General features: G+C 42.0%; 1 protein-coding gene and 1 long non-coding RNA gene across 2 annotated transcripts; one reads left to right on the forward strand and one right to left on the reverse strand.

Moving 5' to 3' along the window:
- Positions 1 to 18,995: 18,995 nt before the first annotated feature.
- KDR (kinase insert domain receptor) lies at positions 18,996 to 60,637 on the reverse strand. The gene is made up of 30 exons (NM_001048024.1): positions 60,571 to 60,637; positions 56,319 to 56,412; positions 54,118 to 54,314; positions 50,952 to 51,082; positions 50,551 to 50,719; positions 49,821 to 49,960; positions 49,017 to 49,194; positions 47,437 to 47,551; positions 47,184 to 47,347; positions 45,218 to 45,371; positions 44,174 to 44,297; positions 43,552 to 43,660; positions 42,355 to 42,696; positions 40,084 to 40,230; positions 39,598 to 39,729; positions 37,102 to 37,208; positions 36,534 to 36,669; positions 36,061 to 36,165; positions 34,379 to 34,492; positions 33,729 to 33,817; positions 33,093 to 33,246; positions 31,074 to 31,171; positions 28,727 to 28,849; positions 28,470 to 28,581; positions 28,151 to 28,250; positions 27,640 to 27,745; positions 26,451 to 26,602; positions 21,582 to 21,681; positions 20,984 to 21,069; positions 18,996 to 19,218 (listed from the first exon to the last, which is right to left on the reverse strand). The coding sequence occupies exons 1-30, from the start codon at positions 60,635 to 60,637 to the stop codon at positions 18,996 to 18,998; spliced, it is 4,068 nt and encodes a 1,355-aa protein (NP_001041489.1).
- On the forward strand, positions 26,525 to 28,386 carry LOC119874455. The gene is made up of 2 exons (XR_005369026.1): positions 26,525 to 26,700; positions 27,433 to 28,386. It is a non-coding gene; the product is annotated as an uncharacterized LOC119874455 (long non-coding RNA).
- Positions 60,638 to 61,170: the final 533 nt, after the last annotated feature.

Here is a 61,170-nt window from a genome sequence, read left to right on the forward strand (position 1 = left end):
CTGCTAGTAAGACCCAAAGCTTTCGAATATAAGCTGCCTAACACCAAAGCTTATCACCTACAACACCTAGCACGGTCTACGGTTAATATGTTCTGTGCAGTATGACACATAAATACACACAGAAAGGCTAGGATCTAGGTAGCTTGCTTTTCCCCATGTGCATATATGGAGAATCTACTCTTGGCAAGCACATACTGTAGACCACGGTTTGTGTGCACGCTCGCATGCGTGTGCGCGTGTGTGTGTGTGTCTGTATGTGTGTAGTAACTGCCTGAACAATTAAAAGGAGGAAGGAAGCACATCCTCCCTGGCCTTTGGCCTCTCCCTTCCTCACCCTCTAGTAAATACAAGCCTGTCCAAACCAGAATGCTCTTCCTACCGCTAATAGAAATACTTGCCCCAGCATTATTATGCTCCACCCAGCACAGTTTTATGTGTTTTGTTGTTGTTGTTTTGTTTTGAATATCTGTTCTCATGAGAGGACTGCTCCTGGGGCTTGTTGTTTCTCCCTGCCCATGATGAACACTCCAGAGCCTTGTTCTTCTCCCCACTGAAAGTCACTTTGAACACAGGTCATGTACAAATGTTCCTGCTCTGCTCGTACTCGCCCCTAAACAATAGCATAAGAATAGCTATGGGAACCTACGAACCATAGAGTAGGGGAAGAAGCTCACCCTGCAGGGAATCAGGAATTATCCAAAATGTGTCTTTAGTGCAATCTTCCATTCCCCATCACCGTCTCTCTTCTCCATGCTGAAAAACCTTCCTATCCAAACTGGACCTTATTTAGAAGTGAGTACCTACATGGGTCTGAGTTGGGACAAGCAATTTCTAGGCCACAGTGAAAATGTTGACAAGCCGTTACAAGAACCAATTTAATATTATAAATCAGGGTTCTATCTGAAAACATACATAACACCAGATACGAAAAAAATTTGTTTTTTCCAGATATGAAAATTGTCAAAAAATAATATCGAAAAATATATATAAAATAAAATCCCTATATATTTTCTTCTTAATATGAGATCTATCATAATCTAGAATAGTGCATAAGACTTAGATATAGTTAAAATAGTAATTATAGGGACCCCTGGGTGGCTCAGGGTGTGGTCCTATTGTCCCAAGATCGAGCCCACATCAGGCTCCTCCCTACAGGGAGCCTGCTTCTCCTTCTGCTTATGTCTCTGCCTCTCTCTCTCTTTTTGTGTCTCATGAATAAAATTTAAAAATCTTTAAAAAATAGTAATTATAAAGTTAATACCCATGTTAAGACCCAAATCCCAAAAGAGATCCACTTCTGAGGACAATTACCTAAATCAAAAAATTGAATACATCCAGTGTCCCTGAAGTTTCCCCCTAACCCCCACATGGTTCTCCTCAATCACATTCTCCTGTTTTCTTCATGAGAGATAATCACCACGCAATCTTTAGTAATAAAAACTCCTGGTTGTTCTTCACAGTCTTAGTATGTATGTGTATGTCCCAAAACAATGTAATTTGGCTTTGCCCAGTTTTGAACTGTATACAAATGGACTTCAACCAAAATAATTCTAACCGTAGGTATCCTTTTGTCACTTACACCTGCCTCTCATTACATCTATAAATCGGATTCATCTGTATTGTTGCTCAACTAATGCTTTAAAACATTAATGTTGAGCTATTTTGTAAACAGCTTTTAAATTTTACAAAATTTTCTTCCTATATTGGCAGAGATAGACTGAAGACCTCATCTTCCTTCTGGGCAAATCTTCTGGATAAATCTCCAAATTGTAAACATGGGTATTCTTTATTGCTGCACACTGTCTTGAACATTTTTGTTGCACCTTGACTTGCAGCAATGTGTTCAAAAAGAAAATATTGGGGATAATAACTTCATTCTCTCCCTCTCTCTCCTCCTTTTTCTCCTTCATCTCCTTCCTTTCCTCCTTAAAGATCACTGCAGACCATGTTTGAGGTTGCCTACTGCAACTCATTTTACCCTCCCACAAATCCATCATATGTGAGAATGATTTGATCCACAAGTCGAGATGAGGAAACTAAAGCACAGAAGTGTTCATTACCGTAGTGCAATACAGAGAGCCAAGAGATGAAAGAGATAAAGAAGAATCAAGGAAACTTGGACGATACAATGAAAATCTCTAAACTCCAATGTATCTATAGAAATTCCAGAAAGAACAGAGAAAGACAGTGGAAGAAAGGCAGTATGCAAAGAAATTATAGCTGAGAATTTTCTGGAAATGAAGAAATAAATGAGACCTCAGATTGAAGCAGCATTTTATGTCCTGAGCAGTATAGATAAAAATAAATCTATACCTAGGCTCATTGTGGCAAAACTGCAAATATTAAATTCAAAAACAAAAGTGTTAAAGATGCAAGGGAGGGACACCTGGATGGCTCAGTGGTCTGCCTTTGGCTTAGGGCATGATCCCAGACTCCTGGGATTGAGTCCCACATTGGGCTTCCTGTGAGGAGCCTGCTTCTCCCTCTGTCTATGTCTCTGCCTCTCTCTGTACGTCTCTCATGAATAAATAAAATCTTTAAAAAAAAATAAAGCTGAAAAAAAAATAAAGCTGCAAGAGAGAAAAAAAAATTATCTCCAAAGGAATGTCTACTAGACAGCAAATCCTCATCAGCAATAATAATTACCAGAAGATAATGGAATAATATGTTCACAGTTAAGAAAAAAAAAACTGTAAAGAATTGCATAACTGGCTAAATTATCATTCAGGATTGAAGGTAAAATAGACATTTTCAGGCTAACAAAGGTTGAAGAAGGTTTTTTTTTTTTTTCTTTTTGTTTTTGAGAAAGAGAGGAAAAGCAAGAAAGTGGAGAAGGGGCAGAGAGCGAGGGAGAGAGAATCTTAAGCAGGCTCTGTGCCCAGTGCGGGTCTCAAGCTCACAACCCTAAGATCAGGACCTGAGCCAAAATCAAGAATCAGATGCTTAACCGACTGCACCACATAGGTACCCCAAGGAAGTTTTAAATGCATAAATCCTCACAGAAAAGAATGGATGCAAAAAGAAATTGAAACCATATATGAGAAATGAATGTATATAGTAATGACAAACCAAAAAAAATTTGGGAAATCGTTGGTAAAGCTCTATTCCCCCCACAGAAGATATTGTCATTAAGGGCTGGGTATTAAGTATGAAAAAAGCTGTAACATTTTGAAAGTTATAAGTTTTTAAAGTCTACTACTGTTACAATCCAGAATGGGAGTCAGAGCACCTCAACTTTCTGTGTGATCCTAGGAAACTCACTTTAGCTCTCTGAATGTTAACTTTTCTGTGTCTAAAAAATAAGAGTTAGATGATTTCCGAGATCTCTTCCAGTAATGTGTTTCTAATGCATTTGGATTGTTTCCAAAAGTTTACTGTTATAAAGGTTGCTACCAGTAACATGTTTGTACAGACAGCCTTCTCCTACTTTTGTTAATTCAGATTAATTCTTCAATATAAATTCCCAGGGACAAGATTAATAGATATAAACATTTTTAAGGTTTTTGATACAATTGACCATTCTCTAAATTGCTTTCCTAGATCATACCAACCATATCAGTTGATAAATCGGCAATAGTTATTAAAAACTTTAAACAATGTTTTTAATCGTAAGTCTGCCACTCTATCTCTGGGAATAGATTCCCCCCCCCCAAAAGAAAGAGCAACACAATGGTCTTTATCAAATTACTATTTGTAATAAAGAAAATGCAGAAAGGAAATATATATCACAACAAATATAATAGACTGTTAACAATGGAATACTGTGACCATCAAAAATTAGAATTTAGATGAGTATTTAATAAAATGAGGATATGTTCACATTCTCATTTTTAGTGAAAAAGTAGATTTACAAATCACCATGCTTATAATTCCATTACAGCCACATGTATGAATATGTATTTTATATATAATAAAATGACAAACCAAAATATTATATATTTTATATATAATAAAATACACATACACACATATATACACAAAATACATATGCATGTGTTATTAATATTAACATTTGACTTATGACTACATATATATTTGGCTTCTAACCATATATGTATTCTGTATATGTATCCTATATACATACATATATATATATATACACAGAAGTATATTTCTAAATATATTTTTTAAAAATTAAAAATATATTTATATGCATATATCTGTATTTAGAATATATACATGGGCAGAAACCAAAGTTTAATAATGTTATCAGGTAGAAAGCAATATAGTTCTAATTTCCTGAGTTTTAAAAATTTTGCACTAAAAGCATACATTACTTTTGGGACCTGAAAACAAAGTAGTAAAAAGCCAAAGAAAAAACAAGGCCACACATGTCACTGCAGTTCACCTCATCAATCCTAGAGAACTGTATTCCAGCGAGTTCTTGAATTACCTGCCTCATCCATACTTGGTTTTCCTTGATGAGGAACCCAGGCTGACAGGGACACAGGGACCTGCAGGTAAAGCTCTGGGCTTTGCCATCTCACCTCCAATTCCAAGGGCAGGGGGCAAGAGGGGGTTCCTGATTGCTCCTTGCTGGTGATTGATTCAGAAATGGTCCAACTCTGACCAATGAGCTGTCAGGTGAAGTCTTGTTGGAGATGAGGAACTGTTGGGGACCTTTTGCTGGCTGCTGAGAGGGAACCCCAGGATGAGATGGTTTCTCCTTTCCTTTCTCACACGAGCACCTGCTTACACTGGTCTGGCCCAGCTGCAGGCCTCTTGCTTCCTGTAGAACGTTGGACCTGCCGCTGAAGCTGGGAAGGCAGAGAAGCGGAAATAACCTGGGTCCTTGGGGTGCATTGTAGTGAAGCTGAAACCCCCTCTTTCTCTAGACTTACTGTCTCGTGAAGTAATACATTTCTCCTACTTTAACCCAGTGGTTAACTTTCACTGTGTGTCAGAATCTCGAGAGAGATTTTGTTTTTTTTTTTTTTTTTTTTTTAATTTTTATTTATTTATGATAGTCACAGAGAGAGAGAGAGAGAGAGAGAGAGAGAGAGAGGCAGAGACACAGGCAGAGGGAGAAGCAGCCTCCATGCACCGGGAGCCCGATGTGGGATTCGATCCCGGGTCTCCAGGATCGGCCCCGGGCCAAAGGCCGGCGCCAAACCGCTGCACCACCCAGGGATCCCTCGAGGGAGATTTTAAAAGCTCCTGATTATTCTAAGGTAAAGTCAGGGTCCTCAGGGGGCAAATCTACCCAAATTCAGATTTTCTGGATTTTCTGTTAGTTTCACCCGAACGCATCTTGACTGACCAAGACCCCCTTCGCAGACATCTCCATCATTGTTTTCCTTAAGCCTTTAAGGCAGGGATTTGCTTAGGAGTTTTCCACGTAGGTTCCACCTGGAACCTGAGGTCTTTGCTTCTAGAATACATCGTAACTGACGTCTGGTTCTTGGGGGCCTAATAAAACCACCCAAAGCCTGTTCCATGTAATAGCATATTTGTAACACGTTAAGCGTCAAGGATGTAGATGAATCTGCTCAATCGTTTTATGAAATTATGTTTTCAAAACCTATTTTGCAAATAGTTTTACCTTTAACACAACGGTCTCACTGTGTTTTAGTAATTGCCAAGTTAATTTTTAACTATCAAGTGAAAACAATATTTAAATATCTTACCCGTTTGGTTGGTACATTGTGGAAGGTACAGGGCTCTGGAATCTTCACATATTCCATTTCTATAAATTGCCCACTAGCTTCAAAAAGCTTTTTTAATGCAAGCATATTCGTAAAATCACTCTCGGCAAGGAGGCTGATACCAATAGCACCTGCTTAAAAGAGCCCTGGGTGGCTCAGTTGGTTAAGCATCTGCCTTCGGCTCAGGTCATGATGCCAGGGTCCTGGGGTTGAGTCCCACATGGGGCTCCCCACTCAGCAGGGTGTCTGCTTCTCCCTCTCCCTCTCCCCCCGTCCCCTGCTCGTGCACTCTTTCTTTCTCAAATAAATAAAATCTAAAAAAAAAAAAAAGAGTTCCATAAACTCTCAGAAATAAAATCAGCCACAGCATCAAATCTCAGATTAACAAAAGCACCGTGTGTCTCAACAGTTGGTGGTATCATGTAGGAGGGGAGGAGGACTTAGGTATCTCTTGAGGTACCTAGTGGGGAAAAAAGTCAGAGAGCCACAAATAAGACATGACAGCTTTCAAACAGACCCAGCACTCTCTCTAACCAGGAATCAAGCTGGTCTGAAGAGAGACAACCCTACACCTCTTGGGGACCAGCTGTTCATGGAGATGGCCGCACAATTAACACAAGCTGTGGGTTGCCAATAAAACATAATAAGCCAGGCCCACAAGACAGTGGGATCACTGTGGGAACCCAGTCAGGCCTACCACACTACTGATGGTTTTCATGCCATTAAACAGGGAGTGAGTTCATAATTGCAGTGGTTTATCTCAACGCTCCCTGCTGCTTTTAGCATTTAATTCAAATGTAGTGTTCATCAGCTGCTGCCAGTAGGCAAGAAGGAGAGCTTTATCAGAAAATGTAAAGATCGCTTTGTGATTATTATTTCACCTTAGGGCAAGGCTGCCCTAAGTGCCCCACACAGCGCCTGGTGGGATGTTATCTCCTGAAGGCTCTGGAAATGAGTACCTCGGCATTTAGATTTCCCTCCATGCCTGCCCCACTCCACCCCCTCCACACACACACTTTTTCCATTTAATACTGAGCTGTCTTAAATCACGCAAAATGGCAATTGATAAGATATGGAGTCAGCTGTGTTTTCGTCTCGGCATAGCCTGGCTGACCTGGTCACTCTACTCCAGGCCCACCTGGTTCTTGCTGTCCACAAAGCCACTTAACTTCTTTGCTGTCCTAAGTCTATTGCACACACTCTATTATCTGGTGTGCTAAACACTTGGGACTGTCATACTGTCCCCTTCCATGGACTCTGCTTTACAGTACAGGGCCCAAGCAAGACCATGAACTTAGAAACCCAGCAGGTTGTAGCCAAGGTCAGTAGAGACTAACTTTTAATTAAGTGCCCAGGGGGAAAATCTTCTGTCATTTCAGAAAAAATCATGAAAGCTTCCTCTTAGAGTGGTTCCATCCCTAGGAATTTCCCATCACAGGTCAGTGGATCAAAGATCCAGGCAGCATGGTAAGGAGCAGTTGTGTCACTAAGCAGTCACATCACAATCTGCCCCTGTGGTGAATGCAAATTGGATTCTCAGATCAGATGCTTTGAGTGTTCAAGTGTTTCTGGTTGGAAGATGCATAAAGGAGGCTGGAAGAGAAAGAGAATGTTGACTCAAAAACGGTAGCACGCCAACCACCACCCTTAAGCACACAAACTCCAGAGAGCCAGACTATTGGATAGCTGGCCATTTCAAAGGAAAGACCCTGTCTCTAGATTTTACCTATTAATCCCAAAATGTTAACTTGCAGTGATCTCCCCAGCATCCCACCCCAACTGTTGGTTACTTGCCTAAAAAGCCCTGTCTCTATAAAATTTGAAGACTCTCAAAAGACATGAGCACAGTTGCTCTCTGCTGATCACTATTTTTTTTTTGTCATCTCAAAAAGTTCACAAACAACATATAGTCAACTATGACGAAAAAGCCCCAAATGAATCTCCAAAGACCAGGCTAGACCAACCAGGCAGAGAGGAGATATAAACGAGTATATTGTTATAGAATCTACCAACATATTTTTCTAATACATTTTATTTTGGGTTAATCTTGATACCAACTGGAGTCTGAGAAATGGCAGATTTTTCCACAAGGTTTGTGGAGAGAGATTTCTAATGAGCCTTAAAGCATTTGTCATAAATTTTAGCTCTGAATCAGCTTCTGGGATTAAAACCTGTATCCACTACTTACTGTGTAACTTTGTACAAAGAGGTTTACCTGCCTAAACCTCAGTTTCCTCATCTGTAAATTGGTGATAATATTAGTACCGAACTCATAGGGTTGTTATGAGAAATACATCGGATAATCTATAACTGCTTAGTACTCTGCTTAGCACAGAGTAAGTTCTTAATAAGTATCCATTATTAGTGTTGTTTTCGTTGTTATTTATATTGAATCGATGGAAGTGCCATGGAGGTGTCATTGGTGCACTAAGTGAAGGCCATTTTGTAGCTACTTGGCCACAAGTGAGACTTCCGCCTGCCAGACTATGGTTTCATCCAGCTGGCAGTCCTGGGGGGCTCTCAACCTTTACAGACTGCCTGGCAACCTAACCATAGTGCCAAACTCTGCGTTAGCAGAAAACACCAACTGAGCTGGTTCCCTAGGGAGCCTTGATGTGATTTATTTGAAGCCTCCCTCAAAGATGACTCTCTGACCCTCCCAGTATTAGAGGAACAAGAGGCCTGCAGGCCTTGGGTTGTTCATGGCTGCGCTCCTCCAGGTCCTGTGGAATCCCCTGGTTGCTGTGGCTACCGTAAGTTCAGCCTCTTGGTCTATCAGCAAGTTGTGATTCCAATGATCTGGCAGGAACAGATACCTGCTCTCAGTTCCCTTAGTGTGGTCTCGCACGAATTTGTGTACCAGGAAAGCACCCCTTCCTCGCTACTTAATATGCTTAACAGCTAATTACATCTGTGTAGGGATTACACTTTACATTGTCCAGCTTTATGGAAACAAACCCCCAGGCTTCCTCAGATTCCTTTAAACAGCTCCTTATCTCTGAGAAAGAGATTCTTATCAGGGCCATATGTTAGAGGTCCTGTGCAGTTTCCAAATGACCCCAGGAGAGTCTGGGGCCTAATCCATCTGTGGGCCCAAAAAAGGAACTGAACAGAGTCCCAAGCTGAACCAGCTGGGAGGCCAAAGCCCCCCACCCTCCATAAACCTGTCAAAATCTGAGTCTGGGCCAAGATGATCCACATTAGCTCCTCTCCCCAGGTGACATGGGCTTCCTATGTTGACCTTCATGCAGTGTAGAGTTTGAGTGTACAAATCCCAGGGGATTGTGGGGCACCTAACTCAAAGTCAAAGTGAAGTCTTGTGCTGTGGATGGACTAGTTTAGTAGTAACACTTGGCTTTTTAACTCATAAGCTAGCTAAGCCCCTCCAAACCCTGAGGAAACAATACTACCATCTTCCTTTGGCCAAGATGGCTAGGTAGGCCCCAGCAAGAGAACCAACTGGTCTCACACATGATTTTCTCAAGGCTTGGGAGATTCCCAGCCTTGGTAGGCACTAAAAACACTCCTTCCCTTGGCTTATAACAATTCAGTTAAAGACCTTGTCTTAAGAAACTGTTGGGGGGAGGGGGAGTTCAGGGAGTGCAGATTGCAGGAAATGTCTCCCAGTGTGAGGAGCCCAGGAGCCAGAGGGGCCCTGCTGGAGCTTTCCAGCCTGTGACTCACGGGGGCCACTTCCCTGCATAACCCAGCCTGGACTGTAACTCCTCGGTCCCTGTGTCTCAGTGCCTCTTCCTGTCTCCATCCCGCCCAGACCACTGAACAAAGCAGAAGTCTGGAGTCCACGGCAAAGACTAAAGTGTTGTGTATATATTTGGGCGTCATCTGTGGAAGCAGCTATTTCGAAAACAAAAAATAACTTTCCTGCCCTCAGAAGAATTTAGTGAGCTCTTAGAAGTGTCTACCTTAACCATTGGAGACTGAAACCTTGATTCTCACCCCTTGAGCAAAGAAAAGTAGATATAGTACATTCCTTTTCATTGATTCAGAATAATAGGTGAGGTATTTGTCGAGTGCTTCTTATTTATTTATTTATTTATTTATTTATTTATTTATTTAAAAGATTTTATTTACTTATTTGATAGAGAGCAAGAGAGCACAAGCAGAGAGAGCAACAGACAGAAAGCGAGAAGCAAGTTCCTCACTGAGCAGGGAGCCTGATGCGGGCTCGATTCCAGGATCTTGGGACCATGACTTGAGCTGAAGGCAGATGTTTGACCAACTGAACCACCCAGGTGCCCCTCATTATTTTGTTTAATCCTTACAGTAACCTTATGAGATACGCAATGTTATTATTTCTATTTGATGAATGAGAAAACTAAGACTGTATTACTCGAGATCCCAGCTTCTTGGTCTCTGATGCTCTGGGCTGAAAGGGAAACTGGAGGTCAGCTTGTCCAACTGGTTCTCTGATCCCTTAACTCCTTACAACTTCTTAACTCTTCTCCAACAACCCTATAGAACAGATCACCCTCTACTTACTCCAGGGAAGGGAAAATAGATGAGGCACAAAGGAAAGGGCATGTGATTGGGAATCAGGTAACACAGGGCCTGCCACTCTCATGGTTTCAGTCTGTTGATTGAATTTGCCCTTTGGGAAGGCGAAAGAAAATCCGAGTACTTTCCATGGTTGCCCCTCCATATATTAAGAGAGCCCTTGCATATTCCTTAAATCTTCTCCAGTCTTAACTATTTCCAGTTTCCCAACCATTCTTTATGTAAGATTATCCTGGTAACCTTCCCCTGGGTAGGCCACCACTTGTCAAATTACCTCTTAAATGTGGTTACAAGAATGGAGTGTCAGAATCCAAGTGGGTCTGACCAGCCTGGAGACCATGGGACAATTCCCTCCCTTGGGATGTCTACATGTTTACCTAAGTTAAGTTATACAGCTTAAAATTTTCCTCACCTCTTTGGAAACCCCAACATACCCTGAAAACACAGTCAACAAAAACCCCTACATTTTTTTGCCCCTACTGGTGCCCAGGAAAGCAAGCCAAAATGCCTAAAATCAATTTGCTGAGAGCCAATTGGTTGAAATTCCATTCACCGAGTGATTGATTTTATCATTGCATTCCAAATGGCGAACCTACTATTGTCAGGCACTGTTGTAGACACTGGAGATAAAGCAGTGACCCAAATAGGCAAATGTCTGTCTTGATGGAGCTAACATTCTTAATGTAATGGAATTGTGCCAACCACCTTTTGAGTTCTTCTGTTTTCTTTTGAATGTCATTTCATTAATACCTCAACTGGCATGTAAGCCTTAATCTGGCATTTCTAGCAACTGGTAAGAAAAATTCATCATTTCATATGGATGTGATTAGCTTAGATCCCTTCACAGAATTTTCATATTAATGGTAATATATAATCTTATGCTGAAGTTGATAAATATGAATGAATCCTTGAAAACAATCAAATATATTCATGGGAAATTTAAGCCTATGTCCATCAACTTTTGAAAAATTGAGCATTCTATAAAATTCTGAAGACAGAGTAAAAACCAATCTGTTACAACTTCACAGAAATCATCTATACAAATCTTCAATACAAATTGTTGTAAACTTTAGAAATAATACTTAAAGATTTTGCCTTTATTGGTAAATTTAACTTGATGAGTTAGTCACTGGCAAACTAATTTTTAGCAAATTGGTCATTGTCTAATTGATTTTGGCAAACTGATATTTATCAACCAGTTTAAAGTTGTTGTTCAGCCATGGTGCCCCATCTCAAAACTGCAGAAAAATCAAATTGATTTATTTGACTCAGCTTTTGAATTCTGACCAGCGAGGTCTTTCTGAATCCTGACTCTATCACAATACAGTCTTCCCAGGCACGTGTCAACCAGCAATTTGTTCCTCACACTATGAGAGTCCTTATGCAAGTTTTAAAATTTAAAACAGCAGGTATACCAGTAAGCTCCATTGGACCCCCATCCAGTTTGTCAATGGTAAATTAAAAATCCTTGAGAAATGTCATTCAACAAGTTATAAATCTGCCTAACTTATATCACTGGCATCATCATAAGACTATAATAATGACTAACCTCTATTGAATGCTTTCCACCTATCAGGTAGTGTGGTAGGTGCTTTGCACACGTATCTCTTTTAATTCTCATTCAGATGAAGAAAGCAAGACTAAAGAGGTTAAGTAACTCACCCAAGACCATAGAGCTAGTAAATAACACACTGTCTTTCCTCTGGTGGTTAGATGTTTATTGCAACACTAAGCTTTTATGTTTAGTCATTATCTAGTGGATTTATCTTATAGATAAAGCTGCCTGAAAGATGGGAATATTGGAGACAACACATGTTAACTAAGACACTCAAAGGTACCAGGCCACCTTAATTTGTACCTTTCATTTGGTTAGTTGACTTATCAGAGGATGAGTCAGTTCGTTGCCCTCCATCAAGACAGAAGATTCCATCCTGGTTCCTATCTCAAATATGAACATGTCCCCAAGGTGTAAGTAGACTGGATTTAATCCTGGCATCACCTTACTTGCTGGGGCTTCAAATCTTAACTGCTGATCTTCAAATGCAACATGGTGATAATGGCACCTAACACAAGGGTCCATGGCAAAGATTCAGTGAGATAATTCTGAGGAGTGCATAGCTCAATGCACAGCAAAGGGCAGATGATCAAGGTTAGTTCTCTGCTCTTCCAGCAACTCAGGTCTGAGTGACTGTAGAGCTACTTGAAACATCTATCACCATGAAATAGAGTAAAGTGAAACCCACAATATATATTTATCTAAAAGTTCTATTATGTCATGATTAAACTTGCTCTAAGATACATGTCATCCAAAATTAATACCCACTGGTACAAGTTTACATTACTAATTCTGTGAGATCTGACTCAGGAATGGTTTCTGGCATGATATCCTTGTGTCTTGCTCCTCAAAGAAGCAAAAGCTCTCCTGCAGTACAAACAACTACAAGAACGAAACCTGGGCAGAACACTGAAATTCGCTGATGAATAAGGGTGATAAGAGAAGAATGAGGACCCTTTTTTTTCTCTTCATGACAGATCTTCAAGGCAATTTGCCAACCATACTACACAGGACAGACGGAAAAAAGGCACAGCAACATATCATGATCTATTCACGATGATTGAATAGAAGAAAGTTCACTTCTATTGACTTTGAGAGCAGGTTACTTAAGAGATGCTCAGGATAATTTATACAGGAGTACACTTTGATCTGTGAAACAGATGTACTTATGAAATGTTGCATGTTATCTGATAATATTTTTAAATACCCAAGGAGAAGTCATATAAAATAATCCCTACTGAAGAATTCCTAGTAAAACTAATAACAATGATGGAATTTATTCTTTCTGTACTTTGGATTTTCATCCATTAGAAATGTTTAAAACATAGAGCCGCGGTATAAAGGACCACACAATGTTACTTATGATAAAACCAAAGGTTCTTTCTGTGTTGCCATACTATGCCTGCCAACTTAGAATTCTGGAGCCCCATCAGAATCTCATCTTGCTATACGAGCCAAATGCAAATTTTGCAACATGAGGTGAACCAGACAAATATAAGCCTAATTTCTTCAACCCTCTGTGATATGGCATCTTACCTGGTTTCTCTAATGAGTATCCTGACTCTAACGTCAGGTTAAGTCCCTCCATGGTGGATCTATGTATGACAGTGCCTACAAGGGTTTTTTAACTCAGAACTTTATTCAAGAAGAACTGAATTCAGCAGCACCTGGGTGGCTCAGTGGTTGAGTGTCTGCCTTTGGCTCAGGGCGTGGTTCCAGGGTTCTAGGATCAAGTCCCGCATCAGGCTCCCCATAGGGAGCCAGCTTCTCCCTCTGCCTATGTTTCTGCCTCTCTCTGTGTGTCTCTCCTGAATAAATAAATAACATCTTTTTTAAAAAAGAATGACTGAATAAACAATGAGCCAATAATGGGAACTATGATCAATTTAAGGTGAGATCATAAGGATATGCAATCTTATGTTCTGGAATAAGATTGGAGGTCCTTCTCTCTTTGGTTTTGTTGAGAACTCTTAACCCATGCAGCTAAGGGAATAGTTAGGACCACTGCCTGCTAAGGTAACCAGCACATCATAAATGCTTACCAAACACTCGTTGAAATCATCAGTGAGGATCCTTTTATGTATCCTTGTCTCGCTTGCCACTTGGTCTACCTTGTGATGCCTACATCTTTCTTCAAGGTCCTTATTAATTGCATGAATTAATATTAATAAACCTAAAAAGAGTATCTGGCACATTGTAAGTTTTTTATAAGTACGGTTAAATATAAACAAACAAAATAGTACTTGCTTTATAAGTGTAGTAAGTAGTAAGGGCTGAATCTTGGTATTTGATTTCTATGGAAGGCCTTGCTTTTTTCCAATGTGTGCTTCAGGATACTGTCTGCCAGCTTTCTTGTCAATGAGGGGAATGAAGGGGAGTTGTTGTTGCTCACCATATATCTAGCCTGAATTCCCCACTTTGCATCTGGATTTTCATTTCCATTCGTGTTTTCTCTGTGGCAATGAATGGAATGTTTTCAATCCTCGTCACCAGGATAAGGCATGTCAGCCCAAGTGATGCCCCATGCAGAGCAGCAGGTAACAGTAGCTCAGAGGGCTCTCGATGAGTCATCACATGCCCCATATCCCACGGGCTTCACACTGGCTCACTCAGGCAGTGAGAGTACCTTTAGCTGGGAATAACCCAACCCACATTCCTTAAGTTATTCTCTCTAAACAGCACTTCCTGAAGAAGAGGACAAACACAGCAAATGGAACAATACCAGAGCAAAGTCCAGTTTTTTTATTCTCTGCCCCTTTTCTACTGCAATGTATCCAAAAGTTGGGCTTCAAACAATTAAGGTATGAGGGTTCACTGTCATTGCTATTGGTAACTATGCTTGTCGGTAAGGACACTGATCATAGGTTCTATAGTCTTTGGAATAAATGAGTGAAGCTGAAAAAAAAAATTAGTCCACCTATTTTCATTATTTTATTTCTAAACAAAAACATTTGAAGAAACTACTGAATTTAATGTTGTTTTTAGAGGTGTTGAGATGATACATAGAGGTCGTACATAGAAGAAAATAAAGCCTAAAGTTCAATTTGATGCCTTCTTACTAATATTTGCTTGATATCAATCACAATTTATTGTAATAGTTGCTTTATCCATAGTTTCATTAGACTACATTTTTTTTCCCTCTCAGAGCCCTTATCTCTGAGCAGACCTCAGCTGGGGCTGTTATGTTCTACTACATTAGCTCCAGAGCTTCAGGCCACTGTGGCTATTGAATTTCTCTTTGGATTGCTCTTCTTAGATTCCTCACTTCTCTCCACTCTCAGCAAAATCACAGTAAATGACTTTATTTACCTTTTTAATTTCGTTATCCCTTAGGAGAATTCTGTAACTTATCCCAAAAAAAAACTGGACGTAAAACTGTTTTCAGGGCACCTGGGTGGCTCAGTCATTAAGTGTCCGATTCTTGATCTCAGCTCAGGTCTTGATCTTAGGGTGAGTTTGAGTCACACATTGGGCTCCATACTGGGTGTGGAGACTACTTAAAAAAGAAAAAAGACTGCTTTCATGAAGACTGCCCAGATTTTCACTTAGACATAAGTGAAAGAGGGGTATGAGCAGATTAGATTAGATTAGATTAGGCAATTAGGTTAGATTAGAACAGATTAGAACCCCCTTTGAGCTATGTTCACTACCTACCTACTGCTGCTACAGGGAAAGGGCATGTACATGTGCAAAGGTGTATATGAAAAGCCAATCTCTCAAAGGTTTTAGCTTCCTGGGTTTGCTTACATTTTATCATCTTGGAGATTAATATGTGAATAAGAGGTAGAAAGAAAGACATGTTAAGAGGAAACAGGAAAATAGGATTAACTACAAATTTGTAGGTTTGAGATTTTTTTACTTTTCTACTTTTTTTCATTGAAAAGGACCAAGGAATGTTCCTTGATAGGAAAACTTAGCGGATAGGAACTTAAATTCCCCACAGCTCTCCCTGTCCTGCCCCCCCACCCCACCCCCAGTGGAGGTGAAAGGCTGCAGTGGGTGGGGCCGGAGGGTGCAGCACAGAGACAGGTTAGTAGAAAGAGAGAAATGGAAAGGGAAGGGCCAGAGGAGTTTGAAAGGAGGCAGAAGAACAAAGCAAGTAAAGGAAGAGGACGGAGGCCAGGAGCAAAAGGGAGGGGGTGGCCTCACCTCAAACACACCAAATGCCTCCAATTAAAGCTCTGAAAATAAGACCATGCAGGAAGCACTTTCAAAAGCCACAAAGTTCTCTTCAACACAAGGGCAAATGAGGAGAGAAAAGGAGCTAAGAACAAGGAGCATGGACGACAGAAGAGAGAGGAAGGAGAGAGCCAAACCTCACCCCCTAATCATTCTGCCTGAGGTGCTGAAAGTATTTCTTTATAAAGTGTGAAGTTTCAGCTGAATCCAAATTCCCAGCATTGGAGACAGTGCCAGGGGCCGCTTATGAGAAACAAAATCTCTTTTTTCCTAAAATGAGGAAATTCTGTTTTCCTATGAAGGCGTCTCTATCTTGAACCACCTAGACTCTTCTTCCATTCATTTACTGGATGACACTGTCATAACAGGAATAGAGGAGGTCAGGCCTGACCAATGGTTATAACAATGTTATAACAATGTCTATCAGAGCCTCTAACCCAAGAATCGAATCCTGGCCAGCAGCCCACATCTGTAAGCGCTGCCCCAGGAATCACGCACGCCCAGGGCCACTCTCTCCTCCATCATAATACTGTACAGAATGTCTCAATGAGATGATAGGGATGGAAAATGGTGCAATGCGTTATTCCTCCAACCATGGAGGGAAAGAGGTGTATTTAATTAAGACTACTCGCTGTGATCGACAACTACTTGAAGAAAACAACGCCAGATTCCTACCTCACTCCATATACAAAAATAAATGCCAAATAGATTTAAGCATAATAAGAACATTTCAAATTTATTTTAGAACTGAGAAAACTTTCTCCACTAAGATTTAGAAACCCAGAAGTCATAAAAAAATGACAAGTATGTTTGAGAGGCTTAGTCAGTTGAGCATCCAACTCTTGATTTCGGCTCAAGTCATGATCTTGGTGTCATGGGATCAAACCCCATTTGGGGCTTCACACTCAGCAGCAACCTGCTTGAAATTTTCTCCCTCTCCCTCTGCCCCTCTCCCTGCTCATGGGCTCTAAAATAAATAAATAAATGAAATCTTTTAATAAACGATAGGTATACTTGACTATATAAATATTGCAACACTTGTATAAAAAAAATACCACGAAGAGTAGGGCCACTCCTGGGTGCCAGTGATCTTTAGTGATCACTGAATCACTGGAAATGGTAATGTTGCGTCTGATGTTCTGACACTCTTGAGTATAGAGTCATCATTGAAAACCACAAGTATGTTCCATCTGTCTCGGGAATCTCTCGCCCTCTGATTTTAAGGGTTGGCAATAGTCACAGCCACAGGATTGACTGGAGGGCCACAGATACTGTGGGAGTACTTCTATCTCTCAGTCCCTGTTTTCAGAATCTCAAAGGTGCTCAGAATATAATGAGAGTCCACATGTGAGTGAATTATTGGTGCAAAAAAAAGAGGAAAGGGAGAAGCAGCTACACCTCAAGTCAGAAGTACTTTCCCTCAAAATAGTCGTATTTTTTTTTTACTAAGCATGCATTTATTGGTTTAAAAAAGTATAAACTGCGAAAATATATTTTATAGGAAGAATAAGGAAACAATTCAAAATGAAAAGCCACGTGGTAGTTGTGTCTGATTTCCCCTCCTCCACTTTAGAAGTGAGAGAAATGATAAGAACAGAAATGCAGCCTTGCAAAGGGACTCATTTAAGTTTTTCCATTTTTTTTTAATAAAATGGCATCAACTGCTGAAAGCATTACGGCCTTTGTTATGCTACATAATACTGATATAAAATGTGAATAGTACAAAGTTCATCATATATAATATAAGGTTTTAATATATTACATTTGTTTCTACATAAACAGACTATAAATATATGTGCCATAGCATGTTTTACAGTCATGGTTCCCAGCATCTCACACTATGGTACCAAATGGAAAATACATTTTCTTTTTTAAAAAGGAAAGAACAAGGGCAGAAACCAGTAGAAATAGCTTTACGTGTTAAAAGTCTAAATAATAGAATAGATGTTGTTAAAACTTTGGCTATAAAATAATTTTGAAATCTGGCTAACAGTCCTTCAGAGAGTGAACAAACCAAATCAGCTTTTACTAGAGTGTAGAGGCCAAATTACTAAGATACTGACGGATTGGGGTGAAGAGAGGGGGAAGGTTCAGGGAAGGGAGAAGGAACCAAAGAGTAAAATCCTTCCTGAAGCTTTGACACCACAGCTTGATACGGAACCTACTGCATTCAGGCTCAGACATATATCACATCAGGACAGATATGTGGGTATTCACCCAGAAGACACCAGAAGCTGGTTTATACAATCAGAACTCTTCAACACGACAGGGAGCCTCCGTCTGAATGTCCTTTCTTTATGGTGCTCTGAATAAAGGATCGGCCTGGGAGACAAGGAGCCAGAGCTGCATCATTTCCTTCCTGGGGCTTGGCCAGGAGACGCGTAAGAGTCCGGAAGGCACTCTCATTAGGAGTCGGAAACAGCCCAAGGAGCTCTCATTTAGCCCAACCGGGAAGAGCACGCAACCTTCTAAAACCAGTAACCTCATCTGAAGCCCTTTACATTTCCTCACAGACCCCATGCCCACCTCCACAACGGCCAACACAATGCATCCGCAGGCTCCAGCGTGCTCTCAGAGCAAGCCAACGTCTTCCTTTCTGTCAATCCAAACCCCACACGTAAGACTTGGCTCAGGACCCATATCTCAAACAAAGGGTCTTGGGTGGACTCGGCCCTAAAGGTCTTTCCCATTTTCAACACCTAAAGCACTTGCATTGCCCAGTTTATCTTCTGGTTTTACAGAGAGGTGTCAACTCCCCAGGTGTTGCCACTTCATGGACAGATGCAGCCATTTCTTGAACTCCTTTTGTTATAACCCACGGGGAGACCCACAGTCAGGGGCATCAGACACGCTTTTAAATGCATACACAGAAGGCCAACACTGGTAGAAAGCACAAACACATTCTTGAGTCACAAACATCTTCTCAGGAAATGCCTAGGGGACTGGCTCCCTGCAGTCTGAGGTCCCTTTTTTTTTTTTTTTTTTTTTTTGAAATGAAAATCAAATGTGGCTACTTCCTAGTGATGGAAAGAACGACACTTGAAAATCTGAGCAGCACCTCTCATGTGATTTCCAGGAGTGGGGGACGTGGGAGCCTCCTTTTAAACAGGAGGAGAGCTCAATGTGGGCCCAGAGTCAGGCTGGAGAATCTGGGCTGCACTGCCAGCTTGTGGTCCAATCTCCATCAGCTTTAAAAGTTCGGCCTCCTCGCTGGAGTACACAGTGGTATCCGTGTCATCGGAGTGATAGCCGGACTGGTAGCCACTCGTTTGGTTAGAGCCTTCGGATGCCACAGACTCCTTGCTCTTGCTGGGCATCAGTCCACTGCAGAAGAAAGGACAACCAGATGAGTTGGTGGAGGGAAGGCAAGTCTTCCCCTCTTACCCTAAACCCATTCCTGACCCCATGTGGGCTGTAATCTCCCCAGAGACACCAGCCCCTATCTCTCCCACTTGTTAATCAACGTATCAGGTTTGCTCAGACCATGTCTATTTTCAGGTACTAGCATGAGCTCGCAGTTGCAGATAAGTCCTCTCATTCAGGTCCAAGTCTTTCAAGCCTGTGATGAGATGAAAGGCAGTTCTCTGGAGTTACGCAAAGGCTCCGACGGATGGAGCATTTTTATGGCGTGGAAGATTGACAGGTTTGTATACAGTGATAGGAGCCAAGGGGACTCTTGGACGATGTGAAAGGAAATTGGGATGTTCTGAGTCCGAGGCTGCTTGCCTCACTGTGTCCACTGGGGATTACACGGCATGTGTGCAGTGTTAATAAAGTTCTTGAGCAATTTTAAACTTGAATATGTTGAAGCGTGTGTGCAATCAAGCCTGACTGTCAAAAACTGCTTTTTGCTCATCAAAGCCACATTCTTTGGAAGGACCGAGGGCCTGGATCACTCAGCAGCAACTAGAGAATGTTTTCAACGGTGTGGAATCATGACAGACCATAATTATGTCACAGCCCAAAAGTGTAGGCTGTGCCGACCTAAAACTTTAGGATTTACAGTTTCTCAAGCCAGTCTGAGGTGTGAGGTTTTCCCCTTAACATGTGTTTTATCAAGTTATTCGTGTTAAAAACTACAAAAGGATTTCATTAACTCTATGTCCATATACAGTTTAAAAGTCATTTCAAATGACTAGAAACATGATTTTTCTTTCACTCCAGCCTCAATAAAACGAGTTTAGTATCTCAAACAATGGCATGGTACCTGGCACATAGTCACTGCTGAATAAATATATTTTTAAATCAATGAATGAAACCTATGATAGGCTCTACCCATTTCTCACTTTAGGTCTAAAGCAAATGATAAAAGTGTTTGTTTTAATGGCTCATTTTGATTCTTTTTTCTTTACATGAACATCCCTCAACAACCCATGGGTGTTCCCACTTTACATAATAGTTTGGTTACAAGCACATCAAAGTCTTCTCAATTCTCACCTAGAGTGAGCTCCCTAGCAAATAAATAACTGCTCTTCATCTTGCTATTTTTATAGAGATTTTCATTTATTTGTTAGGTTAAAAGCAAATATATCTATTCAAAACAAGATTCCTACAGAACCACCTGGAGGAAATCATATTCACAACCAAATTTAATATTTTTCCCACAAGGAAGCCAATAATAATAATAAGCCACATAATTCAGCCAATAACGTTGAAGTATCTCAAATAAATAGATGTGGGCTTATTTACGCATCAGACTTCTAAAGACAGATGTGCTCATTTAGGTACAGGTTTGAAAACTCTTCAGAGTCCACAAAGATTTTAATCACTTCAATTCGAGGGATTATATCCAATGACCTTTGTTATCCAGCCAGTGCCATACAAACCACTGACCATACAAACATAAAAATTCCCTGGTATTCATAAATGCTCATAAGAACTGACCAAAGCCCCTAATTAATTTCAGATTCTTTTTCAGATGTGCCACATAATTTGTTTGATTAGTTTTAGTTCTTTATCAGTTCAGTTGATGCAAATTTGCCTAACCAACAAAGACACAAAAAGGGAAAACCGCATCGACATTGAAAGTTCTAAGTTCCTTCTGAAAATTCCTATCGACATTTGTCTTTTCTATTTGGCTGAGCCTTACCTAAAAGATGGAGCTAATTTGGTTCTGTCTTCCAGGGTTTTCAGCTCTTCTGAGGCAAGGACCATACCACTGTCCGTCTGGTTGTCCTTTTTAAGAGACAAGGAGATGGCATGGTTGATTGAGTGTGCACACTGACCAACTACTTAATTAAAATGATTTCTTAACCCATCTATCAGACAGTATGCTCCCAGTGTTCCACAGAGGGAGGCAAAGATATCGTAGCCAGAAACTGTGCCAGCTACAGGGAGAAACAACTGCTTCCTAGTAGTAAACCCAGCCCTAGAAGAGAAGAAGAATTTAGGAAGAAGCAGCTGAGGAGACCTTTTGCCATCCTTCTTTTCACAACGATACCATTTACACTTGAGTGGAACTGGGCATGAAGCTAGACCATCTAGAACATTGGACCAGAGGCTGTCCTTATGGAAAAACCAATGGGAGGGGGGCGGGGGGCTACTGATCAGTTCCATCTCCATAATGACCCCATGACACATACCTTTGTAATGAGGCTCCAAGACTCTAATGCTTAGGCTAATATTTATCTAGCTAATATTTCATCCTTTGTGTTATTTTAAAGACTATTTTTAAAAGATGTACTTACATCTGGGATTACTTTTACTTCTGGTTCTTCCAATGGGATATCTTCAAATGTTTTTACACTCACGGGCCGGCTCTTTCGCTTACTGTTCTGCAGATACTGGCTGCAAAAGAACCAATATTTATATTTGGGTGGTGGTATATTTGGCTGCAGAGACCAAAAGTGATACCTGAGTTCATTATCTTTCAACCACAAGTTTAATAGCAACCTTCAAAACATCCTTTGGAAAAAGAAAAAAACAAAACAAAAATCTTTCTCTGCTAGCACACAGTGGAGGCTTCATTTCCTGTGAGGGCCTATTTAAAAGTATAATCTAAGTGAGGGACCTCGATGAGCTCCTGTTCCTTTGAATCCTACTTCTGAGGGCCGGGGCTGGACTACAGACAACATCAGCAAACTAAGTAATCAGCTGCCTTCTGCCTGGTTTCCTGATTGCCTGAGAATCCTCCACTGGGCTCTCGACATATTACAGTGTTACACATCTTCCTGGCCACCTCCAGGAAAGTTTTTCTAGAGAATGCCCGCAGAGCAACCATTCAGTGAAAGATGGCCAGAGGAAACACCTGCAGATCTCACTGGATCTCACCTGGGTTCTGTAAAAGACACTGAACCCAGCAGGATCTGGAGACAACCTCCTCCTTCTGCATGTAATAGAGGCTTAGTGTGTGTGTGCGTGTATAGGGGGAGCTGAGTCTCACAATCTCCTATTTTCTGCCCACAGAACTGCTGGTCTTGGGAAAAGGCAGTGGTTCAAGAGTCATGAGATGTTCTATTTCAAAGTCCATCACTGACTACACAAACTTGGGAAAGTCATGAATATTTCCATGCCTCTGTTGCCTCGTCTTTAAAATGTGTTGGCAATAGCTTTCTCTCCCTCACTCACAGAGGTATCTGGAGGATGAATGATGTGGGTGGCAAGGGTTCTTAGAAAGAATGACGCTCTATCAGCTAAAGCTTGTTTTCCTCCCTTGAAGGTACCCATGTCCTTCAGGAGTTCAAAGAATAGGACTTGTTAGACAACATATCATCTGTTTCCTGGGGGTGCCAGCTTTGGATGAGTTTGATTATGTAAAAAGCACCAACAGCCCAAGTGGCAAGAAGGGAAGTCCTTTTCACAAGGGACAGCAAATTCACTCTCCATGTGTATACAGCATATTTCTCCACAGGCAGGCTTTTGGGCATGTTACATGTTCCTGTGTTTTCTGTGACCAAGTGGGGTGAGGACACACTGGAGCCAAAGGAGGAGAATAGAAATTGAGTCTCCCTGCCCTGACCCAGGAGGCTGATTCCTCCCCTTTACAGAGAGGAGAAAATGATGTTCCCCAGTGACATCCTCACTCAAGAAACTCCACAAGAAAGAAGACCCAATATATAAAGAGACAGAGAAAAGCCCACTTCTCCTGAGTGCAGTCCCTAAAAGTGGCTGTCGCTAAAACCTATTGGTACCACAGTTAATCATTCATTGATTCAATCACTCAGGAATCCTTTACTGAGAATCTACGACGTGCCAGGCACTGTGCTAAATGCTCCTCAACCATTGCTTCATAGCATCTTCAGAAATGGTATCCGTAGGGGTGGGTATTACTATCTCAACTTCAGAAGAGGAAACCGAGACATAGAAAGGTTAAGGAACTTGCCCCAAATCACATAACTAGACTCTTTGGGTCATGAGAAGCCAGTGAAGAACCCGAAGCATGACACTGGCAAAGTCGGATGTGCCCTTTAGAGAGATGGCTCGGGGTAGAGGAAGGTGAAATTGGCAGTGAGACCACTCAGGGGGGCTCTTTTTCATGTCTCTAGGAGAAAGAAGGGCACCCTGCCCAAGAGAGGTGATGCCCACAGGGTTTGGAGAAGTAGACAGATTCCAGAGATATACAGCAGATAGAATCAACCAGAGGGGCTGAACCTGGGCAATAATGTGGCTGCCTTGGAGAAAAGAGTTGAGGAAGCTCCGACTTAGGACAGAAATGCCTAGGACTGGGATTCGAAATTGGCCTTCAGATGGTAAAGGCCACTGTTTTCCTGCCCTACTCCACAGTGACTCCCTTGGGAAATATCAGAAAGGGAAAAGTAGAAGAGAACAATGGACATGATGGTTCAAGTCCTTATTAAGCACCTACTGTGTGTACAGCACTGTTCTCTCCCACGCAGGCACTGACTGTGCGGTGGGACCAGCACGGGGGAGAAGACAGAAGGAGGAGAATGGACAGTTTCACTTCCAGCAGTCCTATCACAGCCAAATTCAGGAACATCTAGCCAGGGGGCTGTCCCAGACATCCATCCACAAGGAGCACTTAATCATCACCAGCAATTAACCAAAATGAAGAAAAATGGTGTGTGCCAAAACCTTTCTCTGGGAGAGAAAAGAAATCTTTGATAAGCTGCTTGGAGTGGGAGGTGAAACTCCCCGGGGGGAAATGATGGAGTCACCACAGATGGTCCCCAAACTGCCCTCAAAGAAAGATGAGTCCAATTAATACGTGTTTTCTTGCAGAAAGCATGCAAACTTGGGGCCAGAGCTAATCCACAGGGGAAATTAGAGACAAAGCTGAGTCTAGACACTAGCGATCTGTCCCGTTCACCTTTCCCCCCCACATCTCTTGACCTCTTCTCTAAATAAATGTTGAACAAATACTTTTAAATAATTTAAAGGGGCAACAAATCATGAGGTTGATGCCCACTGTGATGTCTCCGTCCAGCTCTATTTATGACGCAATGAGATTAAAAACTATAAAGAGGAAGCAAATGAGAAAGACTCATCAGCTTTTCTACCTGACTGGAGATGGGGAAAGAACAGAATGAGTCTGCTGAGAAGCACCTCAGCCTCATCTCTGGTCTCCCCAGGGAAGCAGAGAGCCTCCAAAAGAGAGCCTCCAAATGAGGTGTGCCATGTGCAGATGCCTCAATTCTGCATTTCCTTTAACCCAGATAATTAAAATGTGATGGCTGGAGTCTTGTTTTTATAAAAGGAAAAAGGGTGGCAGGGGGTTAAGCCAGTGGGGGGGGGGGTGAAGACAAAAGATTCCAATTTCCATTTTATTTTTCAAATTATGGCTGGATAAAAGAGAAACAGGACTGGAAAGACCAATACGAAAATCGTAGCCAGAAAATAGGAGCCAGGCCTATGTTCAGAGTGTGGTGTCACATTTGTCCATGCTTCTGGGGATAAATGTTAGCAGCCCTGATTCAGATCCAACATTGCACTTGGCACTTCCATTACACAAACATGACTTCATCGACTCTCGGCACCATATGCAAAACGTCCAAGCGAGCCAAGAGACTGCCGCTCGGGCCCTCCCTCCACCTGGTCACAAAAAACCCAAGGCATAGAGTTCGCGATCCAATGGCTTGCTGATAAAGAAGGCAGTGGTGCTGCAGGAATAATTACCAACCAGAAGGCCAGCCGAGCTTGAAGTAGGGGGTTTTTAACATGAGAGTGGAACTACTGGTTTTTAACATGAGAGTGGAACTAACTGGGCTTTCAGTTCATTGACGTCTCTGTCTGAGGGCCCCTCCTTGGTGTGGCAGTAAACAGGACTGAGAGAGGTATGGGAGGAACCAGATTCGTCATAGGGATGTGATTTTAAGCAGCTTGCATAATAGCTATCCTGTATGGGGTGCTGTCTAGGTGCCGGGCACATGAGAAATACATTATACCATGCAATTCTCAAAATAATCATTTTGAAACACCAGCGTCTTCACCTGGGTCCCAGTGAAGATGTCCAGGTCACTAAGAGACAGACTTAGTAATCCAACCAGTTCTGTTGGACACTGAAACCTGGATCTTTAACCACAATTGTTTATTTTTGCCAAGTGACGGCTCTGAGCCTCACGTCCACCATCTACATCAAGAAAGATAATAGTTTTCCTACCTTGCCTAACTCTGAGAGTTATCGTGTAGGCAAAATCTGATAACAGAAGGAAAAGTTCTTTGAGAAACACTCAAAGCTCTTGGCATAAATGTAATGGGCAGTTTACTTGTTGGCTTCCACCCACTCCAGCAGTGTTCCTGCCACTCTATGGAACCGTCCAGGGGGCCCCCTGGCCCGCCACCTGGCAGTCTGGCTAACCTAGAGCTCCATACCCTTCCCTGCAGCCACGGCACAGTCAAGTGGGCAGGCTGGACCCTGCTGCTCCGGGGCTCTAGTTACAGGAGGAAAACACCCCCAAAAAAGTGGGAAAAGAAACAAAGCAAAGAAGCCCCAGGCTTAGTAAAAGGCAATTTTAATATCATATTGTAGAAACCGTATCAGCTCTATCCTCAGACACAGGTGCTGGGAGAGAGAAAAAAGAAAGCTGCCTTCAGACCCCCTTTACAAACCAGGAGAGGACAGCAGTGCATGTGTTTTAAATAAGTCCAGAAGTCCCATTATGCAAATAAAATGCTGAACATCAGACTGGGGAGGGGCTGCCGAAGATGTGCTGTCCAGTCCAATTCGGGACACATCTCCATGGCATACTGCATCCTAGCCAGCGAGGCGTAAGTGTGTTTTCATATATGCATAAAACTCTTCCTTCCTGAATCTTTCCTAAGCCACTTAATTCACATTAATAAAAGAGTACATGGGGATAATTTAAATACAGATGTCTATATAAAATTGGTCTCTTTTTCTGGAGATTAACGAACTATGGCATCCGAGCTATTTGCAGCTGCAGGGCTTGGGATTCTAAAGGAAGGGCTATGGCAGCAATGTGGACCACAGATGGAAAGAAAACTCACCTACCCTGGCCCTCCTCAAGGAGCACTTCCTGTGATAGCAGCCTCAGGGCTAAGGTTAAATGTGGAAGTGAGATGGCAGCCTTCCTTCCAGCCCTTTCCCAAATGACCTTGAAGTGCCCCGTCCCCCTGGGGATGTTGACCATATACAGTACCTGATTCCTGCTGTGTTGTCATAATGGAATTTGGGGTCACACACTTCCTCTTCCTCCATACAGGAAACAGGTGAGGTAGGCAGAGAGAGTCCAGAATCCTCTTCCATGCTCAAAGTCTCTGATATGGGGAGAACAATGTAGTCTTTGCCATCCTGAAACAACAAACACAGAGTGCTTATTGTTATGGCTCCAGCCCCGCAAGAGGCTTTTCATGAAAAAACAAAGGCCAGGGGGGCTTCTTGGTTATGAGGTATGTGGCTTTCAAAGCTATGTAGAACGTTCGGACATTAAAAAATGGGTCGTCCAAAACAAAAGGGCACTTGAAAGGGGTGCGTATATGGAAGTATGTTGAAAGAGTTAATATAAAAACAAGAGGAGTAAGGGGGCCACAGAGAACAAAGCAGGCTGTGGCCAGAGACGTAGCAACAGAGCGCGGAGAGCTGAGAGATAATTTCTTCACAAAGCCCTACCTACATGAGCCAGTCTTTCAAAGGGCATATCATCCAATTTTAGCCACTACATTTCAAGGCAATGGAAAATCTGATGACAGTCTAGAGAAAAGCAATAAATGCGCAGGAAAATGGGTCTTCTGAGAAAAGGTTGCACAATTTAACATTATTTCATCAAGAGAAAGAAAGAAAGGGCAATTTGATACCCTTAAGCGTTTGAAAGGTTTACTGATAAAAACAGATTTGACCCATTGTCCCCCACCTGTTCAAAAGAAAAGCAGGAGGAAATTGGCTTCCATTCATGGTAGTAAGAGGCCATTGACTGGAGATTAAATAACTTTCTAATGGTAAAGGTTATAATTCTAAAATCCTCCAGTGAAAGTTATGGGGGCCTGGGATTTCACTGAGGAAAAAGCCATCCATTTTGCAGGGTTCAGATGTGGTTTTGCCCAGACGGTGTATTAAGAATTCCATCCATTGTTGATAGTCTGTGGATCGACTAAATTTTTATTTGTTTGCTTGTTTTACTTTAGAAGAGCATCTGAAGACAACAAAAAGATACATCAGGAGGAAAGAGTGATCTGCCCTTAGGTTATGGATTAGGATCTCATCTCTCTAGAAGCGTAGGCAGATAGTTTTAAAAAAGCATTATTGCTTAGATCTACAAGAATATGGTGGCCATGGGAAGGCCTAGAGAGGAAGAAGCCCTTGTGGACGGGTCTTGGATGGAGATCACAAACCTGCTGAGCATTAGCCTGTAGCAGATTTCCCAAATGTTCCACCAACTCGGAAAACGTGGGTCTCTGATTGGGTTCCCCATGCCAGCAGTCAAGCATGGTCTGGTACCTAGAGAAGCAAAACACTAATGTCATTAACTGCCTCCTCCTTCCTCAGCTGATGCTGAAAATAGGCACTTGAGTGAGTAAACATTTATGAGAAGTTCACCACGAGCCCAGATGCTAAATAGTAATACAACACCATATAAAACACCGGGCCCTATACTTTGGAGCATCAAGTATGTAGAGAAAATGTTAGAAATCAACACCTAATAAAAACTATCTGCTTGGTATAGATAAAGTGCTGTTGTTTCAAGAAGAGATGATTCTCTGCTTGAGATTATCAAGGAAGACTTCCAGGGAGTCGTAGCACACAGACCGGGCCATAAAAGAGGTCTGTATCATGAAACATCTTCTGGGCAGGGAGAACTTTTATGAGCAAAGAAAGGATAGAAAGATATTTTTAAAGCCTTACATTTCTGGTGTGGTATAATCAGGGGCCCTCATTCTGGTGCCTTCTTTCAATCGCCTACAAAATTCTTCATCAATCTTTACTCCAGGATACGGAGAAGCACCTAGAATCAAACAGGAATGGGACATTATCTGATTTGATTCTTTCATCTTGGAAACTCTCATTCTTGAACATGATCATTAAAAAAAAAAAAAATCCAAAGCTTCCAAGTAACTTTCACCACAGAAAGGTGGAACACGGGAGAGGAAAAGGCGCACTGGGTCCACTGACTTATGTCACTCTGTTTGGAGTATGGATGGAGGGACAAAACCAAGTGACTTACCTAAGGAAAATATTTCCCAGAGCAAGACACCAAAAGACCACACATCACTCTGAATTGTGTACACTCTGTCAAAAATCGTCTCTGGAGCCATCCATTTCAAAGGGAGGCGAGCCTAAGAGGGTACAAGACAAGGAATCAGAACCCAACTTAGCACGCCTCTGAAGAAGAAACTTCCTTTTGTTCTCAATGTAGGTCCTGAAGCTTGCAAAGAGGAATTTGGATTCTGCAACTTAACAGGGTTCATCTTAGAAACTTACGTCTCCTTTTCTGACATAATCTGGGTCTTTATAAATATCCCGGGCCAAGCCAAAGTCACAGATCTTAACCACGTTCTTCTCCGACAAGAGGATGTTTCGTGCCGCCAGGTCCCTGTGGATACACTGCAAAAAAGAATCATGTGTGCGTTCGGGCCCTCGGCATAGCTGATGATTTCTGCATCTGTTGTGACCTCAGGCTTTAAAAAAGCCCATCAGAAAAACCAACTGATTAACATGTGCTGGGCTAATATCTTTCATCAACACTTCAAGAAAAAAATTTTTAAAAAAATCTGACTTTTGTTGAGACACACATCTGCTTATTCCATAAAAAGGCCCCAGACTTGGGAGTTAAATGATTAAGTTAGAGTATGGTGATGGAGTCATAAATAGACTTCTCTTAGACACAATTAGGAACGTGTTTCTGGTCACATCCACACATCCCTTTTGCCTGGCACCATATATGGTTAAAACCTGCTATTCAGGGAGGCCCCAGAATGGTGGTTATTTCTAATGAACGCACAGAAACCAGGAACAAGGGGTGCTTTTGGGTTTGGTGCCCTTTGTTGGTTTCCCAGTTCCATATGGGACCGAAACTGACCAGCTCTGAGAAACCATCCCCCGCGGTGCTCATCCTGTTTTCAAAGTGTTGGGTTATCCTAAGGGTCTATGACAGAGATTTCTCGCTGGCCCAGTTGGTTGTCTAATGCACTACAAAGGAGAACCGAATTCCCCTGGCTTTCTCTCCACTCTTTTCTGGTCCTCAGTTTCTCTCTTCTTGGTATCTTCCATCCTCATCCAACTTCCTACCTACTGAGCAGCTTTAGCTCCACCTGGTAGAACTGTAAGGGCATAAGAGTCTCCGGGAGCACGTATAAATGAACGAAAGGCTCAGAGAATTCTGAAACCAGGCAGGAGTGACCAGAGGAGGCATTGCTGACCACCCCACCCCTTGCCTCTGTGTAGCACCTCCCTTTGAAAGAGGCATATTCAAAAGCACACTGTCAAGCATGACTGAGCAACACAGGAGATTCCAAAACCAGACATCCCCCCTACCTTTCTGCCGGCCAAAGGGCTTCTTGGGTTAGCCCAACAACCGGGTGCTATTCAAGAAACCAGGTGGTAGATACGAGGGAAATTAACGGGTCCCCACCCCATTCCCTTTGCAGTCAAGAGACACCCTGACTAAACAGCAGGCTCTGGCCTCTAAAAAATAATAATAAAATAAAACCAGACTCTCCAAGAAGGGCCAAGGGCCTTTCCCCATGGGAAAATCCCATAAGACCACCCCTCTCTCGTTTCCCCTTGGGATAAAGAGCTCCCCGGCAGAAACATCTGAGATCCTGAAGCTCTGAAAGCTGTGCTTTAAGCTTCCCAAAAGAAATGGGTTAGCGATTTCAACTCTAATTTAGGAAAACAAAAACGTTAAGTCTTTCTGCCCTCCCCACCCGCCCCCCAAGAGGGTACTGCAAATGCGTTTTGCTGACGGATCATCTTTCCTGAAACTTAATTTGAATTTTTCTTGTTTAATATAAAACCATCCACTCTACCCTTCCCAGAGGGGTGACTTCACACCGACCCCGCTCCCTCCGCGGTGTTTACAGCCTCTGGAATATTTGTAACTTGTCACGTCCCCACCTCAGTCTTTGTTTGGCCTACTTTTCTAATTTTAGCTTTTATAATCGCTCTCATCTGAAGCCCGTCCTTCCTGATTTCTAATTATACCACTAACAAATACTTTTTGATGGATGGTGATGAATGTAAAATAAATTAAAAATAGACTCTCTCACGCCAAGATATCTGCAAGGCTCAGTGCCTCACCTCGTCCAGGTCACTGCTCGGATATCACATTCTTATCAAGCCTTCCTCCTCCATTCTCCTTAAAATTGGTGTACGCAACCACAGAAGCATATGCACACACAAACATGCCACTCCTGTATACTCTCTAACCCTTTCCTGCTTATTTTTCCCCACAGTGCTTATTGCCATCCGACCTAGTATGTCTCTGACTTGTTTATATTGTGCACCCCCTGCTCCACCCAATAGGATGTACATCCCAGGAAGGTGGAGAGTTTTGCTCATTTGTTCACACAGGGTCCTTCGTGCTTAGGAGACTGCAAGCACTTAGTAGATGTTTGATAAGTATGATCGTGTAAATTAATTTCATGAAATCCTTACACCTCCTTAAATGAGCAGAAATGGGGCCTCTCCAACAGAACCCTTCGAATAGTCCCAGCAGTAGAGACCAGTCTCTTACAGTCCCAAACAAACACCAGTAGCTGGCCCTGGACACCTCACTTCCAGATCTGGGATCTGAAGAGCTACTTGGGTTCCCCTGGATCCGTCTTACCTTCCGTGATGCCAAAAACTCCATGCCCTTGGCCACCTGGAAGCTGTAACAGATGAGATGCTCCAAGGTCAGGAAGTTCTTGTACAGATCTTCGGAGACTGTCAGGACATTGTAGGAGGACAGAGATCAGTATTGCCACCAGAAAGTATTTGTTTCTAAGTTAGAGTAATCTTCGTTGTAGCACTTGGGAGTGAAACTTCTGGAAACAGAAGCAGGGAGAAAATGCCCGTGTCCTCTGTAAATTTGCTGAATCCCGGTATGATTAGCTTTCATCATACCCCTTAGGAAAAAATGTTGGTTTTTTTCCATCTTAGTCAAATTGAACCAACAAATCCAGGAGGCAAAAAGGGAGGTAAATTTGGCAGAGACGGCAGGGAGTGAAAGAGGACTTTTTCTAGTTTGCTGTTTTAAACTGTTGTTTTTTTTCATGTACCCAGAGGGATAAACAATAGTTTCATATCAAGAACTCTAAAAATAAAACAACAATATTCAGGGTCATTGAATCTTTTCTCTCCAGGCTTTGTCCTGGGACAAAGGCCAAAGGTCAAATTATAATCTACAACAGATAACTAAAAATACCAGAAATATGTTTTACTTCTCTCACTTTCGAGCTAAGAAAGTACTGTAAACACCTTAAAACAGGCCTACGAGGATGCTTTTTTTTTTTCCCCTTCAAGGATATGAATGAGAGGTGACAGGAACATAGAGAGAAAGATGGTTTTACGTAAATCGGTGGTATTTATTTCCGTGCAACTGGTACAAATAAACACTAAGACATTAATGGGTGTTTCAACATGATCTCTTAACTTTGCTCCGATAAGATAAGAGATGGCCTCTCTCCTGGAGACAAATACCAGAGTAAATGAAAACGTGCTTGTAATAATAGCCTTGTAAATATTAGAAAGACGGAGAACCATTTTCTCAATGATTTTTTTTTTTTTTAATGCTCAGGGCTAGAGGGCTCTCAGTGAACAATTTATAAAACTCTTTCATTTTCCAAATGAAGAAATGGAGGACAAATTCCAGGCCAACACCCTTTCTACTCCACCTGAGTACCCCAATCTTTTGGGTTTCCAATGCACTGGCCACCATTTTGTGAGAGAGAAGGATGGGACGGAGAGGGACCCACTGAGGGCGGGCCCAGTTACATGAGGTCTGGATGGCCTCTCCCCACTCCTCTAGACCAAGCTCCAGCCTCGCACGCCCTGCTTGGCTTCTGAGAGAAAGAAGCCAGATTTAAGTTCTATCTGTAGCCTCATGTCTTGGGAAAGGGAAGCAGGTTTCTTTCACTATTTCATGACTGGATTCTCCCAAGCTCATGCCTCAAGAGGAGCCAGATGTCAGGAAGCCCCATCTCTATATCCATGGAGCTGTCTCTGCTCCTTCTGAGGGAAGCAGATAGATAGTGTATCCTGGAGCTGGAAGGGGTCCTGGAAGTTAGGCTGTGAATGCAGCTCTACTCACAGAGAGCACTAAAATATCACTGGAAGCATAACTGGATAAAGGAAAATATGCTTACCAAGACTCCTCTGAGGAAGTGTGGTTGCAGGAAAGGCTTGATAAGCCCGTTGGAATAGGGTAGAAATAGCAGGTGACCTCTTACACTGCCTCAAAGAGGTCAGGTGACTTAGATAGTGTGGGGCTGAACTGCTTAGGGCAATAGGGAGGCCATTCAACCACCAGAGAGCCTCCTTCGTCCTTCAGGAACAATGCTGTTCCCAATAGTTCCAAAGCATTGGAACTGACCCAATAGTTCCAAAGCATTGATTTGATTGTTGCCAACTGCTTAGACCTCCTGGATTACCTCAGGCTCACCCCGAACTTGGCCCCACAACCTAGGCAGTTGCTTATTCAGGGCTTCCACACTTTGCTTTTGGGAAGACTGAATGGAGGCAGTCTAGAAATTCTGGTCTCTTCCAAATATTAGGGAGTATTGAACTTTTCCCATGACAAAATTCCTCGTAACACCCTATGACCTTGTCTTTTCTACAAAAGTGTGGAGAAAGTAGCAGCAGGTACCTTCCTCTTCCTCCACATCACTGAGGGATTTTTCTTCAACAAACCCAGAACTGGCCGAACTCTGACTACTGGTGATGCTGTCCAAGCGGCGCTTTGGATCCATAGTGATTTCCCCAACGTATTCTTTCCCCTGACGGAATCGGGCCCCTTTGGTCTATAAAGAAGCAAATGCACACACCCCTTGAATACAGAAAAAATCTCTAGAAAACAATTATATCTCTTCAAAGCAGACCAGAAGGACATCAATTTTAGGAATATGGAATCTTTGGGCCGAAATCTGGGGCATAATACAAACGAACCCCATGAGAAGATCTGTTCCCCAGAAGGTAAAAGAAGGGAAATTATAATAACCCAAAGAAAATTACTGTAATCACAGCATTTTAACAAAGAAAGATTAACCTGTACCATTTTGGTTTTGGGGGGGTTTTTTGGTTGGTTTTTCTAATAATTTAAATTCAATTTGTCAACATATAGTATAACACCTAGTGCTCATCCCATCAAGTGCCTTCCTTAGTGCTCATCATCTAGTTACCCCATCTCCCCACCCACCACCCCTTCCGCAACCCTTTGTTTGTACCACTTTGTGTTTTCCTTCATTTTACAATGTGGCCAGAGCTGAGTTAAGAGATGACATACCTTGTAGGGGACAAATTCATTTCTCTTGCTCCTTAAGTAAGTTGACAGGTTTCCAAACTTGCAAAATTCCACAATCACCATGAGTGGCCCTGCAGACAGCACCGCATGTCAAGAAAGGAAAATGTTTTCACTCACATATCTCATCAAGTGTTTAATACATTGAAGGACACTACAACCTTTCACTGGGGACAGGATCATCGAAATCAGCTGGTCACAGCGCCCTTATAGTGTAGCTTTTCTCTTACCAAAAGGCAATTCCACAACAAGATTAACCAAAATTTCAGAAGAAAGTCCACCCACTTGCTTTTCCACACAATCGCCTAAGATGATCCCATTTTGCGGGGTGGGGGGAACTGCTCTTAAGGTCTTTGCTTCCAAGTTTTTTGAGTTTATTTTTCTCATCTGAACACCTGTTATACAACTAGCAAACTGTACTATAGCACAATGGCATTTTTTAATTCACAGAAAGTTCTAGAACAATTTATAGTGCCCGTTAAATCTCCATGAAATAGATTTATATCTAGGAATCTGGCACAGGATTCTAAGTTAAGGAAATTAGGGCCACGGGAGTTGAATGGTTTCCCTGAAATACCAGCAGAAAAATATAATTCAAAATCACCAGGCAACCAGAACCATCCACAGACACTCACCTCCCGGCTTGGTACAGGCACCCAGGAGATTGACCACATTGAGATGGTGGCCAATATGAATGAGGATCTTGAGTTCAGACATGAGGGCTCGGTGTTCACTGTGTGTTGCTCCTTCTACAAATATATGGCAGAGAGGGAAATCATAAATGTGGGCATGAGCTCAGGAGGATTGGTGCTCCCACTGCATGCATGTGTACAAATTACCCTCCAGGGATTATACAACCATAATCCAATTTACATACGAGGTGCCTTGAAAGTCAAGTATAAATTATATTTTCCAATTTTAATTCAAATTCTTACTTTAAATGCACCCAGAATGTTTGATATTTAAAGGAATCCATTGTGAAGACTTTTGCAAAGCAGAGAATACATCTGCAAATGGAATCATGCCCAGAGTTTCTTCTCTTACAAAATTGGATTTTCATCTATCAGGTTGACTATGCTGCTCGGGGCCTGATTATTTCAGTGCTTCCTGGTAAGGAAGCAACACCATGTATTAAATATCCTTATGTGTTAGGGGCGATGCTGAAGTTCCCGCCAATTAGTGCCAAGCAGGAAACCTAACAAGGGCCAGCTGGCAAGGCCAGTTGGCACATGAGGCTGATGAGGCTAAAACTGCAAGTGTGATCCTGTACAGACCGGTGCACTTCCCTCTACTTCACACACACCGTCCACACCTCGGACCCTGATGAGCCACCTCAAAACTGCATACCCCCATAGCGACAAGAGAGAAGAGGCAAAAGGAGAGGTGGGTTTGAAATGCACAGGACCTACTGGCCAAGGGTCAGTGGCACTGCCTCTGTCAATGAGACAACATCACAAATGGAACCAAGAGCTTTAGATGCGTCTCCTCCCCAAATTAAGATGACAAGATCCAAAAATAAAAAAATAAAGAATTAAAAAAAGATGACAAGATCAGAATCCCATTACTATTTGGATTAACAATTGTTTATAAAGCTTATAATTTTTTCAAAGATGTTATTTATTCATGAGACACACACAAAGAGAGGCAGAGACACAGCAGAGGGAGAAGCAGGCTCCCTGCGGGGAGCCTGATGCAGGACTCAATTCCAGTACCCCGGGATCACACCCAAGCCCAAGGCAGACGCTCAACCACTGAGCCACCCAGGTGTCCCTACAAAGCTTATAATTTTTAAAATGTCACCGTGGCCCTTCTTTCCTAGTGCAACCATTATCTTTTATAGGAGAAAAATCTTTCACATATTCCAATTCTAGGAAACATGCTGTTTTTACACTCTTACTATTTTTACTTATTATATTACATTTCTTTCCATGTCTCTACATGTTCTATAATTATCTCACCAATGCACCATAATATATTAAGAAACAATTTTTACATAACCAAGGTATTTTTCCCCCTATAGTCAGGCCACTAAGTACAGTTGTATAAGCTACGCCCTACCTGAGGGTTCCCGGGCAAAGTGGGGAAGTGGGTGAAGCTGAAGCCCATCCTCAACTTTGCTTGCCAGGCCATGCACCCTGGCACAAGGCTATAAAAGAGGAACCTTTTCCCAATTCGTACAAAGGTATCACCAAAGCTGTCTGCACGCTTGGCTAGTGGGCTCATCTAACCACAGAGCTGCGGATACAAGCGTTTCATCATGTTTACAAACCAGATGAAGCAGATAGAGGAATACGTCACCATGTAATTTTGCTTTTACCTTTTAACATTTTGACGGCCACTGTCTTGCAAGTTGCTGTCTTGTCGATTCCAAAGGCATCTGCTTCAATCACTTGGCCAAAGGCCCCACGGCCAAGAGGCTTACCTACAGTCAACAAGGACAGCAAACAAAACGGACTTGGACTATTACAGCACCAAAGTGACACGCAGAAATTCCGACTAGATGGGGTCACCATACATCCCAGTTTAATTTGGGGACTCCAGCTCAACTCCCTTGTCTTGGCTTCATTATTTAATACCTCCCCCTTCATTCTCCAAATGTCCTGTTTTGGGTAATTGTACAAGGACCCTACTTCTAAGTGACTAAAAGGATGATTATTCAAATTCAAGGGATGGAATGAATATTCTGAACCTGAATCTAACATGTGAATAGACTGGATTCGTCTTCATCCTAAAGGAGGAAAAGATGCCCGAGCAAACCCAACATCACATTAATACCACTTGAAAACACACCTAGTTTTAGCCGGTCCCTGGGGAACTCCCATTTGCTGGCATCATAAGGCAGGCGTTCACAGTGCTCATCCAAGGGGAGTTCATCTGGATCCATGACGATGGACAAGTAGCCTGTCTTCAGTTCCCCTCCATTGGCCTGGAAAGCATTATTCCTTCCAGTCACATACGCTCTGTTGTCTGGCTGTTGTTTTTTGTGTGCTTATTATTGTTGTTTATAGAAGCCCCATGCCTGATGTCTCATTTTCAAATAAAACTCATGGAGTTTGAGAGTAGGTCCTATTATAATCCTACATCCAGTGTTCTCTCAACCCCCAAATGAGCTCAAAATGAAGTACTTAAATCTTAATTACACTAGACAGTCCAAGCCCTTTTCTCCTCTAGTGGCTTCTATCAATTAAAGCCCAGTGGTCCAGCCAAAAGAAAGTGGGAAAGAATGTTATTGTATTGAAATAAAATTGTGCCCATTGAGCCAATAACAATGGGAAGAAACAACTCAAAGAGCCCCAGTCAGCTTTCATTAATCATGAAAACCAACGTACATGGGATGGAAGGGAAATGATTTTGTTACCCGCTTAACGGTCCGTAGAACGATGACAAGTAATAACCAGAAGAACATGGCAATCACTGCCGTGCCTACTAGAATAATGACTTCCAAGTTCGTCTTCTCCTGGGCACCTGGAAAGATGCAACTGAATGAGCATCAACAGTTGAAAACTCATACCTTTTGATAGACAAGGACAAAGTTCAACACTAAAGCAAGATCTCAAGTTTACCAACTTGGAAAAAATCCTAGACAAGAAGTGTCACAAGCCTCTAACTTGGAGAGAGTCTATAATATTCTTAATGGATAATTTAAAGTTTGCAAAACATTGCCCATGAAAATTTCCAACGATAAGATTCTTAAGGGTAGAAATTAAGGATATCAAGGATAGGAATGTTGATGTCTTACAAGAAAAACATGAGGTATTTGGAGGAAGAGCAGTCTTGGAAGGAAAGAAAACATCACATTCTATAGGGGAAAAAAAGCAGCATTTTTTCTAATTCACAGGAAGTTCTTGAAGAATTTATAGTGAGTGGCCTCTTTCTAAGGAAAATAAATGTCAGGTTTTGCACAGTCTGTTTTCATCTGTACAGAGTTTGAGAAAGGATTATATAAGAAAACAAGTGGTCAGAGAGTGATTGGTTACCATGAAGCTGCCTTGGGCCACTTGAACAGCTTATTTGATTCACACCTCACTCAGCCAGTGGGAGGCCCTAGGTGCTCATTACTTTAAATACGTCATCCCACATAATCTTCTCAACAATTCTCAGTTTTTAGATGGAGAAACAAGCTCAGAGAGGTTAAGCTCCCTCATTAAGGGCACACAGCATGTTGAGGGAAGGTCAAGAGTTAAACAAAGTCCGTCCAGCAGCAGTTACCCATCACACTACCCCGCCCTTGTGTGGCAGGAACCTGAGTAAGGAAAAGAAGAGAAAGCCGAGATGAGGGCATCCCGAATGGCCTGGAGATAAACTGAGTTTAAACCATCCATGAAAGGTAAAGTAGAGGTCGGCAAGGAAAGCTGCAGATGCTCAGGGCTCCAGAGGACAGCTCTGAGTGGGAGAAATTAAATGCCGGAGGAGGCTTTCAACTAGGAGTGATTAGCAAAGAAGTGATAAGGAAGCAATTATCACCTAAGGCCTCCCACTGGCTGAGTGCGGTGTGAATCAAATAAGCTGTTCAAGTGGCCCAAGGCAGCTTCAAAAGGGCTGAAGGACAAGGAATTAACTAGTTAGCCACGTAAGGGTTAACAATGGAGAGACAAGTACCAACTATGGCTTGGAAGTCGATTCTGTTTCTCTGGTGGTCCTACTGAAATCATTTTCTTTTTATAGACAGAGATTTAAAAGTCCATTATGCATAGTATAAAGTTCAAAGATTAAATTGTCTGTATGAGTTAGTGTGTTAATAATATCCCCATACTAACATTTGGGAACATACCAGAACAATTAAATATCTACCTCTCTCTTTCTTAGTATTCTTTTTGGGATGCTAAGTAAATATAAGCTCTGTGCCAATGTTCCCACTTCAGTCATGGATAACTGCAAACAGCCAGTGGAAACGAGGCAGAGCACAGGAGACCCCTGGAAGTCCCCGTTAGGACTGGCCCTAAACAGGAAGCACTCTGGAAGTGACAAAAGCACCATGTCACTTGAAATTGCTGTTAATTTCACACACTTGAAATCTTTTTTGCAAGTGCAATTCACAAAATGGTAATAAGCCTACAAATTGGAAAACAAGTCATCGAGATGTAACCCAATTTGACAGATGAAGGCAACTAAAATCTTGACTTTTAGAGACACGTTAGGAAGAGTTCATAAAAATTCATCAGTTATTCCTTCTGTCACCATCCTTCTTTCTTTCCCTTGCTTACCATTCCTTCACCCAGGTAATACAGTTTCATTCCCCACCTCCATGGATTATTTTTTTTAAATAGGAGTACACTCCCAAAGAGAAATATTCCGTCACAAATTACCTTTCCCATTTGGGAAAAATGCCAGATTTCACATCACTCCTGCATACACATAGGAATTTCCTTTCACATTTAGACACCCTAAAACTTCCTTTTCGGGGACGCAATGGTTTATTGTCCACAAATAAATTTTAATTGTCTGTAGTCCAAATGAAAACAGTGCACCCTTGTGATTATCTGGATACCATTGAGTTTTGATGATTAAGCACTAATCCTAATGTCTTTCCAAGTATATATAGAGGTAACACTTCCACAACAAGTTAATCGAGCCATTCAAATGCAGAAAAAAATAAGGGAAAGGACAATAACCCAGCTGCCCGGCTAAGAATTTTTCCAAAGCGAGAATAGCAAGGATAGGAAATATGATGCAAGCAGAATGAAAATACCATTGGTTATGTTTTCTGGTTAAAATAATACATACTTAGATTAGAAAATTTACAAAGTACAAGGAATATCAAAAATCACCTATGATCCTCCCACCCAAAGTGTCTGAGTATATATACAAGCTAACTTTTTAAAACCACCTGATGTGTCCATGCATTTCCACTGACCTTCTACTATGAAAAATGCCTCCACTTTTGCACACCCAAGAACACTGCATGCCTGGCAGGTGTAGAGGCCTTCATCCTCCTTCCTCACCCTACGGATGGTGAGGTTCCGGTTCCCATCTTTCAGTATAATGCCTAAGAGAAAAGAAAAACAATTGTTTTTATTTGTAATGTAACCTGGTGGCGTTTTTCAGGACAAAATTTAAAAACATAAATGGTGGTCTTTCCTTGGACTAGTATCTAATTCCAAAGATACTAGTGATACAGGATACATTGCTGACTCCTCACCACCCCCCCGCCCATTTCCATAGAATTCAACAAGGTTCTGAATACTTTAATTCTGAATCTATGAAATGAGCCAGACCATGGGCACTAATATTGCTTTTTTTTTTTTTTTCTACCTAGAACAAATCAAGAAATAAAGTAGGATTTAGATCATGTCTCCGGGAGAGTTCTGCAACCAATGAGAGATAGACATATTCTATTCACCTGAGTCTTCCACAAGTGTCTCGTTATCTTTAAACCAGGTAATCTGTGGAGGGGGATTCCCAGATGTGGTGCATGAAACTTCAATGGTTTCACCAATACTTGTAGTCTGATTCTCCAGGTTTCCGGTGATCATGGGCGCCACGCGCTCTATGCAGACACACACACACACAAAAATCACACAACATTCAGTTATAACTTTTGAAATGGTTTTAGCATCAGTTAACTGATAAATAGTTTAAACTTAGTAAACAGTAAGCCACTGATTTCCTAAGCTGCAAATACACAGAGGTTGATGACAATACCATTGGTCACCAGGTAAAGTCAAATGAAACAGGTCAGGACAGTTGAGATAAGTCACTGCTCCTCTATGAACATTCCTATTAGTGACTCTAGTTGATTGTCACATCACAAAATGAAGGTTGTCACCTTTATGGGTTTTTCCTAATTAGACACGGCTTCCCCCAAGGGGAAACTTTCCCTCCCACGAAAGTTCCAGCTAGTGACACCCTTGAAGTTTGCCATGTTTCTCTTGGAAAGTGCGAAACTTCAATGTAATTCAACAAAGAATACCTTATATTTATTTGGCTTTTTTTTTTTTTTTTTTTTTTTTTTTACAAAACTCAGTTATACTATCTCTGTTGCTCACTTTCAACCCTGGAATGGACAAGAATATTAACCTTATTTCACAGAGGAAAGAACTGCAGTTCATGGGGCAGGGGGGGTGGGTAAATGATTCATCCAAGTCCTTATAACTAAGTAAGCATTTGACCTAATAATAGAAACTGGTGAGACTGAAAGCCTAGTCCAGTGCCATTCCCACTAAAACACAAAAGAGCAACACAGAAATCCCTAAAGAAAGTCAAAGATCTCAAGAAAATTAAGCCCACGAGTATTTCTTTCAATGTATAGCAAAACTTTCAAAATATAGAAATATTTTGTCCACAGCAATCAAATGGAATCTTGCTGAAAGAATCCACTTCAATATTTAGCAAAACGAGATTACCTCATTGGTGAACTACATTAGGGCTTAACAAATATCCTGGGCTCTGGTCTGTTTCTAAGAATAATTTTAGGAAAACAACTTAGGAGCTCTTAGAAAAGCAAAGCAGCTCATTGTGAGCACAAATTTCCTGGGCATGGCCCCTTCACATCTCTCTCTGAATTCTTCCACTAATTTGAAACCAGACAGTCACCAAGGTGAACAGAAAACACATGGCCATGTATGTGATATGATATGAAGGGCCCTGGCAATGACTTCACCCTAAAATATTCCTTCTTTTGACACCTAAGTCTTAACACCAGCAAATACTATCCTAGGGTCTGTCTGAAGATACCTCTTAAACTTGCCAAGGCCTCTGAAGAAGATATTATTCCTCTAAAACTTTGGTATAGATTCATTCACCTGGGCAGTTTGTTGCCCTTCTTAAGAGTAAAATCAGAGAACACATGCATCCCAGAAACTGGGAAGGGACACTCATGAGGGGAGAAAATGGAGAGAGTGGACACAAAGAGAACTTTCCAGATCTGTCTCATTTCCCCAGAGACAGAGGCATGGCTGCACAGCTCCTGTGCAGGACACGGGTTTAGATGAGGTGTGGAGAGTGGCTCCCTGGGGCATTTTACAAAGCTATCAGCTCATTAAAATGATCATCCCATTGATCCCTACGTTGGACTACATGGGATGACCCAGAGGTGCAAGCTGTGAGTGCAGCACCCCTCCCACGGGCTCTCCCAGGTCCTAAATAACTCTTCATGCAGCAGATGCCTTCCTGAGCACCTACTATGTGCCACTATGTTCTGTGATGCGAGCTACAGCAAGGAGGAAGAGAAAACAAATCCCATCCTCATGGACACAAAGACCACAATGTGCCATGGCTGCCCCGTGGTTGCCTGTGTTTTCATCTTGTCTACCTACTTACCATTGTGAACTTCTGGAACCTTCTTAGCTCATAGTAGGCATTCCATGAATACGTGTCTACTAAAATAAACAAATGCCAAGGATAAAGCAGGAATTTCCCCAGTTTAAGCTAATCTCTTGTAGATAATAGTGAAGTCCTATCATTAGAGCTAGAAAGGAACATGTTATTTTCTCTTTTTAATACATCACTTCACCACTATTGGCCTCTTTCTGCCTCCAGAACATTCGGTGAATAAGGCAAGTGTGCACCAGTCTACTTCCTATGCTCCTATAGGACAGTGATCTTACAGTCCCTAAAAGTACCACATTGAAGGCTTTCCAACTGTCTTTGATGACCAAAATTGCCTCCTTACCTAAAACTGTGAGCTGTCTGACCACACAATGTCTTTTCTTGGTCTTCCTGTCCTGAGCGAAGCACACATAGTCTCCTTGGTCCTGCAAGGACACATTCTGGAGCTCCAGGATCAAAATGTCACTTGTGCCATTAGAGAACGTGGTGGCATTCATTCTCCAAAGAGCATCCAAGTTCTTGCAAACAGGTGTGGGCACCTCTCCCGCATGGACTGCCAGAGCCTGTGGGCCAGACTTGTACCACGTGAGGTTCTCAAACGTAGTTCTGTCTGCAGTGCACCACAAAGACACGCTCTCCTGCTCGGTTGGCTGGGTGTCCGGTTGCAAAGTGATTTCAGGGCCCCCTGAAATATAAAACCTACGGTTAGAAAATGGTGATTTAATTTGGGCAGCACACTATTGTCTTCCTGTTGCCTTCAGACTGCTGTAAAGCACCAAGAGAAGTGAAGCCCTAGCAATCCCAGCAAAGGAATACAAGGAGACTACCAAACTAGACAGTTCGGGCTCCAAAATGTATTATTTTACCAAGATGCATTCCTCAGATACGTATCAAGTCTCTACTTTGGGCTCAAAACACAGCTTTAGAGATTAAAAAAAATCCAAAACATATTGAAAGCAGATAATTATACCAAGGAACTTTAAAAATTAGTTCCTCATTGACACATCACACTCAATGACACTGAAGCTATATTTATGACAACAAATTAGCCCGCACTGAACTCTTGACCACCTAGTCCGGTCAGCTAAAGCTTAACCATAAAATTAAGATGCACAATCAGAATCAGCAGCACTGGGCAGAAACTGCCTCTGTGTCATTGCAATTGCCTCCGGAAAACCCAACACTGTCAACAGCTCAGCAGCAAGCCCACCAATACTGATGGAACCCCAAGAAGCCAAGCGCTGTGCTAGACTAGGATGGTGGAGCCATAACCGTGATGCAGGATTTGTGGCTAAAAAAATATGCAAAACCATCCTCTCCCCTGAGGGAATGGGAGAGTCAGTTCTACCGACTTCCCACGCACCCAACAGCTAGCTGAGGAGTCTTCATTTATGAACCAAAGCATCCCCAATCAGCCCAAGTCCTCTTCCGAAACACCATGCCACTCCGGAATGGCAAGGGCCACAGAGCATCAGACAGCCTAGTGCCCCCTTGGCAAGAGATCTAACCCCCCCCCCCCCAAAGGGAGAGCAATACTCACTGATCACGTGGAAGGAGATGACCCTCTCTCCTCTCCCAACTTTATTGACGGCTTCGCATTTGTACAAAGCTGACACATTGGCTGCTTGGATAACAAGGGTACTTACAGTCTGTGGAAAAAACAAATCCCGGGCTGTAAACGATGGAGGCTGTGTTTATTCTCATGCTTTCAGACTAAAATTCAACCCGTAAGACCTGTCTGTTCCATTCACACTACTGCACTGACCTCTCTCAAATCCATGCAATAATAATTACTCTGGTGTGGTTCATGCAATACACAAAACAGGCATTGGAAACCGGAAAGCAAATAAAGTGTTTCAACTCAGCACTGTACTCATTTCCATACTTGTAAACTCAGAATCCCCTCACAACAGATGCAGAGATTTAACAGCATACATGTTTTATCTTTCTCTGATAAGATATTAATAAGTCGACGGCACTTCTCAAAGCCAGTGGTGTTTTCAAACTAACTTCATATGTTAGTATTTTATAGTACAATTAACGTGACCATCAATCGCTAATACCCCTCGCATACGACTGCCCCGTGCTTCCACGCCATCCTTCCATCCTCCCATAAAAGAGAGAGAGAGACAGATTTTCAAATTAAGGAACTTCGAACTCACTTTGTTCTTTCCTTCAATTAGGGCAAACTGATTCTTGTTGACTTCAATTTTATTTCCCCCCTGGAAGTCATCCACGTTTCTCCATTCTTTACAAGTGTATGGGTTTGTCATTAAGACAGCTTGGCTATAAGGAAGAAATAAGAGCTCTTATGATGCCTGAATTTTTCTTTAGTTCAAGTCCGTGGCAAGGAAAGGAGTGAGACCTCGGTTATTCTGTTCTTAGAAATAACTTTCAACGCACCCTACCACGTTACACGATTTGGCGCCAATTAAAAATAGGCCTCGGCAAAGAAGGAAAAGGTTCTAGGTAGATTCATTCAGGATACAGGAGGGAAACAGCTATTCTGGGAACAAACCTCCATTCATAAATTGAACCGACAAGACAATTCAAGTTAATTTAGTTCAAAGGAAGACAAGGAAACTAAGAAGTCAATTGGGCTTCTTAAAGTAATCTCCCTGGGACTGTGGCCTTTGTGGAGGAAATGGTCAGCATCTGAGGAAGAAACTAGTAGTGGCCATCTCAAAAACAACAACAGGAAGTGAACTGCGCGGGGTGGTAGTGGGTGGCCTGTTGTTCTGTCTTCCTAAGGATGTCTGGACTTGTGTTAGAACCTGATAAGCTGGGCCTAAGAATCCAAAGGCTGCATCTTGGCCTGTGGCTCCCTCACATCCATCAGCTCTTCCTCTGAGATGGACCTTCTCTCAGATAAGAAGGAGACAGTGGTATTCACCCGTTGACTGGAATAAGGAGAAACCCCAAAGATTGGCTATTGGCAAGGTGGGCAAAGAGCCTGCGTTTCGAGAAGTGTGCGCACCAGGGCTAATTTAGGAAGAGAGAGCTAGCTAATCTCAAGGTGGGACATCCCAAGGAAAGGTATCTCCTAAAACGTTATGATATGGAGAAAGATGGTAGGATCGGAAAGGACCACTTGGGGCATAACTTTCTGGAACGGCCTTCTTGGGGTGGGGAGCATGGAGTCCTACCACAGTGTGGCCGTGAGAAATGCAAAAGAGCAGGCAACTAGAGGACGTAGGCCTACTCACGCGGGCTTGTAGGCGCACTCCTCCAGCTGCCAGTACCAGCGGATGTGGTGCGGAGGGGGGACGGCGTAGACCGTGCATGTCAGCGACTGCGTGGTGCCATACTGGTAGGAATCCACCGGAGAGATCAGGGATTTCTCACCGATCTGGGGCGGGACTGGAGATGGGAAAAGCCACTTTTTAATTGGAGATCCTCTTTGGGGAACAAAAGCGGGAGTTTTCATCAACCCAAGCCTAGGATTTTGCCCTCCTTTTCTTTTTCAAAGAACAGCTAGACTTGGAAACAGGCGCTATGACTGCTGGTGACACCCATCATCCTCACAAGTGGAGGACTTTGTGCAAGTCTGGCCACCCTCTGCCTCGGTTCTTCTCAGTCCGCATGATAGGGGGTAACTCTCCCTGTGCTCCCAATCTCAAAAGATCAGAAAGAAAGAAAATCATCCTGATTGTACATTCATTACACGCTAGCGGTTGTCTAAGTGCTCTGCGTGGGTTAACCCATTTAATCATATGTGAGAAAAATGAAACAGAAAAGTTAAATGACTTGCCCAAGGTCACCCACCTACCTCTCCTCCTCCTCCCTCTCCTTCCTCCACTTCTTTCCCTCCTTCCTTTCTCCCTCCCTTCCATTTCTCCCCTCTCCCCCTTCCTCTTTCTCACTCTTTTTTTCTCTTTCCTTTTTTCGGCTCCAAAGTCACTGACGCAAAACTTCTCCCATCACTAGCAACTTAAGGACTCAGATTATACTCTCAAATTTTCACTTTTCTATGTTAATTTTATATAGCGGGGTAAATGCTAGGGTGAATCAGTTGTTTAGTGACTTCGTGAGTTCTTGAGATGGGGTTATACACTGTCCATTTTTACATCTTTATTTTGTGTTCATTTTCTTTCCCCCGTCCCCCACTTATTAGCTTCTCGCCATTCCCCAGCCCCCTACTCCTGAGTGGCTTCTAAGTGACATTGCTGGAACCTGTTTTCTTTAAAATACTCCTGAAGCTGAGATCCCAGCAAAGAAATGAAGCCGAGCTCAGTGGACATACAGAGTGGTGGCAGGATATACGGGGAAGCACCTTAATTTACAAATGAAGATCCTGAAGTTTTATTATGCCATGCCAGTAGGGAGAACAAAGAATTCCAACAGAAAAGTATTTCCTAAACTATGTTTGGGGCAAGAGATTAATGGATTTCCAGGGTGGGAGGGGGGACGCTCTGGTCAAATAACTTTGTTAAAGCCTCAATACTTTGTCTCTTCCCCTGGAGAATGGCAATATACATGGATATTATGTAAAGGTCCTGATAAGTCCTGTTATACAGACACCTATTGTACATTGACTTAATATCTCCTACACTTACTTGACCATGTTCCCCACCCAGAACGCTTTCCGTCTGGAAAAACGACATTCAAATCATCCTTAAATCACAACCTTAGTATCTCCCTTTATAGCCTCAGAGTCAGATAGGTCCTAGTCTCTTGTTTTTTGGGTTTTTTGTTTTGTTTTGTTTTGTTTTAATTGTTAAACTGCCAACAAACCAACAGTATCAACCTGCAAAAGCCTTCTGAGTTGGAACCTGCCTGTGCAACTGGCTTCCCACAAAATTCAAAAAGACTTACAAGTTTGCATGCCAGGTGCCTAATTCCATGAGACAAGAGCAAAGGTAGTACAACAACTGTCCCTGTAGGCATTCTTATTTCATAGCATATTGCCGTCGAGTGTATCATCTACATCAATACTGCACTTGACACCAAACAATCCACATACACAGCCTCTTAGGCTAACATGTCTAGAGTGCAGTGTCCTACACCTCAGTTTGACTCTATTGCTCTCGATCATATTTATAAATAGGAGCCCATTCATGATGTCAGTGAAGCAACAGGTGACAAAGGAATGGTGGCCTGGCTGTTTAAGAAGATACAGTCTTAGTCTTTATAATCAATTTTGGGCAGAGAAGGAAAACTGAATGAACTCACCATTCACAACCAGAGATATCACGTGGCTCTGTTTCTCCTTTGAAATGGGGTTGGTAAGGATGACAGTATAATTTCCTGTATCTTTTTCACTCACTTCCATAATCGTCAGGACATGCCCCACTTTTATTGTGTGATTGGACTCAATGGGTCTTCCATTTTTATACCTATGGGGGAAAAAAATCTCAGGAATTAGTATCATTTAAGGGTTTGCTTTCAGGTGGAACAATGCTTTGCATTCATTTGCAATACATACCATTTTATTTCAGGGGGAGGGTAACCAAGGTACTTCACAGGGATTCTGACACGATCTCCCACAGTGGCTTCCACCGAAGATTCCATGCCACTACCAAAAGCAACAAAGGGTTTTTCTGAAAGAAAATAAAAATAATCATTATTTTAAATGTCAACTTATTATAAATGATCATTTGGTTTAGTTATGGTTTCAAGTGAAGAGTCAAAGATCTGGAGAGTCTGCGCTGCCACAGTTCAGGGATTTCCCCACACTTCCTTTCTTTGGTCACTGTCCAGCTTCTCCCACACAACCGGCTTCTGCATTTGGTTTCCTCTCTCTCCAGGTGCATACTACAAGCTTACTGACTGCTCAAGTCTCAACCAAGCATTTGCTTTTGTGTGAAGCTCCTCTAAGTCCTCCAGGGATCTTGGTTGCTTCTTCTCCGCTCCCCTGGCACCCTTTATCTACCTGCCATATGTCCCAAGGACTCAGTCCTCAGACCACTTGTCTTTATCTACACCTTCCCCCAGGCTCAGCTGTAAACTATCATTCACATTCCTCCTAAATTTGTATTTCCTCCCCGGCCTTCTCTGGGTTCCCGGTTTATATATTAAATATCTCCACTCGGATGTTTAGTGGGCATGTCCAAATAAACACACCCAACACTGTTTCTCCAAATCTTACTTCCCTGTCAGTCTTCCCTATCTCAATAAATAAAACGACCATTCGCTCACTTGCTCACACTAAAAATTCAAATCATCTTCCATTCTTCTCTTACTCCCTACAGCCACTGAGTCAAAAGGCAGATCCTGCTGGCTTTATCTTCAAAAATATATCCAGAATCATATCTCTTCTCTCCACTCCTACCTCTACCAGTTAGTCCAAGCCACTCACTATCTCTCACCTGGATAACTGTAACTAGCCTCCCAACTCGTTTCCCTATTCCTGCCCTTATTTCTCTGAACTATTTCTCATAAAATACATAGTAGTCCTATAAAAACATAAACCAGAGCATGTCTCTCTCTGCTCAAATCCTTCTATGAATTCCCATATTATAAAATCCAAAATCATTACCAAGGTCTCTAAACTGGGTGCCATATGAATCATCACCTAAACTGAGACTTTTATGTGTTATTATGTGACATTATTATAAGGGAAAGAGAATAAATAAGAAACAAGGTTATTTGTTCAAAGCCCCACAGATAGTAATTAAATCCAGGCCTCCCCAATTACAAAGCCCATGCTTATTCACATAGGCCTCTCAGCCTTGCAATAAAATGAAAAATTTAAAACTATCTTCGATAATGATATTCTGCTTATTATACTATGAATAACAGTATCAACAACCACAACACGTAAAATTTAGTGAACACTTACTATATTAGCTCATCTCATCATTAAAGTTGGGATTTGAACCCAAGCTATGCTCTTGACCTATAAATCATATGGCCTCCCTAGCCACGTGACCTCAAAATGTCTTCTGAATGGAGCTCAAAAATGTCTTCTGAATGAACAAAATAGGAATCACTACTGACCTAAAGGTATTTAAATCATCCCACTTCTCAAGGCACGGCATAATTCCAAAGGAGATCTTAGCTTACCGTGGACCCTGATGAATGTGCTGTTCCTCTTGGTCATCAGCCCACTGGAAGCTGCACAGGTGTACCACCCTTGGTCACTCCGGGTTACACCATCTATAGTCAAGGTGCTCAAAAATTTCTTCATCTCACTCCCAGACTGGGTTTTTAGGTCCCGGTTAACAAGTTTTTTATGCTGATGCTGAAAAAGTGTTCATGGAATTTTCAAAGTCTAGCATAATATTACCTGATAGCTTCTAGATACCCACGAGATCAAGTCTTGGCCCTTGGAGAACACTATTCATGCTAATAATAGGGACTTCAGAACTTTTCACATCATCTAGACAACCAATATATTTGGTTCCAGAAGAAATAAATGGAATCAACTGAATTAAGATTTTTAAGGCCTCACATAGTGGGAATGAGATGGGTAGGTACTGCACAAACACAAGCAAATATGACCACTGCTTATGGAGAAGTATGTCTCATGCCACCTTTTAAAGACAATTTTCCTAAAAGCAAAAATAGAACAAAGACTTTGGAGCACAGAAAAATAATGCAACCTGAAAAGATGTAATCACATAGAGAAAACTAATCTTCAGAGCCTGATGGTAGCAAAGTGGGACAGAGTTCTTGGCATTGCATCAGTTTTACACGGATGCTATATGTTCTACAGTTCTTTTAAACTGTGTGTGCATGTGTGTGAGTGTGTGTGAGTTAAGGCCCTTACATTTTATCTGGCCAGAGAAGTCCCTATCTCTCAAACAAACTCTGTTGGGGCTTATTATCAAAGTATTGAGAGGTCTGGCTTTCAATTGTTAGTGTTACCTTCAAAGAAGGGTATTCCCAGTTGAAGTCAAGCCCTACGTTTAGTTCAGTTCTTACAGTACAATTTAAGACAAGCCTCTCTCCAACAGACAGCTCAACTCCGTGAGGGGGGCTGAGAATCACATCATAAATCTTGTACCCTAGAGCAAGTAAATTGAAAACACAGAGAAAGAAAGAGAAAATAAATGTATAACTTTGCACAGATTTTTTTTTTTAATGATGCAACTTCAGAATGTGCCATATCATTTTTCCCCTAAGGGCCTCACCAATACTTGGTAACTCCCAGCAAAATGGCCTAAGAGACTTACAAAGCAGACCTGAAGGAATCTCAAAGACAGCCCAGTAGAGAGAAAAGCAGTAAAATTTGAGTAGTCAATAGCCAATGAAGCCAGCTTTAGTAAATCACTGAGCTTTCCATAAAAAAAAGTATAATTAAAAGAACTGATGCCAAGCAATGCTCTGAACATTGAATTTTCCATCAAATATGCTCCGATAATAACACTCTTTTCCATCCTTAGCCTTGGCAAGAAAGGAGAAAAACTCAATTGCACATAGGTTTCCTTGGTAGAGAAGAGCAGATGTAATGAACTGCCCCACACCAGATCTTAAAATAATGTATTTTTCTATATCCTTTATTCTTCTCCCTATATCTTCATCTCCAGGATCTTAATAGAGGAAGCCATTCTTTAATATCTGATATTAATCATATGGAAAGAAACTGTCCACTTACCTACAACCACAACTATGTACATAATAGACTGGTAACTTTCATCATTAATTTTTGCTTCGCAGAAGACCATGCCAGCATAGCTGATCATGTAGCTGGGGATAGTAAAGCCTTTCTTACTGTCCCAGGAAATTCTGTTTCCATCAGGAACAAACCTCTTTTCTGGATACCTCTGAGTGGAAAAAGAAACATCAAATATTGAATAAAGTGCTTTCCAAAAGTGAAAACCATGCGAAATGATCACTAAGGAATTCATCACTAAAGAACATAAATTTGTTTTATTTATTATCATTTTGACTCTTCTGAAAGGATCTTTAAAACAAATGGTTGATAATACATTATATATAGCTACTCATCTTAACATCATGAAAACATGAGAGATGATTGAAGAAGATGTAACTTACTGCACAAAGTGACACATTGAGGTTGGAAATGGACCCAAGACATGGAATCACCACAGTTTTATTTTTGTTCTCAGTGATGTACACGACTCCATGTTGGTCGCTAACAGAAGCAATAAATGGAGACCTGTAATCTAGAAGAAAATTTAACTCCATTAGTTAATGGCATTTGCTAGAAAAGTTGATCTTGTTTCAAGTTCATAAACTCTAACCAGAGAAGTCAATGATTGAGAATGACATTTCACACCAGGCAAAGGAATCCACAGGTTGGTGTGCTGGTAGATATCTGGCTCCAAAGATATGCTGCAGAAAGGGTATACGCGTGAGTGTGTGTATGTGTGTGTGTGTGTGTGTGTGTGTATGAAAAATCTGAAAGAAAACTCCTAGAATGAAACTGACTCTTTCCACTAGGATCATCAACAAGTAGAATGTATTTTATAGGTTTCACATTTAAGCAGATGTTTCATTATAATTTTTTTCAAAATGAAGGAACATGTTTCATTTTTCATATACACTTACATATACACATATACATTCTTCTTATATACTAAACATTTTCCAAATACATAAAAGTTTTAAAGTATTTTTTTTAATTTATAAGTAATTTTGAAGTTAAATCTGTACTTTACCTATTGAATTTTATTAATGCTTAAAAAAAAAGCATATTCTTTCTGTAGGCAAAGAATGTCCAAAGGCCATGAAAATAAACTAATGAATTTCAAAGGATCTTTAAAATAAGCAGAAGATAACTAACAACTTTTGGGTTCAATTATTCAATGGAAAAATTTATTTGCGTATTTTAAGACTGTGAACACTAGATATGAGATTCTTTATAAAATAATGTTCAGTGGTTGTTGAATTTAGTTTAAAATTCAGCAGTCGTTAATATCTTCAATGACAAAAATTCAAAAAGCCACCATGGCAAAAAGTGAGAAGAAAAAAAAGAGATTTTAATGTCATTCAAACATCGTTCCTACAGTGTGTGAATACACCACTGGGAAAATAGTCCACTCTCCCGAGATAGAGTCGCTGTAGTGTGAAGTCGTGCTTGAAATCTCACAGAGATAATGGTTCAGACTGCTATGCCCAACACACCTGATCGAGCTTTTCCAGAGCTCTTCAGGATAACTGGTCCAAGTAAAGAAAGAGTTAATTAAACCAAGGGGAGAAAGGCAGCTAATTCCCTGCAACAGCAGAAGTTTGATTTCCTTCCCAGCTGGAAAGCACAGAAAGGCAGCCAATCCAGCCCACCACATGCCATAGCCATTATCTTATGAGGCCAAGACCCACTTCCTGGCTCCATCCATTGCTGGAGGGAATGGGGTCAGAAGACTAAGGAAGTAAGGTAGGGACCGGAGGGGACAAGAGGGGACATTTAAAGGGCCGTCCATAGGGAATACTTCAGTGCTTTCTTTCTCATTGTTAAACTTCATGACCAAAATCTTGGACAGCTCACCTCCTAGAACATTAGGCTTAGACAGGAAGCAGAATTTAATGGTATACCCAAAGATGGGCAGTGCACAAATAAACAGTGCCAGGGATTGCTACTTCTTAATAGGAACCTACCTTCCAGCCACATACTATGAAATATTACCACGCTTGCTTACAGAACAAGTCTTTGGAAGCTAAGTTAACCCCTTACGTAAGACTAAAGCTATTCAGTAAATCAATTCTATTTCAGCATTCCAAAAAAAAAAAAAAAAAAAAAGGAAATAAACAAAAGAAACCCAAACAACCACCCATCCTCTCAAAATAAAATATTTACTGTAACTCATGAAATGAATTTTCACATGTCTCCAGGTTTCCTGACTTGGGGAGAAGGAAATAACGAGATATTATGGGAGAGGTTCATCTTGTAGTATTTCCAGACAGGCTAAAAGCAGGAAATCCTTGCAATCTTCTGAGAAAGCCTGATCTCCCAAGACTGCCAGATCAAAAGGAGCCAGAAATTCTCGAAGATCTGAGCCTTGTCTCTTTCAAATTCTGCAGAGGAAGGAGGAGGGCACAGAATTCTATCTTGGACTGTGCTCATCCTGGGCAAAAATAATTCTCAAATATTGTGCAATCCAGGAATGACATACGTTATCTTGATGTAGTCTCCATTTTCTCACTGCACTGACCATATTGCATTATTGAAATGTAAATGGAGATATGCAAAGTGTGCTTCCTAAAGCTAATGAAATTCCCAGTCTATAAGAGATGCTTCTGGAGAAAAAGTCTAAGCCATCTTCACCTGCCTCAAATCCTCCGGGATGCGAAAATATATATAAATGCATAAATAAGATGTCTAAACAGCTCATTTTCACTGAAAAGAAAAATATTTAATATATCCAAGCAAAGTACTACATATATACAACACTAACATTCCCCAAAATTATATGACAGATTTATAACTATCATCAGTTAGGTCAGTTTCCACAGGAAAATTAAGCTAGTATAGGATTTTTAAAACACAAAAGAAGACATAATTTTTATTATAAATACTAAATACGTATAACACTGTTTTATTCTACGTGGACATGTGTTTTATCCTACATGATGTCGATCCCAAATTGCAAACTCTAGAAAGACGTGGCTTCTTATCCAAGATCTCAGACCACACAGGCAAAGAAACACTGGCCTCCAAAGGCCCTTTGAGGTAATATCTTCATTTGTGCAAGAGGATGAAATTGTCTTTCACAAAGTATAAGTGGGAGAAGAGAAGTTCTTATGTACAAAAAAAGTTCCAGAGCCCTTAGCTGTTTCCCTGTGCATTCTTGGGAAAACCTCCTCCCCCGTCATAGATAACCTATCTCTCCACAGAAACCCCTCCATAACGCACCCCTGAATCTTCCTTTTCAAGGACTTCAGGTTCTTTTTCTCAAACATCAGAAGGCTTTTAATAAATCCCTGCAGCCAACTGTGAACACAGATTTCCCTGAGAAACAAAGATCAGAACCACACTAACTGAGCAAAAGAGATGTAATACGGGCCCAAGTTCCAGAACAAATCAATGAGTCTTGTTCTCAGAGAAAGCCTTGAGAGAGAAGAATTCTGTGTATTCCTGTTGGCAAACAGCCTTTGGAGCGAGCCTTTTGTTGTACTCCAGTGTACTCTATTCTTCCCTGCGCCTATTGTGTTTTATAACTGGTAAATCAGCTTGGGAAATGAATTCCATGAAACTACTTACCTTGAACGTAGACATAAATGACCGAGGCCATGTCAGTGTCCCGATAGAAGCACTTGTAGGCTCCAGTATCATTTCCCATCACTTTTGGAATCGTGAGCATCTTACAAAAGAAGCTGTCACTGCACTCAGTCACCTCCACTCTTTTCTCAGAGCCACTCTGATTGTTGGGCCAGAGCCAGTCCAAGTCCCTCTGTCCCCTGAAAAATTAATTCCAGGGAAGTAATCATGTGAAATGCCACACTATGGGGCTGTTTCTAAGAAAACAGAAGGTTTGTTTCTCAAACTTATATAAACCCAACAGACAGATTCACAGCTTTCTACCAACAATGACAAGCTGGATGGACAGATGACAAAAAGCCATAAACTCAGCTTCAGACATTACGTATAAGGATTCCTGAGTTTTCTATTAATCAACTCATTCACTCAACAAATATTTTTTAAGCAGGTACTATGTGCCAAATGTTGTTAAAGTCTGGGGATACAGCAGTGGACAAATCAGACAAGAGTCAATGCCTTTATGGAACTTTAGTCTAGTTAGAGAAAGCAGGCAATGAAACAGCAAGGGAACCTCAACAAAGCTAAATTATTTTTTTAAGTAAGTAAAAATATGTGATGTAAGTAAAATGTAGGGTGGTGATAAGTACTAGAGAGGAGATATAGAATATACAGAGAGTAAAGAGCTCTGGAAGGAGGGGGCTTGATGAAGCCATATGAATATAGGGAGGAACGGTGTTCCAGGCAGAGGGAACAGAAAATGTAAAGGCCTTGGGGCAGGAGTATCTGGAGTACCAGGGGAATGGCAAGGAAGTCGGAGTAGTCCATTAAGAGTGAGCAGGTGGGACAGTAAGAAGTGAAGTTCAGAAGGAAGAGGGCACAACTGTCTAAGAGCCTCACAGGACCTTATACAGGCTGCATTCAGAGATTACTTTCTTTGCAGCATTTCCCTGCAAAGCCCTGAGAAAGATAGTCACATTAAAAAGAACATAGATTCTTCATTGATTCTTCTTTCAAAGAATCTGAAATTTCCATGAAGTTGCAGCTACATTAATGAAGTTACTTTCACACACTTCATGGCTTTTTCAGGACATAAGAAATTCTTTTGAATGAGTTTTAAAAGGGAATATGGGATCTTTGGGGATTTTAAATGGCCTCTGTTATTGAGGATGGGTAAGAGGAAAACCCACTAAGAAATGTGTCTTCAAACAGCAAAGCTAGAGAAATAGCACTGTTACTATGTTTTCTCCCAAGGGCTGGGCATTGTTGACCTACCCTTGATAAGGGGACAAGGGCATCCTTCACACTCTGCAGTCTAAAATAGATCTGTGTCGTGTTGAACACTGGTGTTCATCAAGCATAAGCAATGGCAGTAAGCTGCCCAAGGTTCTCTGTGGACCCCTAGCTCTCTTCTCTGAGGGCAATGTCACCTCCACTCATGTCTCCACATCTCTGCCCAAGACACACTGAGAGTTTCCTGAGAAGCCTCTGGGTCCACTGTATTAAACCCTAAGGTCTCCTACGTTTCATTTTGGGGTAGGGGCTCTGACACAAGATTTAAATGCTTCTTCCTTTCAAAGAAGCCTGCTTCCCCTGTTAGCAAATATCAATAGCATGGCTTCTTGCTAGCAAATGAGAAGAGAGGCTTTCCAGAACATCAAGGCAAAGCATGAAGTCCATTACCTTGTGCAGGACATGCACTCAGTACTATTAATGGCTGAAATTTAAATTGCTATTACAGTCATAATTTTATCATAAAATAAAATTCTTGGCAAGGGCTACACAAATGTCCAAGAGCTATTCTGAATATGATAAATATGGCCCCAAACTCCTTCAACTCCATCCCTTAAAGGCAAGAGAGTAAGTTCTCAATTTCACTTATGTATTCAATATTTATTGAGTATCTACTATCTACTATGTGCCAGGTGCTATATTGTATGCGTGCGTGCATGCGTGTGTGTGTGTGTGTGTGTGTGTGTGTGTGTCTGTATTAGCAGAGAGTAGCAGGAACAAAATTCCAGCAAAATTAAATGAAATTTTTAGGAGAAGAGCTTTCTCATTTTTTTCATTATTAAATCATGTATTGGAATCCTCACTAGTTACAATTACAACCACTCTATGATAATTCTGCTTACAGAAATTATTTTTCCCTCAATAAGCAATGAGTTACTTAACCCAGGAAATCTGAATCTAAAATGCATCCTTACCTGCAAGTAATCTGGAGAGTTGTATTAGCCATAATTGTAAGTATGTCTTTTTGTATGCTGAGTCTGGGTGGATGAAGGGAAACACTAGGCAAACCTAGAAACAAATTAAATAAATGAATGTAGTTGCCACTGAGTCAGACCCAATAGGAAACACCTTCCATAAACAATGCACACTCTATACTTTAAAAGGCCTCTTCAGCAATTCATTGTGTAAAACTGTGAATTTACTTTTCACCATTCCCAGTAAAAGTTCACAAACTGTGTCATAACAGGAAGAATGGGCAGATGGTCATAAACCAACACAAAAGTTCTGCAATTCATGGAGCTAGGGTGGAGTTCCTGTTTTCCTGCATTGCCAACTTCAAGGTCTTACAAAAGGATATAGGACATTGAAACCAAATGAACCTTCATCTGATGATCTCACTCCCTTGGGAAAGGACCCACTGACATTTCTTATAAAGCATAGGATGCACACATTTGACTAAATTGCTGATTAATGAGTACTCCTAAGAGAAACTTCTATATAGTTCATCTATGAACCCTGAAAGGGGGGGGGGTGTCCATGACATTGTCTCATTTTTCCTTTATCAATTCTCTAGTGCACTTCCCCTGGTAACTGAACTGCCAAAGTTGGAAGACTGTAGATTAAAACTAGGTGAGAGGAATTGAAGAAGAAAAAAGAAATTGCCAGTGTCCCTATAATACACCTATTAATACACTTTTCCTTAGAGAATGGAACTAAAAAAGCGTAATGCTAATGAATTACAATTGGGGAATCTCAGCTTATTAATCAAAGTTCTGAGCTCTCCCTGATACACAAGAAAGCTGTCTTTACCTAAAAATAAAGCAGGACAGATTCCTCACCACAAGTCACACCACAGCAAGAAAACAAAGTTCTCTGTGAACTAAATGCAAAGAGCTAGCAAGTAATGAAAAACTATCAGGGAAATAAAAACTGTCCACCATGCTAGGGCCTTAACTAATATCCAGATCTCCAAATTATCACCTTTAAAAGTGATGGATGCTGGGTAAGCACCCAAGCTTAATATGATCCTTGACTCACGTCAACTAAGAGCAAATGACTCTCTATCCAAAGAAAATGAGAACACTAATTAAAAAACATACATGCACCCCTGAGTTTATTGCAGCATTGTTTACATCAGCCAAGATATGGAAGTAACCCAAGTGTCCATCAATAGATGAGTGGATAATGAAGATGTAGATGTCATGGGATATTACTCAGCCATAAAAAAGAACGAAATTTTGCCATTTGCAATCATGCGGATAGAGGTACAGAGTATTATTTTAAATAATACTTGTCAGAGAAAGACAAATAAGCAAAGATTTCACTCGTATGTGGAATTTAAGAGACAAAACAAATGAACAAACAAAACAAAAAGACAAATAAAAAATAGACTCTTAAAAATAGAAAACTAGCTGATGGATACCAGAGGGGAGGTAAGTTGGGAGATGGGTGATACAGGTGATGGGGATTAAAGAGTATGTTTATCATGATGAGCACTGAGTAATGTACAGAACTGTTGAATCACTATATTGTGGACCTGAAACTAATATAACACTGTATGTTAATTATACTAGAATTTTAAAAATAATTTTAAAAAATGTTTAAAGAACCACTGACTTCTGAGGCCTAAGCTACCCTGATCTTGTTGGGTAAATAAGACAGTATTTGCAAATATGAAAAAGTAAGAGTAGAGAGAGTGAGCAAATATCCAGTGCAAATACCTAATACACTGAATCTGTGGATCCCAAAGTGAATGGCCACAGACAAAACAAACAGCTGATCACATATATTTCTACACACTCACCCAGATGTACAAAGTAGGTTGTTGACACAACTGCAGATTTGTTGATCAATATCATAGTTTAAAAAAAAACACTAGAAATTAAGTTGCATCAGTAAATCTCAGAAACTCATTGGTATTGGTACTGACTTGTGTTTGGGCCAATAATTCTTAAGCTTTAGGACGTGTAAGACATCCCTAGCCCTCCAAATCTGCATTTTAACAAGCACTTAACATGATTTGATCACACATGGTCTATGGGATACTCTTGGACAGCTGTTGATCTGGCTTATCATGTTCAGTTAATTAGCGTAGCACTTTTCAATATGGAAGGAAAAAACTGTCCTCAAAGTAGACAAACAATAAAGCAAAGTGTTTAAAGCAATAGAAAAGCCTTCCAACAATGAAGTCTCACTTTGTTTAAGAAAAGGAAAATAAAAACAACTGATTCGGATGAGTTCAAGTATCAAACTTGGCTGGGAAACACTAGGTTGAGAAACATGTTGAAAGCAGTAACTTAATACAATTTGTACAATGATCCAAATGAGAAAGAACGGATTATTTGGGCACATTTATGTGAGAAAAAAAATGTAGCAAAAGTACGGCTCTAAATAAGCTATGTTTGTCCTACCAGCAAAATAAGAGGTTCTTGAAGATCTCTCATAAATTATTGTCACGGATTATCTCACCCTCTGGACACACTTTCTTATGTTAAAAAAATTAATTAAAGATATGTTCCCCCTTCATAGGAAGCTAAGACAATACCATACTATCCTAGAGACATGTATACAACAAAAATCTTTTCAGCAAGCCTCTATCAATAAGGATAACTCCAAATTCGTATCTGTAGACCAACCAACATTCGATTTTGTTTTCCTCCACTAAGCTTCATTCATTTCCATGGGCAAGTTTAAGTCCTACTCTTCAGAAAATTCTAAAGAAATAACTACAAGAAGTACATATGCTGCTACTCTATAAAAAGCCCTTCTATGTTCAAATCCTCTAACCCAAATTAATTAATTTGTGCGCTATTACCCTTCCAGCTCAAAGACAGGAAGGAAAAACAACAGTGCCTCTGTCTCTAGAATTTGATGGCACCAATTATAGCCCAATCCAATTAAGCAAGTCACACACTCCAAAAGGGCAACCTCATCGTTATATTCAGGGCAACCCGATTGCAGTTACTACTGCTGCGCTATGAAACACCCCAGGCTTAGAAGCAACTCACTTCTTTGTGGGATACTGAACAACCACATGTTCCAGACCATAAAGGGGGAGAGCGAGGTCTTGTCAGGGACAAATGAGTGTCCATGGTGGAGCTGGCCCCGATGAACCAAGTCATTATTAAGAAAATTTAATAACTATAGATAGATGATCTTGTTACTGTATACGAATGCCTTTTCTTTTCTTTTCTTTTCTTTTTTTTTTTTTAAGACATGCGATTCTTTTATTCCAGTGTAAGGAATTTTTCCCCGAATTATCTGACTTTTTTTTTCCTCCCTCCACCCTCTCCCCTTTCTCACCCTCCGAAGAGTGGAAATCTGGAAATCGGCAAACTCTGGCCACAGAAAAGAGATACGAGAAGGGCGCGTGGGGGAGCGGGGAGGGGAGGGTGTTGAGTAGAGCGAAGAGGGAAAGACAGACATTCATGGCATCAAGAGCATGTGTGTTCCTAATCCTGAAGGAGACTGACATTTTAGGTGGCAAGGAAAGAACCGAGGGGCGCTAACTCTAGCTACCGAGTCCCGCAGAGTTAAGTTTTCAGAACTTGAACTTCTGACCGTGCGCTTATCCCAAGGACCCGAGCTTTGAAAGATGCCGTTGTTTTACATAAGAAGGTGACTGTTACTTGGAGACATTTGGGGAAGCTGTCACAACCCCCCCCCCCCCCCCCCCCCGGGCTGAGAGCCCTTTCACCTTCTCCCTGCAAGGAGAGCAGCATCCAGCATCAAGGGGAAAAGAAAAAAAAAAAGTTTCCCTCCCGAGCCGCACCCCCTACACGGTGGGTGGGTTTGTGGGCTGCAGCCCGGAGGGAAAGGCACCCCGGGGTCCCCCTGGACTCCGCGAGCGGAGCGCGCGGCGCGGTGGGAGCTACTGGCCCGCGCTCCCTGCGCGGCGTCCCTCCCGCCGGGCACCTCCTGCTGCCAGCCGCGGGCGCCCGCCCTCCCGAGAGCTCCGCAGGCCCGGGTCGGAGGCCACCTTCTGCAAGGAACCGGGGCTCTGGAGACCACCAACTCTTTGGAAACCCTTGGGCCAATCCAAGAGCGTCAGCCTCCAGGTTGGCAAATGAAAAAAAAGAAAAAAAAAACGACCGAGTTGTCAAGTGGCTTCGCTTCGCTCCGGCTCTCCGGTTCCGGGGCAGGCGGGCCTGCAGGACCTCTCGGCATCCCCGGTCTCTCGCCCGCGCCCGACCTCTCCGCCGTCCTTCTGGGGCGTGGGCTCCTTACCCCCGGAGGCAGCCCCGGTCTCCACGCAGAGCCACAGAGCGATGGCCAGCAGCGCCTTGCTCTCCATCCCGACCTCGCGCGCGGCGCGGCGCAGCGCCCCGGACTCCGGCGCGGCTCTTCCTCCCCGGGCCCGCCCCGAGAAGAAGGCGCGGAGGCGGGACGGGCGCCGCAGCGCAGGACCGTGCGGCGCGGGGGGCAGGGCGGGGGCGCCCGGGCTCCGGCCACGGCGCGCAGGGGCGTCTGCGGGGGCGGCGGGCAGAGGAAATGCGCGCGGCGCGGCGGCGCTGGGCTTCCCGTAGCGCGCAAGTGATGCCCCGCGCGGGCCGAGGGGACGGCACGGTGCACCGGCCGCGCTCCCGGGGTCCCGGGGCTCAGTGCGCGGTGGGAGCCGGGGCCGAGACTCTAGAGCCTGGGGGCGGGGCCTGGAGGGGCGGGGCCTGGGTGGGCGGGGCCCTACCGGGGCGTGGCCCAGAGGGGCGTGGCTCCCCGCGGCCGGCGGCCCCGCCCCCCAGCCCCGCCCCCGGGGCCCGCTACGTCTCGCCTGGGCCGGCGCCTGGCCCCGGGTCTCCCGAGCGCAGCAACCCCCCTTCGGGTAGCGAT

This window comes from Canis lupus, chromosome 13 (assembly GCF_011100685.1).
Source record: "Canis lupus familiaris isolate Mischka breed German Shepherd chromosome 13, alternate assembly UU_Cfam_GSD_1.0, whole genome shotgun sequence".
NCBI classification, from domain to species: domain Eukaryota; kingdom Metazoa; phylum Chordata; class Mammalia; order Carnivora; family Canidae; genus Canis; species Canis lupus.

Bases quoted from the DNA above. Each gene is read 5' to 3' on its own strand.
- KDR (NM_001048024.1), bottom strand. From the start codon at position 60,637: ATGGAGAGCAAGGCGCTGCTGGCCATCGCTCTGTGGCTCTGCGTGGAG. The intron at 45,372-47,183 runs GTGAGTTCATTC...TCCCATCTCCAG, and splicing joins GATATCTCTGGTTGTGAATG to TCCCGCCCCAGATCGGTGAG. The intron at 27,746-28,150 runs GTAAGGCTTTAA...TTGCTTCTCTAG, and splicing joins GATTATACCACACCAGAAAT to GTACCAGACCATGCTTGACT.